Below are 60,948 nucleotides of genomic sequence, written 5' to 3'. Positions count from 1 at the left end.
CTTTAAACCGTGTTATTATGAGCAATGAGAGGTGGCGTTCAAAGACATCACGTAAGTTAAGGTAAATGTACTTGTTTTCAGTGTATTTTCCAGCATACTTAAATGTAGCAATCTGTTACATCTGAATTAAGAGTTACAAAGTAAGTGATAAAATAGCCACTTCATGTTTTTCTTTATCTTCCTGTTTATTCACACACACACACACACACACACACACACAAACACGCACACATACACGCCTTACAAAGTCGTTTTTGTGACATTCGGATTGTCCCTGAATGCATCTCGCGTTCTTGTAATGAGAATGAGGAAGTGTCGTTCCCAGGATGAATGGAATAGAAACGTGTGTGAGTTGGAGATACATACAGTACAAGTATATGGTGTTGGTATTGTACTGCTGTTGATGTGTTCAGGTCAGGATGAAGTTATAAAAGAGCGTCAGATGCGCATGCTAATTACACAAAAAAATGTAATGTCATTAATGAAATAAACGAGTTACCGCCGTTAACGCGTTATTTTTAACAGCCCTAGTAATAATAAATATTTAATATTTAGTGATATATTTAGTAATATAAATATTTTGTTTTTGACAGCTGTTGTCGTTTAGTTGTTTTTTTTCAGCACATATATAATTCTTCTATATTTTATTTATCTGATGTACGGCACTTTTTTCTGCTGTGGTTGTTAAAGTGCTGTATACTGTATACTGAACATAAATACAATGAATGTACACAAATGATAAAGTATATAGCCTAAACTAAGTAGAACCACAATAGTAATATTAATTTAAAAAAACGAAGAAACGTAGGACTAATTACAAATAAGTATAGAAATGATGTGCAGTAAGCACATTTTAAGTAACTGTCTTACATTAATTATGGGCAAAAATAACAAAGATGTACTTAAAATTGTCCGTATACGTGTAAGTACTATATAAAAGACACACACGGACTTTGAGATTTAAAAAGGGGAGTGGTTTGTGTGTGTGTGTGTGTGTGTGTGTGTGTGTGTGGATGCTGCAGGCAGCGAGGAGGGAGCAGAAGTAGAGGGTAGGGAAGAGGTTTACCACTAAACAGTGTACAAGTGGGACAGAGGACGTGGAGTAGAGCACTGGAGCTCCCAGACAGTGTTTTCTGGGCCGAAAGAAGAAGAAGAAGAAGAAAAGGAAGGGGGCGTAGGAGGAGTAGGAGTGGGGGGGACGTTTTGTGGGCTGTTGCAGCATCATCAGTCTTGTCTGCAAAACTTTTAAGCGACAGTCGGCTTGTATGAGTGGAGCTGGACAAGGCGGGAATGGAGAAGCACAAAGGTAGGAAGATACTTTATGAGTTGAGACTGCAGACTATGCACAAAAAATGCATAAAATGCTACAGAAAAAGCAAGAGAAAATCCTCATATGCTTTGCATGATGCCATAGCTCACGTCACGCACAAACGCAATCAGTCTCAATAAGAAACAACCACAGACAGGACATTAAATCATGATTTCAAAAAAGTCATACGCTAAAGAAATGAGCTAAACATTTGAGAATGTATCAAACTGTGGTGCCATCTAGTGGTACAAACACCTGATTTTTACATCTACACATGAAATAATCCTACAAATACGAATTATAACGATTGGCTGAAATATCCATTTTAACTCACTTCACTTCAAGCTAAAGCATGGTGGTACACAGACGTAGAAACTATGTATTGGCTCCATCTAGTAGTACACGGGAGATTTTTTAAAATAAAAATGGAATTTCATTCAAAATTTGTATGAAATTGTACAAATGCGTATGTATTAACCAAAGACTCACAAATCAACATATACAGTACATAAACTGATGATTTACCAAGGAATTGTGTACCTACTTTAAAATCAATAACACAACATTTTACTTACTTGACCCCAAAAAAGTTGCTCCGTGTCCCATTTGGGCCTGAGCCACAGTTTGAGAACCCAATGTGTTACTACATGTGACACTGATCATGTTCTTTTTATGTTCTCTGTAAACATACCGGTAGAAACTACTTACAAAGTCAAATGCTCCGTAAAATTGTTTGCACTGCAGTGCGCTAATAAATTCCAAATAACGCTAACATTGTTCTCAAAGCATTCCTGGGATTGCTGTGGTTATTTGTCCATTTGGGATGAGCACGGCCATTTTATTATATATATATGTATATATATATATATATATATATATATATATATATATATATATATTAGTGGTGGGAGAAACATAGCTTTCACTGACTGATTCCCCTGCTGGTTAAAAACAATGGCAACAAGTCAAACTGGATTGGAAGCAGTAGGATGTGAAAGAATCATCTCTATTTACTCCCACTCTCTCTCTCTGTGTGTGTGTGTGTGTGTGTGTGTGCGCGCGTGTGTGTGTGTGTGTGTGTGTGTGTGTGTCAATGGAGCAGTGTTGCAAGATGCCAAATTCTTCATGTTTTTTCATGTCTTTCATGTAATTCCATTGATGTGGAGGACTTCATTGCATTTGTTTATGTTCAAGTCCATTCATACAGACTTTGTGAGCTAAAATACAAATATTTTACTTATATGTTCATTCTTATGTCTATCTTTATTGTATTTTACATGTATTGTTGCACAAAAACACTGTATACTCTGTTTTTGACCGATACAGTGCACTACAAACATTGTCCACTAGGGTCACTAAGGGCGAATGAGGTCAAGTGGTCACTCCCCGTCAATCTCAACATAGCCACACCCCCCTAGAAGCACACTTACTTCCTCACAGACCAGGGGTCGGAAACCTTTAGCATCAAAAGAGCCATTTTGTCTCCGCTTCCAGTAAAGAAAAATGGACTGGAGCTGCAAAACATGACACATCTTCTAAAAGTTTAAAAGCTTTCATCTTTGTACCTGTTACAACAAGAACATTCAACTAACAGAAGTGAGTGCTTGTGTAGGCCTACTTTGAAATGATTTAAACACTGAACTATGAAGGTTTTTTTGAGTCATTCCAGTGTTTGCGTCAAATTAAAAGAAAACGAAGCCAACTGGTTTTGAAAATGTCTTTCAATGTTACATTTTCTGTTGTTTGCTAATTTCTTGCCACATATCAAGCACACGGGTGGGTAAGCCAGCATCATTGGCAGTGAAGGCTAAGGAATATATGCTTTCAGAATTAAACTCTCTATTTTCTTACGATATTTTTCTTTTAAGGAAACGTATTCATGGTTATGAATAGCTTACCGCAGGGGTAGCACACTGTCAAGACCCCTTCCCTTGCTCATCCAATCAGCAGTCAGAACGCAGTGTAGATGCATTCACGGAGTCGCGGTCAGTCGGATATTTCAAACGCTTTTCGAAAATACACATTTCCTCTTCTTCGGTGTTAAAAAACATTCTCCTCCTTGTCGCGGCTCCTAGGAGGCACAAGTTGTCGACCACTGTCATAGAATATGTATTTTTGCAAACAATTTTAAATGAATTAAGAAATATAGGGTTTCTTGTGTATTAAAAAAAAAAAATCTCTTCATGCCCATCTTTAACACTGTGATGCATTACATTCATTGCCCACTAGGGGAGCTGCACTGTTAGAAAGGTCACTGTGGTCACGGTCACTACGCGATCCATACCGGAAACACGATCAGTTCTACGCATGTGCAGCATGTGAAATTGATCGTCAATCTGTGTTGCGTCATAAGTGGACAGTTTGATTTCACAGAAGTGTGATTGACATTGTGATTGATTAAGTGTTCCCTTTATTTTATTAAGCAGTATATTACATACAGTGGTGTGAAAAAGTGTTTGCCCCCTTCCTGGTTTCTTGGTTTTGTTTTGTCACACTTACATGTTTCAGATCATCAAACAAATTTAAATATTAGCCAATGATATTTAGACAACACAACTCAACTCAAAATGCAGTTTTTAAATTAAACTCCAAACCTACATGGCCCTGTGTGATAAAGTGATTGCCCCCAGAAAGAAAGTAATTGAGACCTATCAGTCTGGAATAGGTTATAAAGTCATTAATAATAAATACCACTGCCCGTGATGTCGCAGAAGCGCTGTCGTACAAATCTGCAAATGGAGGAAGCGTCGTAGTCTCGCGCATGCGCAAAACCGATCACGTTTCTGATACGGCTCGCAACATAGCCATAGACATAGACTTGTTTCATTTAACCTTAACAGACATTTAAATCCAACCCTGCCTTATTTCCACGCACGAATGCTTTACCCCTATTGCTGCTATTGTGCCTTTTCTGGATATGACTTTCTTCAGGCTTCCGATTGGCCTTATAGCAGCACCACCTACTGCTTTGGCATGCACTTGTCAACCTTTGCAGTCACTGGTGATGCCACCTTGTGGCCATTTGAAAGAAAGCAGACACAAAAGCAGAGAAACAGAAGTGAATCAAATATCTATTGAGGTGATCTTCAGGGAGGGATCGGAAAACTGAAATAATGCCTGAAGGTGAAAGAGTTCATTTGGCAGGAAGAGGACAGTGAATGGGATCCTAGCAAGCGCCACAGGCAGTCAATGCAGGGGGGCTGCAACTGGAGGAAAACATTCAGAGGGGAGGGAGGCGGGACCTGGGATGACAAGGCAATGCATTGTTTAGGTTGGTGGATGATGATGATGATGATGATGATGTCAATGCTGGGTGTGCTTCCTCGAAACCTGCAGGTTTCAGTGCTCGGCTATTCTCACACCTCGTGCCAGAAATGATTTGAACGAAAAACACCTGCAGGAGTGTTTGCTTTGACCGACTGACAGGATCAGGATCAGGATCAGGATCAGGATCAGGATCAGGAGATGTTTCTCAGCTGCTTTTCATCAGTTTAAGGGCCACCTTTCCATACGAATCTTTGTGCATGGAGAAACATATTTAAGTCATTTTTTGCCAGTAGCCTATCATCAGGGCAGCAACCCAGCAGATTTTATGCTTATTATACATGTAGTGCTTAGGAGGGTGTTTATTTACTTGACTGCAGAGACTACAAGGTGCACCAAGTACAATTCTTATAATATAGAATAATAATTCATATTTTCCCCACAATAATCTTAAAAACATTGCAGTACGACACATGTGTAATATTATTTAAATTCTACATTGACTCGTAATTTATTAAAGTGTGTGTAGTGTCCAAGATTTCTTTACTCAACTGCAGAGAGCACCAGGCATCTATTAGTGGCAAGGTGATTACTAGGGGGCAGTCTTTATTTGTACATGTGCATTTTTATATTAAATAATAAATAAGACCTTTCATTGGAGACTCTAAATTGTCCATAGGTATGAATGTGAGTGTGAATGGTTGTTTGTCTATATGTGCCCTGCCATTGGCTGGCCACCAGTCCAGGGTGTACCCCCCCTGTCGCCCGAAGTCAGCTGGGATAGGCTCAACATACCCCCGCGACCCTAATTAGGATAAGCGGCATAGAAATGGATGGATGGATGGATGGATGGATGGACTATTCTATGATTTGCCTTCTTACTGAGTGCTAAAAGTACAACACTGAGTCAGTGACGCCGTGTCTAAAAAGTAGGCCATCATGCGTTTGACTTGAAAGCGGGTCGTGGGGTGAACACCTCAACGGGGTGCAAGTAGAGCACAGGTAATTTAGGAAGCCGGACTGGCCTATTAAATGATGAAAAGAAAGACAGTCTTCCTGCCCCATGTGGACCCCCTCCCACATTTTTTGTGTTTATTAGCTTCCAGAAGCTTCCAGATCAGATGTGTATAGAGTTATTTTCTCATCAAGGCATTTCGATGAGAGGAGCAGCATGCACGCTTGTACGGTGGCTAGTTCACAGCCTCCCTGCGGCCATGCCAGCCACTCATCAGCAGGATAATAACCGAGCACAGGAGCTTTTATGTGTGGGGTGGGAGGGGGCATCGCTAGTTAGTTTTTATTTGGCAGCAGCTGCTTCTGCTCTAAAAGGGCTTGTAAAGGTTCTATCCAGTTTTCACCCACAACATTATCACTGAATATTATCATTACAAACGTGGATAAAGGAGTTCCATGAGTACAATTCTGATGCTTACCAGTTGCCCAGAACTTGTGACTGACGTATGGCGCATTGGCTTGAAAAAAACTAACTTTGGTAGTAGCCCAATGAAATGGAAATGCCAACATTGCTAATAGCTAGTATAACTAACATCTAGCATGCTAGCAAACTACTACCTCATGCCTCAGTGAAAGCCTAATGAGATGAGGGTAGCATGCTAACAGTTGATATGTTAACATGTGGCAGGATATCAACTTGGGTACATAAAGTGCTAAGGCAGATACATACGGATGTTGCACTATTATATGTTCAAATGGTAGTAGATCAAATGCTAACATGCTAACAACTGATATCCGACCATACAACAAGATAGCAGCTTCAGTACAGAAAGGGCTAAGGCATTATGATAATATATCATGCACTATGTCAAATGAGAATGGATTAAATGCTAATGGTTGGCTTGCAAGCTAATATAGCAACTTGAGTACATAAAGCTCTAAGACATACAAGAGAATGGATAAAAAGCTAACATGTTAACAGTTTCTTTTAGCAACATTTGGCAAGATAGCAATTTCAATACATAAAGCACTAAGGCAGACCTATAAGGATTATACGTCATTATCTATAGTCAGGTACTATGTCAGAAGAAAATGGATAAAATGCTGACAGTTTCTTTGCAAACATACAGTATACTGTAGCAAGATAGCAACAACTACATAAAGCACTAAAGCAGGCCCATCGGTATTACAGTAAGGATCATTCTGTTAAGCCACGCTGATGGGCTCAGATCAAATGTTAACATGCTAACAGTTGGCATGCTAACATAATAGCAAGATAGCAATTTGAGTACATGAGGCGTACACCCATAAGGATTACAGTATAGTACACAGTATACAGGTACATCATTCTGAGTAGTCGGCCATTATGTTAATAGGCTAATGAGACTGCATAAACTGCTAACAGTTGGTATGCTAACAAAAAGTAAAGCAACAAGCGTATAAGAAAAGCGTAAATGTAGACAATTTTAGATCAATCCTTGTAACTCTGTACCATTTTCAAAGCCTAATTCAATAATATAAAACGCTAGCATGCTAACAGTTGGAATGCTGCAATATAGCAAGACAGCAACTTCAGTAAGGAAAGCCTGTGCCTTTGGAAAACAGGTTGTTGCATCAAGTGATTCCATTTATGGATCATGTTTTCATCTCTCAAGGGATAAAAAAAAAAAACTGTGGAAAAGAAGAAAGCTGGTGCACTGTGATTTGGAACAACCAGACTGGAATTACAATGTTACTATTATTTCCTCACGCCGCAAGATTTATACACAACTTCTGACTTGCGGCTATTATAATCACCACGTCTCCTGCTGCAGCTGCACACAAATGGGTGAAAATGTGGCAAAACATGCACCCCTGCTGTGTCGCCAGTGCTGTTATTTTTTCTAACAAACACACCACATGGCAGCACTGTCATTAAACCCCGTAAGTTGGACTGCCTTGAAATTTCTCACACACGCTTAACGAAACACCGACTGTAACTTTAGAGTGTTTAGTCAAATCAACATCAAATTTAATCCACACCTTTACAGGACTGGCAAGCACAAGCATGTAGAATTTGAGCAAGGTTGGTTGAGAAACATGGCCGTCATTATGCAAAACATCTTTGGGACTTAGCAAGTCCCAAAGATGTCAAGTTCCTAAAGTCCATAAGTTAGTGACCAATTTTGTCTAATATTTGGACATTAGGTGAATTTGCAAGTGTCTGTATCGGATTGATATCGCCGATACCAATCTGAATTTTACTCAGCATCGAATCGGAAACAAAATCAATGGTATCGCACATCACAAGTTATGACGGAGCCACTATAGCGGCTCTTTGAGAACTTTATTCTGACCTGAAAACATCAACAACAGTGCAATCCCAACACCATATATGTATCTCCAACTCTCAAGCACATCTCTGGTCCGCTTGTCCTGAGAATGACACTTCCTCATTGTCACTAGACTACAGCGAGATGCATTCACTGACCCTGCAAAAATCACAACATCGTCTTTATTATGCATGTATGTATGGTCTAAATAAACAGAAAGCAAAAAAAAACAACAGCCAGTGGATATTCTTATCTCTCACTAACATAACTCTTAGAGCGTAAGTACAATTTGCTGCATTTACTGTAAGTATGCTCGAAAATTCGTCTACACTCAAAACATGTGAATTCGTCTTAAGTTACGTGGTGTCTTTGAATGCAACGCTTCACTGGCTCATAATAACACTGTGATTGAAATATTCTGCTACTGTTAAAGAGACTAGCATCAAGCTAATCCATTTTCAGACATGTGTGCTATGTTTTAGCTTGATTTAAATGTTCAGTTCACTTGAAGCTGTTAACACATACAAATATATATAATTATGTCCTGTCATTTAGCTTTCAAATATAGCAAAAATGGGCATATTTCTAACAAATACACACGATTAAAAACAATGGTTAGGATAGAATGTGCTGCCCAATGTGTCAAAAAGACATTCTTTCGTATTTGTGTCCAAAATGTATAAGAAAGAGGACGTGCAATGTGCCAGCAGCCTTCAATACATTAACACTTAACAGAGGTGCTATGAAGAAGTCAGCAAAGAAGAAGTCAAAAGATGACACATTAGTTTACACATCATGAAAAGACACTTTGCTCTTACTTCATTTTCATCACTAAGGGGAAATAAACATGTGAGTAAATGCCTTATTTTCCAAAACAAAGTGTTCTGAATTCCTGTTTTCATGTCTTTTCCAAGCAGCAATCCATTTGATTCGATTTGTTAGCTGACATTGATTCTCAAACTGAGGTACCACCGGGGGTACAGAAGGTACCACATATTAATAGCTAAACTGTGATGGTAAGCGGCAGGAGCAGAAACGATGGGGCTTCCAAAGCAACATATTTTGGAGATGGTCCTTGGTGGTGAAAAGTTTGAGCGCCAGTGTTCTACGGGAGTGACATCAAAAGCATTGTCTTCAGCCAACAAACACAGCTTCATGTTCGTGTTTGACTTTCCACGGAAGCCAGTTTTTCAAGCCGGGCAGGAGCAAACATTGCCTGGTAAGACATGACGGCATCTTTGGGTCACCCACATGAGTCAAATATCAACTACAAACACCTTCTTCTTTTAGCTTGTCAACACAAGCAGACATGCATTTTCAATTAACAGCTCAAGCTTTCAATTCTCCTTCTTGTGCTCACTTCCCGTTCTTGGTGTTTAGTCTGCAAACACTTTACTTCTAATGCATGGTAGTACAATACAGTATAATAGGGGAAGCAGTGTATATTCATATTATAGAGCTATATCGTTTCAATGTACCAGCATTGTAAAGTGCAAAATGTCCCAGTACATCTCATGTACTTGAATGTGTGCTTGTATTTACTAACATTTTGTACAAAATGTACATGGAATTAGTCAAATATGGACATATTCGGGGGATTACAGAACACAACCTGTTAAAATGACAAAAAGTCAAATGATTTGGAATCTCAGGAGAAAAAAACATGGCCTAATTTCATTCAAATTTCATCTGATTTTACACAAAACTGAATGGATTATGACAATTTGTCAAGTATGGACCTATTTTGGGGGTTACTTGTATGAAAGATGTGATGTTTGGATTTTCTTTGGAGAGAAAAAAGCCAATTCTTATGACAATTTTGTAGAATTTGACACAAAGCCTAATGCATTGTAACTGGTAACATATGGACATTTTTTGGCTTACTTTAAAACGTTTTAGCTGCAGAATCCTGATTTTTGAAGATACAAAAAGCCTAGCCTGATGAGTTACTGTCTTTGGAGAAAAACATTTGCCAATTTTTATGAAAATGTTCCAAGATTTTGTATATTTTATAATTGTAAATGTTGTAATTTTTCGGAAATTTGCATTTTCAGCCATATTCAAAATATATAAAGATGATATAAAATAATGTAAAAAAAAAAACAAGAATAATTTTAAATAAAAGTAAAATGGTCATAAAAAATATTTTGTAGAAACATATAAAAAAGTCCATCCATCCATCCATTTTCTATGCCGCTTTTCCTCATTAGGGTCGCGGGGGAATGCTGGAGCCTATCCCAGCTGACTTCAGGCGACAGGCGGGGTACACCAAGGACTGGTAAAAGGTCTTTAGGAAAAAAAAAAAAGGTACCTTAATTATGACCACTTTAAAACTATTTTATATCCACAGTGTTTTTTTTAACTTTTTACTTTTTTGACTTTTTTTATGTTGCAGGGATTTTGCACAATCTCAGCACACTGACACTAATGTTGCAAAAATAAAATAAAAACCATGAAAAGGTTTTAGATTCAAGTGAGTAAAAACAAAGAGACTAGATCAGATGACAAAAAAAAAAGAATCTGGTGTGGTGTATGGCCAGATGTGAAAAGAGCCATGCGAGCACATCTGCTGCTATTTTCCACATCTGCGCCGCATCCCAAAATAAAAAACAGGACTATGATTCAGAGAGGACATTTTGCGAAAGTGTCCAAAAAAGCCGACCTCAGGCGGCAGCTCCCGGCTGAACGTCTTACATCTCGGTGGACTTTATTGCATCATTACACTGACTTGAACCCACAACCCATTTCAGTTCTGTTCATCAGAACTTGTTGACATCACTCAACATGTGTTCATTACTTCATAACTGTTAAATGATTGTGGCAGGGCAAACATTCAACAGCCTGTCCACATTAGGGGCAGGAAGGGTTGGAGCCCGGCTAGATCCAGTAGATGGCGCTGTTTACAAATAAGCATTTGATATATAATACAGAGTAATGAATGGTTAAATTGCAAATTGAATGTGCATCACCTGTCTCATCATCCTTACAGTGCCTAGTGGGCCCTACCAATTCTGCCTAGCAACAAGTGCCTGGGCAGAATAAATTTGAAAATGCCACAGCTCGGACAGGGTATTTAAAAACTTTACCAGAAAGTATGAGAAAGTCATCTGGACTTTGAAGTTCAACATATTTTATAAGCTAATTATTGCAAAAGATTTTTTTTGTCAAGTGGATGTCTCTAGTTTGAGGGTAAAGAAATAAAGTTGTTTATATAATGCTGCTTTAATGAACCAAAAGCAGGAAGTGCAACCTCAGGCTCCAGGGACAACCACCCCCTCGGTGAACGCTTTATATGTCTGGAAACTTTTAATTGATTATTCAAAGATTATTCCACTTCCTCTTGATCATGTTTTGAGCGCTCTACAGAAAGTGTTTATGTGCGCTTACATGGCGGGGGCATCCGGCCAAAAGGTGGCCTGCAGACCTCCATGTCCAATCAGTTGACTGTTTCCCATGGTCCCCTCCCCCCCCCCAAATTTGAAAGGTCATCTGAGTCAATCTATGCAAACAAACCAGAGGAAGCTGAATGATGTGAAAGTAAAAGTGAACTTGAGTCATTCAGAAGGTCCTTTTGGTCGCAGATGCTACTCGTCATGAGCAGCAGTCATTAAACACAACCCTTTAGCGTCTTCTCAGCATACGACACCTTCTTTGATGTCGGCGTGGTCAGCATGAGGCGGAAGAGCCATTAGAGCACAGTGACAGTTTTAAGAGGGACAAGCACTTCAACTTGTGTGTTGTTTTTTTTACTTGGAAGCAGAACCCCCGGCCAACCGCAGAGTTAGTTTATTTAAGGACGGAGCTTCACTCTGCCTCTAATGTTTGGAGTTTCGAATCGTAGCTGCAGAATGTTGAAACAAATGTAAGTCAACAATGTGGGTCCAGTTTTGGTGTAAGTCGGCTCTCATACCTAAATTAATTCTTAAGTCACTCACACTGTACACAGAATACATGAAAGACATATAACATAGAGTAATAAAAGGCTAAATATAAGAGATAAATAAAACAATAACAATTAAACTCCAAAACAGGCATTCCATCACAATAATAAGACCATTACGCTGCTCCTTATTACTGTTACTTGCAGAGGAGCAGCGACTGGCACTTGTGTGTACTGTATAGTTAGTGCTTTGTGATTTCCAACCTTCTGTGGCAAGAGTCCTGACTGCGTGTGTGGCTACATGCAGAGAGGGCAGCTGAGTTTGCTGATGTTGTTTTGGCGTGGTCGGCCGACAGCAGCCTGTTTAGTTTTTGCAATAAAGAGGCCGTTAATCCGCTGCCTCCTGGTCATCCTTGCAACTTCTGGGTAGACGTCACAATATGATGGTTATTCTTAATGGTGCAGATAGTGATAGAAGACTAGTTCCGAGTCTGGAACTAGTTCTTGAGCAAGTCTTGTGTTTACAAAGCAAAATTAGGCTTTGAATTAATTTATGGGCATGCACACCTAAATAGAAAATGCTATAACACGTAACGCCGTAAACCGATGAGGCCTGCATATTCCTTAGCTGTTTAGACACTGATCGCCATTTCACTCCAACTGAGTGATGGGAAGAAAAGCTCTGATGAAATCAGTTCATGTCACTGAAAATCTACACCCCCAAAAGTGTAGTTGAAATTGGTTGGCTAGTTTTTGCAAACTTCCCTGATGAGAAAGCTAAAAAAGTGCTGAAAAACTGAAGATACCTGACATCTTTTGAGAATTTTCAATTTTCACAAATACAATTTTATGAATTCAATTTTGGATAAAAATGTAAAATGTTAAATCGGTTAGCTAGCCAACATAAAAACAATTAAATATCCAAATAAAAAGTGTATCTACAGTATATATAAAAAAAGGTTAGGTTTTTTGAAATACATTTTTACCAAATTTCTGGATTCACCGAAAAAAATAACGTTTTTCTCCTTCGTTCCCACAATAAACACATACATTTTGCCTGCTAACGTAATAAAATGTATGCATCACTTTGTTTATGTAAAAAAAATGTAAAAATGTAACTAGTTTTTACCCTGGTAGCCCCACTCAGAAAGTTTTTGCATAAATAGGTTAGCTAGTTTTTGAACATATCCGGCAAAAAAATGTAGATAAATCAAATAAAATATCTCCAAATGTTGGTAATATAAAACAAAGAAACTATAAAATAAAAATTTATTTGAATAATAAAATTTCTACATGAATTGGATTTAAAAAAAAAAGTAAGCAGAATTTAGAGAAACATAGAGGTGCAAGCTTTTCATCATTGACTTGTGATAACCTTCTGTTTGAGGTCATTCAGGACTGTGACGTCATTCTAGTAAATGTTGATACTGGGGACGTTTCATAGAAAGAACAGTTCCACCTTCCCCTGTAAGAATGTCTTTCATCCTTGGTACCCACATGGAGGCCCACAGTCGCAAGAAGCCTATTCATGCAGCAGCAAAGGCAAACACAAAGAGCTCCCCACACTGCCAGCTCAGCACTGACTCCTGAAGGATGTGCGTGGGCGGCAACCCAACGCCCACGCCGACACCCCGGGCTCCACCCACTTCTGGGCTTGACCTTTGTGTAAACTCTTCCCCAAAACAGCCCTAAAACAGCCTTGTCAGCCATGTCTCCACTGAAGTGAAGGCTGAATACTCTCCCATGTAAAAAGTTGGCATATGGTGGCTTCATTTCCAAGTTCTGTTTATTCCAACTATTGTTAACATTCAGCATCTTTGTTCTTCTAGTGCTGGACCAGCTCCTCGTGGAGCTCCAACAATTCCTGCTCATCCTGGACAAAGAGAACCTGAGCGGGAATGCTACCATCCAGAAGGGTTTGCTCTCAGACCTCCTGCAGTCTTACAGCACATCTAACGGTACGAGTAAACAAAATTAAAAGTGAACGAACAGCTTTGCCACTTGTTGCTAGGCAGAATTTGCAGGGCAAGTCATGTTCACTATGCTGTTTCCGTGCCAATTTATGGGAGGAAGTGCACACCACTGCCCCACAGAGAAGAGAAAGAACAGGGAGAGTCGGCAGGCACAGATATTTTTTAAATACATGTAATGTTTACATTTGTACTTTCTATTTTGGTGTGCTTGAAGCATCTTTCTTTGCAATACACTGTTAATAGTAATAATACGGCTTTTAAATTATTTCAAGGAAATCGCTCCAAAAACAGCCCTATGAGAATGACTATAACCAAATCTATGTTACAGATAAAGCATTTTTCTCCATAGCACCATCTGCAGGATATGGTGGGGTACTTCCCCACCAAATGACTGTCTCCAGTACAATGCTGTTCAACTGATGTTCACGAGGGTACAGTACCACAGTGTTTTTATGCAGACAGAGGAGGTAGTAAGTACTCCAGAACTTGGAACACCTGTAGAACATTTCTGCAGAACAGCTTTAAATTGTTGACCCTTTAATTTGTGGTCCCTGAAACAGGCTTTTTTGTATAATTCTGAAATACACATGATTTTTGAGTTTTGGGTAATCTTACGTTTTTGGCACTGCACATCTGGCACTGCACCTTAACTTTGTTGCGTTACAAGCTATTCATTGGACTTGAACGACTTGCATTTCTGGAAATAACTGCAAAAATTGTTTGTTTGTTTGTTCGTTTGTTTTTTTTAAAGGTAACACTTCCCACATCCCAGTAAACTGAAGATACTTTACGTCTTTTGGGAATTTTCATTTTAAGAAACACAATTTTATGAATATGAAGAATAAATGATACAGTTCTAAATAAATGAATCTGTTAGCTCGGTGATATAATACCAAAATAATACTGAAATATAATCATAATAATAATAAAATGTAATAACAAAATACCAGGAAAATCTTCAATAAAAATTCATCTATTTAAATTTGTATTCATTTATTTTGGTTCCATACTTAAACGTAACGTTTCCTCCATCGTCAATGCCACAACACTAAGAAAGGTTTTGTGGAAATTGGTTAGCTAGAAAAACTTCTAGATTGAATGTAATATGTAATATGTAAAATAAATGTAATAATGTGTAATACAGTACATCGATAATACACTACTGTAATGCACCAGCCTTATTAACAGAGAATCATAGCCTTCTTTGTGTTCCCAGACGGGCTAAAAACCAAAAAATTAAAAAATAAAAACTCCTCAAGACAAGGCAGTGTGCATGTACATGTATGCACTCCCTAAGACCCCCAATTGATGACCAGTGAACATGGCCAGAAGAATTACATCTGTACATTTACACAACAGGTTGGCGTTGAATCATAATCGCTGTTGTTTCTGAACAAGGCAGCTCTGACTGACTTGGAGTTTTTGTGCATTTCACATAGCTTTCACCTCAAGTAACTGTCTCAAACACTCCGACTAATATTATGCTCCCATACTTGCATTTTCTCATGTTGTGGCAGTGCTTTAGCCGCAAGACTTTTAAACTTCGCCTAATGAATTCTTATGTAACGTGTGGTCGTAGGCTTCATTTCCCACAAATTCAATGAGCTTGGGAGTCAGCAGCTGGCTATCTGACAACCCACTGTTAGTTATTTCGCTATCTCAAACCCGTGCTAACCACCATGTAATTATTACACTTTCGCAGGACCACCACTATTAGACACAGTTGACTGACGCGCTTGTATAAATTTGTGAAGTGATCCCACATTTAATTTGTGAGCATTAGCTTTGACGCCTACTCCAGCGAAACTTAATATCTCTTGCTCCATCACTGGTTGATGCATGGCCTGTTTGTTTCGCTTACTCACTGGCTGGGATACTTAAAACATGAAGATGGCGCAACTGCTGGCGGGCTGATGTTATTTATGGTGGCTGGAAGTCATGTTATGGGGGGTGGGGGCGAAATGTGTCCTCACGAGAGTTTAGCAGGAAGTCAGACAAAAAGGGAGGGATGTTTGCTTGTAGAACAATGATGGGTGCGATACTTTTGATAAGTGAAAAAGTGCATGACTGATGATACAGTACAGCACTCCAGCCGAGTAGGTGCCGATAACCTGCGTTAAAAAGTGGGCGAAAACTACTGAAAAACTGAAGATGTCTGTCACTACGAGATAGGTTCTATGCATGTGCAGAACGCGTCTACATCCAGTCCGCCTATTTTTCGGCAGTCACATGTCAGGAAGCCGAGCTGCACTATGCATGTGTAATCCACGTCACCTGTCGATTTATTTTACGGCAGTTACTGATCGTATACGTCAGGCAAACCCAATTTTTACTATGCATGTGCAATGTACGCCACCCCCCCACTCCTCAAAAATGTTAAGATTAGAGAAATGACAACATAATCAATCTTTTTTTTTCAAGTGCAAGTGGAAGTGGATAAATTATAAGCCCTCTTTTCTTGGTTTCATGAATTATTTTAAGTTTTTTTTCGTCAATGAAAAAACATAGAGAAAAGCATTGTTTGGATGGCTGCTATTTTTTTTAGTTTAGAAAAAAAATAGCTGAATCCTCTAGATAATCTTGCTTATGGGTGTTTAGATTCAAATATCAAGGTATTTGTATGTGCTGTATTTGTATTCATGCATATTATACATGACCGGATATGACGTTTACGTCTGTCGTGCATCTGCGCATGAGCAACATGCAAAATCAGTCTCGAGTCTTCAGTATTGATAGAAACGTGAAGTCTTTTAAGAAGAGTCCCTAAGAAAATAACCCCCTTTATATTATATATTTAAAGTACGGTTATTCACCATTTATGTTCATACACTTAAAAAATTCTAATACCATAATTACCACAGCACGTTATGTCGCAGAAGCGCTGTTGTGAACATTTGCCAAAGGAGGAAGTGACGTAGGTCTCATGCATGTGCAGAACCGATCGCGTTTCTGGCACACCTCGCATATTGACAACGACCGTCTTCCTGGAGTTAAAATTTTTCATAAATACAATTTTATGAACATGATTTTTTTGAAGAATGCAATGCTTTCTTCCATCTAGAAAGGTTTGGCAAAAATCAGTTAGCTGGTTTTTGAGCTATGCCCGCCACCTAATACAAACAGTGAAAGCATCCAACAGAAAAGTATTTTTTTTTTTTAAATAGATTTGGGGCCGCACGGTGGTCTAGTGGTTAGCATGTTGGGCATCTTTGTGTGGAGTTTGCATGTTCTCCCCGTGCGTGTGTGGGTTTTCTCCGGGTACTCCGGTTTCCTCCCACATTCCAAAAACATGCATGTTAGGTTAATTGGAGACTCTAAATTGTCCATAGGTATGAATGTGAGTGTGAATGCTTGTTTGTCTATATGTGCCCTGCCATTGGCTGGCCACCAGTCCAGGGTGTACCCCGCCTATTGCCCAAAGTCAGCTGGGATAGGCTCCAGCATACCCCTGCAACCCTAATGAGGATAAGCGGCATAGAAAATGGATGGATGGATGGAAATGCGATTTGATGAATACATTTTTTTAGTTCCATTCCATTCCATTTTCCTCCGCTTATCCGGGTCCGGGTCGCGGGGGCAGCAGTCTCAGTAGGGAAGCCCAGACTTCCCGGTCCCCGACCACCTCCTCCAGCTCCACTGGGAGGACACCAAGGCGTTCCCAGGCCAGCTGTGAGACATAATCCCTCCAGCGTGTCCTAGGTCTTCCCCGGGGCCTTCTCCCGGCTGGGCATGCCCGAAACACCTCACCAGGGAGGCGTCCGGGAGGCATCCGGACTAGATGCCCGAGCCACCTCAGCTGGCTCCTCTCGATGTGAAGGAGCAGCGGCTCGACTCTGAGCTCCTTCCGGATAACCGAGCTCCTCACCCTGTCTCTTAGGGTGAGTCCCGCTACCCTACGAAGAAAACTCATTTTAGCCGCTTGTATCCGCGATCTCGTTCTTTCGGTCATGACCCAAAGCTCATGACCATAGGTGAGGGTGGGAACATAGATCGAACGGTAAATTGAGAGCTTTGCCTTCCGGCTCAGCTCTCTCTTCACCACGACGGTCCGGTACAGCGACCGCATTACTGCAGACGCTGCGCCGATCCGCCTATCGACCTCACGCGCCAACCTTCCCTCACTCGTGAACAAGACCCCGAGATACTTGAACTCCTCCACCTGGGGCAGCACCTCATTCCCATGAACAAACACACAAGGAGAGACCGCACCTCGCCCGGAAGTGGGATACCGGGGCCTCACCCTGGAGCCAGGCCTGGAGGAGGGGCTCGCAGCCGAGCGTCTGGTGGTCGGGCTTTCACCCGTGGGACCCGGCCACACGGGATCTCCCCCCCGTAGACCCACCACCTGCGGGGGCAAGCATAAGGGTCCGGTGCATTGCGTTTTGGGTGGCGGTCGAGGGCGGGCACCTAGGCGACCTGGTCTTCGGCGGCCAAATCTGGTTCTTGGTTCATTTTTTTAGTTCCTTCTGAATAAAAACTCCTGGATCCTCACTACAATGTAACGCTTTCCTAGTTTGTCCTCGCCAAATGCTTATCCCCCAAATTTCGGGGAAATCAGTTAGCCACTTAGTAAGTTAGCCACTTAGTTTTTCCTGCTAATGTGACACAACATTTTTAAATATATGTATTGGTTTAATTTTTCTATGAATAAAGCCAACGTTGTTGCTATGTTACAAAGATTTTCTGTTAATTTGTTATGTTTTTTAAATAAATTCTCGTTTTGGTCCTAATTTTATTCAACTGTTTTTATTTGATTTAGATTTTATGGAAGCCCAAAGATTTCTTCTTCCACCAGTGGCCGCATTTTTACATTTGAGCGACACAAATGGTTCCCAATGAGATCCACAAACAGCCACGGCAACTGTAGCCTGCTTAGCCAAATCACCACGGAATTTAGTAGACGGCTTTCGAGGTCTGACGAGCACGTCTGTCAAATTTGAGCATGGTTAGTTGAGAAACATGGCCGCCACCAAGTGAAATGTATTTGTCGCGGCACGGGCAGGACTAATTGCGTATAAGTCATGAAAGATTTGTCTAATGATTTTAAAACGGTGAGGATATCTGTATTACACGTATGCTAGCATGTCTACCAAATCATTTTGAGCAAGATCCATAGGGGGCGCCACACATGTCATGTACAGCAATGTGAAAAAATTGCAAGTTCCTGTAACAATATTGGGTTGAAAAAGTCACCATGAGTCCCTCTCTCTCTGTGACACACACACACACTGGAATAGTCTTCCGTTTCCATGTTCAGGTCTTGGACATGTTCCTCCACGCTTCCTCTCCTGGCTCTAAACTGTATCATTATTCCAAAGCCGCATTCATCCACTGGGGACGCTCACTTCCTTTGAGCGCCAGTTTATAAATAGCATTTCATCTGTTCCTATTTTCTGTTATTGTTGCTTTGACTTTCCGCTCTACATATCGATTTCAAAGTTCTTCCGCTTAACACTCAAAGTTGAAGAAGTTTGCTTTGATTTTTCGACGCAAGTCAGCAGAAATTGATTCAGCTCGAACTGCCACTCTGTTTTTGTTTTGTTTTTTTTGAGAGACAACTGTTTGTGCGACATTGTCAGACATCTTCCCAACCTGTCATTACTCTCCTATGATGAGGCTGGCTTGGAAATATCTCCTTCACCAATTTCTCTAACATAACACAAACCTGGGGTGTTGCTGTTTATGCCAGCTTTCAAACTGTGATGCTATTGCTGTCACACAGGTGCCGATGAGGAGTACATCTACATGAATAAAGTGGTCGTCGGAGGGAAGGAAAAGCAAGAAAAAGGTACAGCTTTTTAAGTTTCATCGCAAATATAAGCGGAGAAGCGGTTTAATGTTAATTTGTATTAGTTAATTTGTTAATTAGTTAATAGGTAATTAGTAAAACCTATGTAGAAATCAAATTTTTTAAAGTTTTGTTTTTGTTTTGGTTTTTATTAGGCCTGTTAACATTCCCGTGTTAACGCCCGTAATTCATCTGAAAATCTTAACGCATTAAAAAAATAATACTGCGATTTAATTATGTTACTCAGCTTGACCACAATGTCACCCCGTAGTACTTCTGCGCGGATGTTTACATTCCTCGAGTTCAACAAAAAGACAACAACTAGGTTAACTGATGCAGTTGCTGAATGGGTTGCCAGAGACTGCAAACTCGTCAACATACGGTAGTTGAAGACGAGGGGCTTAATGACCTCATACAGATAGCCACAGGTGTCCCATTATATAGAACACCTTCAAGGGGAAATGTCGACACAAGAATTCACGAACTGTGTGAAAAGGCAACGAGGTTGTACCAGCTTGCCAAAGCTACATTTGTTGCACTGACAGGAGACCACTGGACAGCCGCAGGAAGCAACCATAACTACCTCGAGGTAACAGCACTTCTGATCGATGATAGTTGGCGGCTGCCAACCGTCTCTTTGAAATGAACGACAGATGCCGGTTCGCATCGTTGGGAGAGAGTTGAGAGCCGATTAGTTTTTTCCTCGTCTTTTTTTCTGTTAAAGGCAAAATTCATTGGTCAAGATGTGTGGCGGCGTCTCTGTCCACACTGAGTCAGGGGAGGGGCGAGGTTAAACACGCTGTGGTGCTCTTAGAGAGATTCGTTCGGGAGAAATTTTACCTATTTTGACCTAATTTGTCTCTTGAGATGGGTGTTTGTTTTTGTGTTTTATATAACATTATATTATATTTTTGTACCTGTTCATTGAGGTTTAAATAAATCAATTTAAATTATAAATATTTCACATCATTAGTTATTAATTTTACACAATACACATCATTTGGTTGTAATTTAAGACAACAAAAAAATCTGAGGAGCCATTTGTGAGCCGGAAAAGCCGGTTCTTTTTAGTCAGCTGAGCCAAAAGAACTGGGTCTCTCAAAAGAGCCAAAATTTCCATCACTAGTGTAGTGAAATCGGACGAAAGATATTTCGCCAAAGCATGTGCTTGTTAGTTTCTTGATGTTGCTAGGGAGTGGGGGATAACAGCCAAGGTTACCACTATGGGGACAGACAGTGCTTGAAAGATGACGGCAGCAGCCAGGAGTCTACCATACGAGCACATTGCTCAGCAAATATTGTAGATTGTATTGTGTGTATGTGTATAGCTGATAAAGTTTTAAAATGATGGTTTGTTGAATATTTCTTTATTCAAACACCGTACCTGTATTACTTTTATCTCAAAACTAAATTTAAGCCAATTGTAGTACTTCAATAGATAAAGTCTACTTAATTAAGCCCAAGGTAAATGTGTGATTAATCATGATTAATCATAGTAGACATGTGATTAACTTGATGACTTTTTTTTAAAGCACTACTGTAGTTTTTATAGTTTTGTCTAAATCAGCATTTTTTCTTTTTTCGCTTATCATTGCTGTGAAAGATTAGAATCACAAAAAAGTACAATGAAAAAGCAAAAAGTCACACGCTGATGCAAGGGAACATTGCTACGAAGGTTTGTGTTTTTTCACGTTCGGAATTTCTGTTCCGACTTTTATACAAATTTGGGTAAAAATCCTAACCTTTTAAATTCCAGGCCAAACTTGAGTCACGTTTCACATCGTGGAATGTGTTACTTATCGTTAAGTAGCTTGTCGTGCTTAGCATGGTTGGCCAGAAAATTGCGACAACTAGTAGCCTAGCGCAATAAGAGGAACAAGCTAAAAGCTAACAGTTAGCCTTTCAGAAATACAGGCATGGTAGGTGTCGATTACTTTCCATCAAGTAACACTTATAAATTATTATAAGCTAAAATAATATTAAATTGATGTAGCTTGCAGCCTGTTAGCCTAGTGCAGTGATTCTCAAATAGTGGTGCGGGCCCCCTGGGGATTTCTGAGAGGCAGGGAGTACTTTCACTGTTACTGCAAACCTGCCAATATGTACAAATTTCCGTACTCAGCATGCAGTTTGACTCTCGAATACGCTTGCATGCTTCACAGCTCTCCATTTTGTAGCATTTTCCTAGTTTCAATTTTCAGTTTCAGTTCAATCTGTACAGTACAGATAAATAAATAGATGTTATCAATTTCTCAATAGTCTTTTAAATCGGGAGGGGGGAGTGAAAACATTTCTGTCCCCCGTGAGGGCATGACAGAAAATATTTGAGAACCACTGGCCTAGTGTGGTAGCAGGAAGTGCTAACATTTAGCATACCGAGTTAGCTTTTCCAAGGCTAACTGTTGTTTTGATGGACTATTACGGTATGTATATGTTAGTGCCCCAAACAAAACCAGTAAGATTTTCGCAATTAAAAACAGTACATTTCATACCATAAAATTCGCCAATAAGGGAATGTCAAAGAGGGGCTTTTGCAGCAAGCTAATCACCAAGCACACACAGAAAACTCATCTCCCATCTTCCCAGTTTTTTGTTTTTTTTTACATCGAGGTTGTCCAAGTGGGTCAAGCAGTTACAGTCGACATGAGTTATTGCACCTCTCGCTCATCGAGTGAAAAGCAGACACAAGCTGCAGTCACAGACAACCCGAATCCCCGTCCCCCCCACTCAAAACCCCCGCCTCTACCATTTCCTGTCTGTTTCTTCATAGCTCCTTGGCATCTGTAGTAGGGCCTGTTTTGTTTGGACCACAAAAGATTTTTTTTCTCTGTAGTTTTGACTCAGAGAGACAGTTAGAGCCGTGAGATTTGAGGCTGCTAAATAATTGATCAAACCTGTTCTTGAGTCAGGAAGAGTCAGGACGTTCTGTAGTTACATAATGCTGTTTCATGATGAATGTCATAGGCTGTGGTGGAAAATGGCCATCAACATCTGCCTGTTGGCCTGTCTGAAAGATTTGAGCAAGATCAGTTGAAAAACATGGCTGTCATCAAGAAAAACATTGGCAGGAGTTAGCAAATGACTGCCCATAAGTCGCTGACCATTTGTCTAATGGCTATAAAAATAGGATATCTGTATTACATGTATGTTAGCAGGTCTTCAAAGGCATTTTGAGCATAACCCATAGGGGGTACCACAAATGTCATTAATAGTCATGCGTAAAAACGACGAGTCGCCATGTACTTTACAACTAAGGTTACAATGGCGAGAGATGATGTGATGAATTACAGCGATCTTACAGGCAGGAATCCAGCTTTGTCAAATACATAAATAAAACTTAACACTGATCAGGAAGTAATTGTACGATTTGTATTTTTGTTAATAAAAAATCTTGAAGAACTAGGTCTGGTATTCCAGTATTTATTAGTCCAGAAGTCAAGACTTCCAAAACCACCCAATCTGCTCCCCTCTGACTCAAGTCATGTGATGTGGGACATCCGTAAATTGTTTATTCCTTTCTCCTGTGTGTTTATTTTACAACAGTTCAAGCAGTCCGAGCTTGACATTCGCTAACAACCTACTTTTTAACATTCTAGATGACAGAATAGATGACCTGGTCAATGGAAAAGCGAGCAAACATGCGCCTGTCCCACAGAAGAGCCTTCCAAACCTGCCACCCCCAAGAACGGTAAGTGATTACTCCTCCATGGATTTAAAACTAAAAAAGGTTTGAAGGACTGAAATAGATCCCAGAGACACTAAAGATGTCTAATTCCTGTACAAGTCAAAACACATTGTCCCTACCTTGAGAAACAGGTGCTTAATTACTCATGGGATGTAACGAGAGCTGTGGGGTAGAACACTGAAGCCTCTTGAGTTTTCCCAGAGAGCAGCTACTGCTAATCAAATCTTTGACAAAATGCAATCCGTACAATTCCTACAGCATATCATCTACAAATCCCTCCGTTCCGTCTTTCAAAGGCATTTCCTCTCCCTTCCCCTGTGCATCCACCTGAGGTACTACTGGTCCTGTCTTGGGAAGCCTGAGTAAACACGTCCACAGTGATCCACTCTTTGGAAAACCCTTCATCTGCCTGCGGGGCTTCCACCCATGTGCACTGATGGTGTATTCAAGCGTTAGCATGTGTTTCACGGTGAACGCAGAGTCCCCCCTTATCATTGCGGTGAACAGCGCCCCCTTGCTGTTGATATAGTGTCCCGGCATGGCCGTCCACTGTCCTGTGGTGATATTGTAGCAGTCCATGAGGCAGCGCAGAAAGTCGTCGCAAGGACCGTTGCGCATCACATACAAAATGTCCCTGTGGGCTACCATACAGTGGCCATAACTCTGAGGTCTGATCATAGTGGTGGCGAGGTGCCACTCATCTTTAAGCGGTGTGTACTCATAGATGTCTGTCGTGTCAGGTGGCTTCCAGAAGCAAACAAACATCCGGCGCCTCGCAACAGCATAAGCAGTGGATGCCACCGGTCTTGGTGCTTGTTGTATAAAAGACCACCCGCACTTCTGAGGCTTCTGAAGGTCATAACACTCTGCAGTGGCAATGCATCTTTTCTGGAATTCACCACCAATGGCATACAGTCGTCCCTCATGCCCCAGCAGAGTGAAGTCCTTTCTAGGTTGCTGCGGTCCCGGAAGAGTGGTCCAAATCCCTGATTCGGGGTCATAGCAGAAGCCACTGTCCACCGTGTCCTTTCCATAACCATAAACTCCCCCTACAATGTACAAGCGGTTGTCCAGCACCGCCACGCCCGCCATGGACGTGCTGCAAAGGGTGGGGAGGTTTGTGAGATGCTTCCATTCTCCTTCCTTCTCATCGAGGTAGCACACGATCCTGAAGGAGTCACCGAGCAGCTCCATTGAAGGAGAATGGGTACCGATTGCGATGTAAGACGCAGGGGATAACGACTGGGAATACAGCAGCAGGTCTTCAGGGAGAGTCGCCTCTGCTGTTTCCCTCAGGTCCTCGAAGGTATCGCAAAGAAAGAGAGCGGCGCTGTGAAAGAGTTTCTGCACCCCAAAGATGTAGGCTGCATGGTAAAGCAAGAGACAGTTGTCCGAGTCGATGATGTCACAAAGATGCTTAGTCAAACAAGGCACCTGCAGGAAAGCAGCACATTCCACAGCATCTACAAGCTCATCCGGGTCACAGATGGTTTGTCTCTCTCCCTTGCACACAGCAAGGGCAATGAGGAAACCCCTTGCATGCACACCTCCCTTAAGATGGACTTCTTCCTGTTCACTTTCTCGCATCCCAGACTGAAAGAGGGCACGGAAGTAGTTGCTGTGCTTCGCTAGGAAGGCCCTCTCTATGGTGACCCAGGTCTCCTCCACTTTCACGCTCACCCTGCCTGCCTCCCTTTCCCCCAGAGCAAGGGTCGCATTTTCCACTTGAAGGGGCTGTACTCCCTCAGGGACATCCATGATCTTTTCGAAACCAGGGTCTTCTTTCTTCCAATGGAAAATGTGTCACTCCAGTGTGGATTTATCCCCATATGTGACCGGTACACCAAGTGAAAGTTCCATTGCGTCCCGTCGGTATGAGCTGAAAATAGAGTTGCTCTATAGATAGCAGCTGCACCACTTTGGAAGCGTCAAGAGGAGGGCGGTAATGAAATCTGACATCCAGAGTGAGGTCTACTCAGGGTATTGGTGATTACAAGAAATGAACTCGGCTGGCATTGTTGTTTAACTCAAAGATTCAATGTAACAGTAGCAGACAGCACAATGACATTGACATACTATTACTGCTTACTACCATGCTAATAATCTGGGTGCAAAATTTTTGTTTAGACCATAACTTACTTGAAATTTTGGCTCAAGGGGCTTGTTCTAATGTTTTATATATATATATATATATATATATATATATATATATATATATACGTATATATATACACACACACAGGGTCAGGCAAAATGATCTGACACATTTGTAGGTTAAATAAAAGGCAAATAAAAAAACAAGAAAGTGTTTTTATTTTCGAAAAGTACATATAATGCCATTCTGTTTCATTATGTTTTAAAAATTAAATCAGTCAAATGGGATCCATTATTGTCCACACACTCAGTGCAGATCCAGTAGCTCTGAAGTTGGTAATCCATAACAAGATGGTGTTTGGAGCTGGTACAGGATCATGTCTACCAAGATTGAAGTGCAAACGGAACGCTCGTTGTGTTGCAGTTACAGATTTGTTTGTTTTGATAAACGTTTCCACAATGAAAGCGCGATGCTCACCAGTCCAATTCATGGCAACAACTGAAAAAGAAACAAAAACAATGGCATTATAAGAAACAAAGCAAAATGGCATTATATGAAAAAAATGGCATTATATGTACTTTTCGAAAATAAAAACACTTTTGTTTCTTTACTTTATTTGCCTTTTATTTAACCTACAAATGTGTCAGATCATTTTGCCTGACCCTGTATATATATATATATATATATATATATGTAGTCATGGAAAAAATGATTAGATCGCCCTTGTTTCTTCAGTTTCTTGTTCATTTTAATGCCTGATACAACTAAAGGTACCTTTGTTTGGACAATGACAACAAAAATAGCTCATAAGAGTTAAATATTTTGGCAGTACAATACTATAGCTTTTCATGTAAGAACTTCAGTAATTTTGGTTATCAAGAAAAGCATGGAAGTTGCTAGATATCAGCTCTTGTGTTCCACTACACTGAGCTCCCATCAGGCTCCCAGATTCACTGTGCATGTTTTTGCTGCAGCAGATTCTTGGCATGGGAACCAGGGATTTTCCATGTTCCTCTGGGTTTTTTTCTCCAGTATTTGCTCCAATCACCTCCACCACACCCGGATTACTCCTCCTCTGCCGCTCCTGCTGCTTGCTTGGTTGCTCGTGCTCCGACTGCTGTGTCGATTCAGTTTCTCTGAGGATGTGTCAAGTGATTAAAGGGAAAGTGAAGCGTCTTCATTTAGAAAACAGCAGACTCTTTAGATTCTATGCTTTGCATCAGTCCAAAGGGGCTTAGCCAACCTAGTGTTTTTGTTGCTAAAGAGGGAGTAAAAAAAGAGAATATCGTGATAAAGCGGGCGGTCCAGGAGGCTACGGCTGCTGCTGCTCTGGAATTCCTTTTAATTAAAAACAGATGCTTTAACGCCTGTGTGAGATGATTTACAGTAGAATAAAGCCCCAACATATTTCTTAATAAGTAGCTTTAAACTCAAAATACTCGTTTCAAAAGGGTCCAATATGAGGTTATATTAAAAGAAATACAAAGAGTGCAAGTTTTACTGCTTGGTTTTTGTGAGCAGGCTGTACATCCTGCTTCATGGAAGAAGAGACAGGACCATACCATTGTTGATTCAGGACCAAGGGCAACAATTCCAAAATGTGTTCTTGGAAAAGTTTTAACAAAATTATGGATTGACATAGTTTGTTAGTTTATTGTTCTTAACTTTTGCTAACAAAAGTGAAACAAGGCAGTTTGTTTTGGGGCTTTTTAACAGTCAAGTGTTAGCGGGTCACTTCCTGGTTCACGTAAGACGATGTAAGGACGATACGGGGTGGGTGGGGGCGTGTCAGTGTAGTGTTTCTACTGTGACTCAAACAAAAGTAAATAAATAAAATAAATTCTGCTAACATAAGTGAAAATCCATTTACATTCTGGTGCATAATTGTTTATCAGAACTAACAATATTTGCATTTTCACACGTAATGAAGGTAATGTCATCTCTTTAATATGCTGTCCCAAGATCCATATCTCGATAACTACTAGCATGGCATGTTAGCAACAACAACAACAACAACAAATTCCCAGCCTAATTAAAGCAACGCTGATCTTTTTTTGTATATATAAAATAGATCCAGCTCTTCAACTTTGTAAAACCTCCCCACTTTTCCACTCACCTCCCCAAAGGGCTTTGGTTTGTATGATATTAGTGCCTCCTCTGCTCATCTGTTCCAGCTAATATTTCTGTGATCTTGCAGGGAATGTATCTGCCTCGGGAGAGATACTGTAAAAAGTAGAAAGATTTAAGATGAGTCATTTATCGGCGGCAGAACGAAAAATGTTTCTTAATTCAACTGGCAGGGTTCTACAGAGTTCACTTCTTTTGAAAGCCGAGGTGACCTGATTTGGAAGTGCCTTTTTAATGCATATATCATCAAAGCAATACAACATGAGAGCAGTTTCCAATCCAAGGGGGAGACTTGAATTGTTAAAAATGGGATCCTTCAGTTTTGATGTCATGTATATACAGTGATGTTGTTAGTTATGTATGTTTTCGCCACGCATTCTACATATTGTTGTTATTATTGTACATTCTCCTACATTTCCTCTAATCCATCAGGGCGTCCTGACTCGGGAGCCTTTTCCCCTTCCTGTCGTTCCGGCACAGAACACCTTGGAAACATCAGAGAGTTACTACGAGGAGGCTCAGCCTTATGAGGAAACTATCAATGGTTGGTGACACCTCACATTGTGTGCCGCTGTGAAACACTACATACTGTAATCAATAAAATGCAAAATGCATGAATGACAACAAATAACACGAAATGTAAAAATTTGCTCAAAATATTTCAATGAATGGAAATGTCATATTTTACACCAAAAGTTGAACCAAAATGTCCCAATGAAGTGAAATTATCAAAATTGAGCAACATTTCACAATGAAGTGAAATGTCTAAATTTGCACCAAATGTCTCAATGAAGGGAAATGTTAAAATTTTCTGCCAGTATCCCAATGATGGGAAGTGTTGAAATTTGCTCCAAATGCCGCAATAAAGTGAAATGTGAAAATTTGTTACAAATGTCCCAATAGAGGAAAATTTGGTACAAATGCTGCAAAAAGGACCCAGTCAGGAGATCAGAAAGATCTGGGTTCAAATCTCCGTTGGGCATTTCTGTGTGGAGTTTGCATGTTCTCCGTGCGTGGGTTTTCTCCGGGTACTCGGGTTTCCTCCCACATTCCAAAAACATGCATGTTAGGTTAATTGGAGACTCTAAATTGTCCATAGGTATGAATGTGAGTGTGAATGGTTGTTTGTCTATATGTGCCCTGCCATTGGCTGGACACCAGTCCAGGGTGCACCCCGCCTCTCGCCCAAAGTCAGCTGGGATAGGTTCCAGCATACCCGTGACCCTAGTGAGGATAAGCGGCATAGAAGATGGCTTGATAATTCCCGCAAATGTCCCAATAAAAGGAGATGTAAGAAAATGTCAAAATGTCATATTTTTAAAAGGAAATGTCACAATTTGCACACATTTGTTACCAAAAATGAAATGTCAAAATTTGAGCCAATGTCTCCATGAAGGGAAATGTCAAATTTCCTCCAAAATGTCCTCATGAAGGGAAATGCCTCAATTTGAGTCAAATGAAGTGAAATATTGATCATTTCTGCAAAAAACTGGAAATGACAAAATTTGATCCAAATGTGCAGTGAAGGAAATGTCCAAATTTGCTCCAAATATTGTAAAAAGGAAATGTTAAAATTTTAGCCAAATGTGTCAATGAAGGGACATGCCAAATGTTGAGCCAAATGAAGTGAAATGTCTAAATATGCTGCAAATGTCCTGATAAGGGAAATCCCAACCAAACGTCTCAATGAAGAGAAATGTCCATATTTGCCCCAAATGTTCAAGGAAATTGCAACATAGAATTTTCCCTCTTCTTTTTCTCTTCCTGCTGCGCCTGGCTCTTGTGCAGACACGGCTGGCCTCCTCGTGAGGCAGCAGTTGCGAGTGGCAAGCTCTGACAGCATTGTCTGTGCTGTCATCACCCGGGGTAGCTACCGGTTTTGTCTTTCCTGATCACTGCACGAGCCAACTTCCTGTCCGTCTTTCACCCCACTAACCTCGAAGCACTTCTTGTCAACCATTTTACCACTTTGTTTCATCATGATCATTCTGGCTACTTCACAGAGGATGGCGAGGCGGTCAGCAGCTCGTACGAGTCCTACGACGAGGAGGAAGTGATGAGGGGGAAGTCGGCGCAGCACCAGTGGCCATCGACTGAGGCGTCCATCGAACTGATGAAGGATGCTCGCATCTGCGCCTTCCTGTGGAGGAAGAAGTGGCTGGGCCAGTGGGCCAAGCAGCTGTGTGTCATCAGAGAGCACCGTTTACTGGTAAAAAAAATCTCTAGGAATTCATATTTTTGTATACTGTGGTACTTAAGTGTCACATGGCTCACATGTGCTGCTTTCCAGTGCTACAAGAGCTCCAAGGAGCAGACGCCATTGCTGGATGTGAGCCTGCTGGGCTGCAGCGTCACCTACAAAGAGAAGCAGCTGAAGAGGAAGGAGCACAAGCTGAAGATCGTGCCCGTCGGAGGGGAGGCCATTGTGCTGGGACTGCAGAGCAAGGAGCAGACAGAGCAGTGGCTCCGGGTACATTCCAGGAAAATGCTAAGCAGAATTCACATAACACAGCAAAAAAGGACAGGGAGATGTGTGAGGTTGTCAAGTTGACTTTGTCTTCCCATTTTGTGGAATGTGACATGGAAAAAAGACAAAAGGGGCTAGTGGCAATACAGAAATTGTGTTCGCGCCGCCTCTTCCTGTCTTTTCTTTTCCCAATGGTGAGCGTTGCAAGTTTGTATCTTTTTTTCTTTTATGCCTGATGTTCAGGTACGGATCCCATGTAGTAATTTTGCAGAATTTATGCCGCTATTGTCCAATGAAAAGTTTGTACAATACCTACACATTTTGACATTACTTAAACGTCACACCCCTGTCTCTCTGCATTGCAGAATACACACAGGTGTTAAGGCTTTGATACTCCCAGCCGAAACATTGTCTTGTCAGTGTCCTGCCACCTCTCCCTGTCCTTTCTCTTCCCTGTAGCGAGCATTACAAGCTTGTACAATTTTGTGACTTTTCTTGGTTTTTATTTACAGAAAAAAATATTTTACTTGTTTTGGATATAAAGATAATTTCCTTGTTTTTTAACATAAATGTGATAACATCATACTCTTTCTCCATTAGGTGATCCAGGAGATCAGCCCCAAGCCGACAGAGAACGGTGACGTCCAGCATTCGGTTTCCGACTCCCCCAGGCTCATTTGCACCAAGGTAAAATATTAGTATGGTTGTTGGTAGTTTTATTGCGCGCTATAAGTGCCACCATTTGTAAGATGTGGCTATATGCTGACAGGGGGAGGTCGGTGAGCGATACTCAGTGGCTTCAGAAAGTGGCAGCAGCACCGACAGTCATGCAGAGACTCCCGAGACCAAAGATGGTGAGATTTTTTTAATGAAATAAAAGTCAGTTTAATGCCTGAGTTGACCTTTTGCTTTTTTTCAGTGAAGAAAAAATACAGCACAGGTTTGAAGTTCAGCAACCTCATGAACATTGGAAAGAAAAAGGCGTCATCGTTGGAGAATGCAGAGAAATGCGTCGATACTTCGGGTAGGTGAGAACACCGTAGTATCCTCTGTCTGCCCAGGTAGCTGGATGATACCGTTTAATTCCTTTATCAGGCTACCTCAACGTGCTGGTGAACAGTCAATGGCGAACCTGCTGGTGTCTCATCAAGAATGGGCAGTTGTGGTTCTATCAGGACAAGAACAAGACCAAAGTGAGCCAGCCCGCTGTAACGCTGGAAGGCTGCCAGGTTTCGCCCGACCCCAGCCCAGAACACCTGTACTCCTTCCGGATTGACATGGATGGCACACAGCTTGCAACCCTGGAGGTATTTAAGACCAATAAACGAGGGATCTGTATTGTTTTTGTTTAGGGAAATAACTATTATTGTTGAAAGACATGAATAGATAGCGACAACAATGTTACTACATTATATTATGTTAACATACTCCACATTTCGTTGTAATTTAAATGCAGTTAAGGGGGATAGGTTTTGGGACGACCATTTTAGTAGCATTAATTGTGGAAAAACACTTTTGCAAATCACAGAAATGTCAGATGTCGACTAATTTCACTGCATTACATTTTGAATTATTAAGTCAAGCGGCCTGAAATACGTGTTTTGTTCAGTGAAACTCAAGTTATCCCTAAAAATGTTTTAATTCAGTATGTAATTCTCCATTGGTGTCATTTTCATTCGCTCACAGGTCTTTTCCTGAGCAAAAAAACTAATAATAATGTAACCACCCTATGTCCATGAATGTACCTCGCGTTATTGCCTGTGCTATTCACTTGCTACGCCACCACAAGGTTCGTGCCGTGTTTGTGGGCGACTTTGCAAAGCTTGAATGGGAGAGTAAGCGCATGGAAAAATTCCAGTAAGAAATTTGAGTTGAAGATTTTCCGCAATTTGGATCGCTGTTTGTCATTAAGGGGTGATGGTGGGTCCTGCAGCCAAACTAGTTGAGAACTACCGTATTAAATCATACTGAATCCGTATAAAAAAGCATTATATAGTAAATTGGACACCCCATTACATTACTTTTGAAAAATTAGTTTAAAAAATAAATAAATAAAATAAATATATATATATTTTTTTTGCATACCCCCACAACTCTAGTGAGGACAAGCGGCATAGAAAATGGATGGATGTATTCATTTAAAAAAAAAACATAAATATTTTTTATCAATCTACAAAATGTAACCCCCCAAAATATGTTAATATTGTTAATATAAAATTGTTAATATATTGTTAATATTATTATTATATTTTAGATACATTATTTAATTATCTTATACATTATATTAAAGTCAGACATCAAACAGGCTTTGCAAAATATGTACTGGATATATTCTACTAATTTCACTGCATTACATTTTTGACATCCTACTAAATTCTCGTGAAAAAAAAAAGGGAAGGAGAGAAAAAGAGATCATCCCCCTTGTGCAAAGGCACCGACAGCTCTGTAAAAACTGGAGGAAGGCATCGCAGCCATAGAGAGAAGGTCTGAAATCCCTGTGGGAGGAGGTCCGGCAAAAACTAGCCAGGCTGCGCAGAGCTGAACGCATCCACAAACGTAGCAAGCTTAAGCAAAAACAGCGAACCAGCTTCTTCAAGGATCCCTTCAAGTTTGCTAGACAACTGCTGGAAGAGAAGAAGAACGGGAAGCTCGAAGCCACCAGGGAACAGATTGAAGGGCATGCCAGGAGGCAGTGCAATGACCTGCTAAGGAACATGCCATTAGGAACACCAGGATATGTGCCCCTGCCTGCACCTCCCACAGCGGATGTGGCCGCTGAAAATGAGTGACATCTCCTCATCCACCGCAAGTAAGATGGATAGAAAAGCCAGTTCATTCATCCGAAAGTGGTTGGGCCTGCCACGGTGCTTCTCCGAAACAGGCCTCTTCGGAAAGGATATTCATACAGAAGACCATGCTGGTCTAAGAGAGTCCACTGACCAATCGTTAAGGAACGCCAACGCCAAGGTTCCTTTGGGCTGAAAGTGGAACGCTCAAACCAAAGTCAACCTAGCTGTCAGTAGGCTGCAACGCCAGGAGATCATTGGAAGAGTCCAGACAGGAAGACCAGGACTGGGATGGTTCAAAGCCAAACGCAAGGGAGGAAGGAGATGGTGGTGGCGGCGGTAACGAGGATGGAGGAAGAGCGGTATAAGATCAAGGCTGTGTTGCAGGGCCAACAAGGAAGCTGGACAACTTGGGAGGGAATCGTCAACGGAAACATCAGTTGGTCAGAACAGTGGAAGATTCCACAGGCAAGACTTACTGTAGCTTCCTCATCTGTGCCACCTACGACACACTTCCTTGTCCTCGCAATCTCAACCAGTGATTCGAAAGCGAGGAAGGCTGTTACCTCCACAACGCAAGCCTCCAGCACATACTGTCAAGCTGTAAGACCGCGTTGTAACAGGGGTGCTTTAGATGGCGACATGACCAGGTCCTGAGAAAGCTAGCCGAGGTCCTGGAGAGGTGTCGACAGGGCAACAAAAAGTCATCACCAGTAGGGAACCACAGTAACGGTGTCACGGAAGGTGGGGAACAAAGATACACCAGGCCGAGAGTGATGCCAAAACCCTTTTCCCCTGACCAGGAGTGGGACATGAGGGTTGACCTTGACAGGCAACTTCGATTCCCCACAGAGATCACCAGCACATCCCTACGTCGTGACGTTGTTTGGTCCAACAACGCAAGGGCAGTGCACCTTATCGAACTGACAATTCCACATGAGGAAGAATTGAGGCTGCCTTTGAGCGCAAGAAGGCCAAGTACACAGAGCTGGCGGCCGAGTGCCAGTAGGCTAGCTGGAAGACGCTTTGGGGGTCTGTCAACCGTACGCCTCTTGAGGGACGCAGGGGTGACCGGGAGGGAAGCTGAAGAAAGCAGTAAAAGAACTGTCAGGGGAGGCAGAAAAGCAGCTTTTGGCTCTGGTTGAGGAGGAGGGACAGGTGCTCGGGGAAAGAACAAATAACCCCAACAACATCTGCAGGGGAAACACCTATTGGCTGCAGGTAGTAACAGTGAGACGTCCCTGTCACTGATCCGCCACCAGGAGACGTTCCCAGATTAAAGGGGTGAAACGTTGAGGAATGGTGGCTCCTGGCTGATGACCCTGCAGCTGACTCATCACCGGAGGAGGTGCGACAGGCAGAAAATGCTCAGCAGGAAATTACACCCACCTGTACGTTTACATTAATTTTGTATGAAATCTTGCTCAATGCTTATGACAAAAGGGTGTAGTATGATCATGGCTTACTTTAGGACACATAACACCTGAGTGCTCTTGGCAGTCTTTATTAGTGTCTCCAACACAAACCACAAGTGATGGGTGGGCGTGGGTGATATACAAGCTGACGTAGGTCCAAAATGTATATTTGACCCAGATGAGAGCTTACTTACGTTGTATGAGGTGGGGTCACTTGTTCCAAGGAAGAACAACACATCTAGAAGAGAGAGAGAGAGGGAGAGAAAAAAAGAAAAGAAACATGTCAGCATTTTTTGAAAGACAGCGGTGCATGGTTACATGAAGTAAACACTGTCCTCACTGGAGCGCACAAGGGTGGTCCATGTGTTTGGTGGGTGTATCTGGGTGGAGGGTGGGGACGTCCTGGGATTTGCTCATGGAAAAAGCCCTCCAGTTTCACCCTGCTGCATATTTGAGCATCAGCAACAGTATTTAATGTCTCATCTCGAGGGTTCTTCAGACACATTGCTAGCTTTCCCATAAATCTTATTAGAACTCAACAAACCTAGTATGGTACTGCAAAAAACTCATAGCACACCTAAAACCACATCTTGAGAAGCTACAAGTCTAAAGTACATTTTTGTAACTGTATAGTAAATGTTCCATTTTACTGTTGCTAGGCAAAGACGTCAGCGGTCATGGGCCACTGGCTTGGTCTCCTGCTATCACAGACGGGCAGCAAGACCGACCCAGAAGAGCTGACCTACGACTACGTCAATGCCGAGAGGATCTCCAGCATCGTCAACGCAGCCAAGACGTCCTTGTAGTAAGGCATCTGTTGCAAAAAACTTAGGTGTCAGGCACAAAAATTTTATTTTGTGGGTGTTTTTTGCTCCAGCTTAATGCAGAGGCGGTACTCCGAGCCCAACGCCTACATCGACGCTCTGCCGTCCGTCCCTCAGAACCAGGAGGAACTGTATGATGATGTGGCATCTCTAGCTGATCCGGAGGTGTCAAAATGTCCTAAAGTCCTAAACTTGCTGCTTAACCCTGGTGGCAGGGCACATATAGACAAACGACCATTCACACTCACATTCATACCTATGGACAATTTAGAGTCTCCAATTAACCTGATGTGTGTGTGTGTGTGTGTGTGTGTGTGTGTGTATATATATATATGTACATACACTCCTGATCAAAATCTTAAGACCAGTTGGAAAAATTGCTAGAATTTGTATTTTGCACATTTGGATCTTAATGAGGTTTTAAGTAGAGCTACAATATGCAAAAGCAAGAAGGGGGAGTGAGACAAAAAGCACTTTGAAAAAGTAATTTATTGAAAACAACAATTAAACGGCTATTAGGGCTGTTTACCAGCTGATCAAAAGTTTAAGACCACAGGTTATAAAAGCCAAAATCTGCTCCAAATGTTCATTTTCTGTCAGGCATTCACACTGTCATGCCCTCCTGATGGTTAAAGCTAAGAAGCTTTCTCTTTTTCAACGTGGTGGGATTGTCGAGCTGCATAAGCAAGGCCTCTCGCAGCGTGCCATTGCTGCTGAGGTTGGGGGCAGTAAATCAGTCATTCTACATTTTTTGAAAGATCCTAAGCATTATGGAACAAAAAAGTCAAGTGGTAGACCCAAAAAAGTCACACCTGTGCTGAGCCGGAGGATCCGATTGGCTGTCCATCAAGACACAGGGCGGTCTTTGACCCAAATTAAGGCCCTTACTGGTGCCGCCTGCAGCGCAATAACCATCAGACGGCATCTGCAGGAAAAGGGTTTAAAAAACAAAAAAAAAAATTCAAAGACCTCGTCTTCTTCAAAGCCACAAAAATTCCCGTTTAGACTTTGCCAGGGAGCATCAAACATGGGACATTGAAAGGTGGAAAAAAGTTTTATTCTCTGATGAGAAAAAATGTAACCTTGACGGTCCAGATGGCTTGCAACATAACTGGCATGACAAGGAGATCCCACCTGAGATGTTTTCTACCCGGCACAGTGGAGGCGGGTCCATCATGATCTGGGGTGCTTTTTCCTTCAGTGCAACACCGTAGCTTCAGGTGGTGCGGGGTCGTCAAACGGCAGCTGCTTACGTGCAGATGTTGCAGCGGGCATCCCTCATGACTGAGGGCCCTCGTCTGTGTGGTAACAGCTGGGTTTTTCAACAGGACAACGCTGCAGTTCACAATGCTCGCTTGACCAAGGACTTCTTCAGGGAGAATAACATCACTCTTTTGGACCATCCTGCATGTTCCCCTCATTTAAATCCCATAGAGAACATTTGGGGATGGATGGCAAGGGAAGTTTATAAAAATGGCCATCAGTTCCAGACAGTTGATGCCCTTGGTGAAGCCATCTTCACCACTTGGAGCAATGTTTCCACTAGCCTCCTGGAAACACTCGCATCAAGCATACCCAAACCCATTTTTGAAGTGATGAACAAGAACGGTGGAGCTACTCATTACTGAGTCCTACTGAGAACATTTTTTGTTCTGGTTTGGAGAGTTTTTTGTTATTTTTTGAGCGATGGTCTTAAACTTTTGATCAGTTGATTAACAGCCTATTTCACTTTAATTGTTGTTTTCAATAAATTACTTTTTCAAAGTGCTTTTTGTCTCACTCCCCCTTCTTGCTTTTGCATATTGTAGCTCTACTTAAAACCTCATTAAGATCCAAATGTGCAAAATGCAAATTCTAGAAATTTTTAAGATTTTTCTTAAGATTTTGATCAGGAGTGTATATGCGAATCTCCTATTTTCACAATAGAGGGAATCATGCAATTTTTAAAAATTATAATAAAAACAAATCCTGGCCAAATTTCAGACAGTCATCTTAAAACTGACCTATTCATTGACAACGAAAAGCGTCAAACAAGCCCAAAAGTGCCTCCTGGGTTAAAGCAACAAAACAGGCAATGGATTCAGATCAGACTTTCACTTCCACTTTCAATGTGTACTACTTTACTTCCTGTTTCACACATTATCCAGGATGCTGTGGATGGCAGTCCACCACAGGGTGAGGAAACGGATGGAAACTTTGAGGAAACGTCTGCTCAGGATCAAAAAGACCCAGTGGCTACAGATTCAGACCCTGAAAACAGAGTCTACCTAGACCTGGTCCCTGTGCGCTCTTTCTTGCATACAGTAGGTGGGGGGAAGGAGTCGCAAGCACAAGGATCCAGAGATGCCTCAGAGGAACGCAAGGACCCTTCTAGTCACATTAAAGAGGTAACATAGAAGTGGTTTTGTTAGATTTGGTTAAGGTGTTCAACGCTCCATATATTCCAGGTCAGTTCAACAAACCCACCTGAGCCAGCACCGGCCTTGAACTCCCCCAGTTCCATTTCCTCAACCACCAAAGCAGAGGAAGAGACCATCCAGACTCCCACCCAGTCTCGGCCCCAAACACCACCAAATGCCAAAACTCTGCCTCAAAGCCAGGATCCTGCCAAGAGGACCTTCCTCTCCTCTGGGGTCCACAAAGGCCTAGCTCCACAGGCCAGCACTGGGTTCTCTCTTAGTGCTCAAACGCCACGACCTAAAGCGTACAGCACAGGTAAGGACGAAAACCAATGTGGTAAATTTGTTGTGCTGATAAATTGTTGTTCACATTGTCAAAAGTTGTGTGATAGCCTTTCCACTGCTAGTGCATCACACACACTTTTCCACCTACAGCACCAGTTGTAGAATGTGTTGATTTTACTAGACGTTTGGTTCCCTCTAGTGGTGTGTTACAAGCGCCATCCAAAAATAACTTACATTTTGTACAAACAATATTAAAATGAATACATTATATAATATATAGTACTATAATTATATTTTAAATTATAATACATAATATAATTAATACTGTACATTCTTCAAGAAAAAGTATTTAATAGTAAATACAAATAAAAAGCCTGTGACAAATGTAATGCAAAACCAAAATACATTTAAAAAAATGTGCTTTTGCAGCGATGTAGAACTGCACCACATAAATACTGAGAGCTGCTTTTAATATTTAAAAAAAACATTTGTTCTGAAGTTTCAAGAAAAATACTTCATACTATAACCGCAATATTCATTTAGTAAATTTGTGGAATTTCAGTATAAAAAATTACATTTTGAAATATGACAAATATAAACAGAGGAAAAAAAATGAAATATACTCACGTTACAAAAGTAATGCTGAAATTAGAATTAAATGTCATTTACACCAAAAGTAATGAGAAAATTATAATTAAATGTCATGTCAATAAAAATTGAATATTATAAAAACTAAGAATTTCATATTTGTATTTCCTTCTTCCAGTTTGATAGTTTTGAGGTTTTAGACGAATATGAAAAAAAATTGGATTTTTATTTTTTCATTTGACATGATGCAGTTCATCAACTAAAATAAACATATTTTCTGTCATATTCATTATTCGTCTTTGTAAAGGCTGAATTTTTAATACAGCTTTTTTATATTGTGCTGTTGTATTTGATGTGGCGGCCTCACTTTTGGATGGTTGTCGATGGACTTGCAGGCTGCCCCGGTGCTGTCGAGGGGAAGCTGGGCAAAAACCGCACAGAGGCTGACCTGCGGCGCTACATCGACGAACGTGACCGTCTGGAGAAGGACCGTGAGGAGGTGAGAAGCAGCCTCGCCGGCCTGAAAAAGGAAAGGCGGGAAACCAAAGAGGAACTCAGCGCCTGCCAAGGTTATCATCAGCACTTACTGGTTGCTAAGGACCAATTAAACCAAGTGAAGAAGCTGAAGAAGTAACTTTTTTGCTTTAGATCCCAAACAGCAGGCCTCACTGGAAGCTCGGCTGAAGCAGATGGAAGAGGCGAGTCGGGAAGCGGAGCACCGGCGCGTGGAGGTGGAGCTGCTGCTTGTGGAGGTGAAGGAGAGCCTGAAGAAGGTGGAAGCCGGGCCGTTCACACTGGGGACCACACTGGACTGCAGCCTCCAGGACACGGTCAGCCACCATGAACCTAATCCAGCAAGTCTCAATTACAGTATGAACACGAGTTAATAGAACGTTACATTTTCTCCCCGAAGGCTAGAACAGTGAGCATGCCTCCTGCACAAACTTCATCACTGCCACCATCCTCATCAACATCAACATCCCAAGCGCCCAGCAGCCCCACCACCACCACCACCAGTGTAGACCCTGGATCGCCTGTCAATTCAGCATCTGCACTGAAGAACAGACCAGCCTCCATCATGGCCACTAAAGGCAAAGTGCTGCAGAAAGCCAAAGTGAGACTTGCTTTTCACAACATTAACATTTCTCAACTTTTCTTCCTGTCATTTTAAAAGTTTGATCCCTTTTGGTCATTACAGGAGTGGGAAAGGAAGTCCACCACGTAAAACAAAGCAAGCTCAAAGGGTCCAGTTTGGTAGTCCTCAACTGTTTCCACCAAGTGGTACAGATTGTTCCAGTACTGTTCTGGCTTGTGTTTCCACTGTAAACCAAAAGGACAACAATGGAGGAAACAGCATTTTGTGTGACTGCAGTGTAGCTCCACCTACCAGTACTAAAAAGTGGTTCTGTACCCCTTGCTTCCTGTGATAGTTGAACCAAACTGTACTCCTTAGTGGAAACAGCACTTACTATCATAAAAATCCTCCTCCTCCTGCTTTGCATCCTCTTCGAACCACTGGAAAAGAGCTCAAAAAAGGAGGGCATTTAAATGCAGTAGCATTCCGGCCAGTCGACTCGTTTATCCTTCTTCGAACACTGAAAAAGCATCTAAAGTTTGAAACCACTGATGGGCTAGGAGTCATCCTGGGGATTGTAGTTGTAGCTTGGTTCAACATATGCTGGTAGCCAAGATGTACATATATTTACGCCACTTATTCAGCCTTTTTAGGTAAGTTTGCTAGCTAAAAATGCACTTTTTATTCAAATAAATATGTACTGACAACGAAGGTTGGCTGAGCATCACGGTTTTTCTTTTTAATCGATCTCAACATAATCATTTCAACTCAATTGCTTCACCCTTAAGAGATCATGTGCCATTTTGTACCCCCCACACCCTGGTCATTTTGTCTATGTTGACTAGGTGAAATTTGCCAGAGGGTATTCATACTTTAATTTCACCTAAAATGGCAACAATACACAAAAAGTGACACATTTCTTCCACATGACATAAAATGTCCTCTTGAAAAACATTGAAAATACTATTTAAAAAAAAAACATAAAACTATACAATACTTTAACATAGGACTAATGTCCTTCAATTCTGCATTTTTATATTTGTCCGCCAGATGTTACTTTTTCCCCCATTCAAAGCATGCAGCAAAATTTCTTACCTTTAACCGTTTTCTGCAAAGGGTGCCTTGCTACTGATGTTTGGAATGGTATACAGTGGTGCTTTGGTTAATGTCAATCTGTTCCAGAAGGTCCGACTCAAACCAAAACGGACTCTAACCAAAGCACATTTTTCCATACAAAATAATGTAAATACAATGAATCCGTTTCAGAGACCCAAAAATGTTAACACAAAACACATTTTATACAATAATTGCAGTTTTACATGCACAAAATAATGCAAACATAATTACAAATGACAAATGAATGTACAACTTAACATTTAATCTCACTTTCACCTAGTTTTGTTGGGAAAAAAAACCCACAAAACCATCAATTAATAACATAACACAAAATAAACATTTTGCTGCAACCACAATTTGCAAAAATGTAAAAAAAATATCAAACTAATAACATTCTAATACCAATAAACACGTACCTTGCTGTTACAGAAAATGAACAATGCCTCACAAAGTGGTTTGAAAAAGTGTTTACCCCTTCCTGATTTATTTTTTTGCATGTTTGTCACCACTTAAAAATTTGTTTCATATTTCAGTTTGTTTGATGAAACAAACTGAAATATTAGTCAATGTCAACACAACTGGACACAAAGTGCAGTTTTTTTTATGAAACCTTTTATTATTAAGGGAGAAAAAAAATCCAAACCTACATGGTCCTGTATGAAAAAGTGACTGCCCCCTAAACCTAATAACTGGTTGGGCCACCCTTAGCAGCAACAACTGCAATCAAGTGTTTGTGATAACTTGCAATGAGTCTCTGACAGCGCTGTGGAGAAATTTTGGCCCACTCATCTTTGCAGAATTGTTGTAATTCAGCCACAATGGAAGGTTTTCCAGCATGAAGTGCCTTTTTAAGGTCATGCCACAGCATCTCAATAGGATTCAGGTCAGGACTTTGACTAGGCCACTCCAAAGTCTTCATTTTGTTTTTCTTCAGCCATTCAGAGGTGGACTTGCTGGTGTGTTTTGGATCATTGTCCTGCTGCAAAACCCAAGTTGGTTTCAGCTTGAGGTCACGAACAGATGGCCGGACGTTCTCCTTCAGGATTTTTGGTAGACTACAGAATTTATGGTTCCATTTATCACAGCAAGTCTTCCAGGTCCTGAAGCAGCAAAACAGCCCCAGACCATCACAATACCACCACCAAATTTTACTGCTGGTATGTTGTTCTTTTTCTGAAATGTGGCGTTACTTTTACACCAGATATAATGAGACACGTCTTCCAAAAAGTTCAACTTTTGTTTGAGTATTTTCAGAGGTTTTGGTGATCATCAAAATGTTTGGCAAAGTTGAGACAAGCCTTAATGTTCTTTTTTTTGTTCAGCAGTGGTTTTCGTCTTTGAACTCTGCCATGCAGGCCGTTTTTGCCCAGTGTCTTTCTTATGATGGAGTCTTGAACACTGACCTTAACTGTGTGGTAATTTTGGCTGGTCGGCCAGTCCTGGGAAGGTTCACCGCTGTTCCTTGTTTTCACCGTTTGTGAATAATGGCTCTCATTGTGGTTCGCTGGAGTCCCAAAGCTTTAGAAATGGCTTTATAGCCTTTTCCAGACTGACAGATCTCAATTAATGCAAGTTATGTTTTATTGAGGGGCCGGGTCATGTAGGTTTTTTTTTTTTTTTTCTTCCTTAAAAATAAGAAGTTTAATTTAGGGATGCTCTGATAGATCGGCCAACAATTAGTATGGCTACTTGTCCATAAAAAAAAACAAGTGATCGGCATATACCGATAAATGCCTTTCAAAGCCGATCACATAAACCGATTGCCGTGCAGCGTTGAAATGACAAGTCATGTCATGAAAACACAGACATGACATGAATGTGCATGTGTGCTGTATCACGTAGGGTTGACAACAACCGTACTGAGTCGACAAGGAATGCACTTTGTCCCATATTGCCGCAAGAATCAACACTAGTCTGTAAACCCTCCAAAGGTTTCAGTTTGACAGCTTGACACAGGCTACGCCAAATTGATGTCAGTGTGTTTGATCACTCCCTTGTCAAACCTACTGGTGTTCGACTTCTCTTGCTTTCTTTGCATGCTATAAAATAATATCAATATATGTTTTTGGGAGGCTGAATTTTTTCATTGTTAGGGTCAAATGTGTGACTTTTGGAATATGCAGGGAGCTGGTCAAACTTTAGCTCACTTTACTCATAAAAAAAGATCAACAATCACGGAAGTGACTGAAACACAATATGGGTACAAAATGAGATTCTAAACAAGAGCTGGAACAAAAATTTGGTTTTACAAAGATAACATTTTTGTATTGGATCTCAGTGTGCCTTATATAAAATAGTGATGAGTATAACACAAATGCATCTGCTCACTATGAACGCTGGCAGGTGAACAAGTCAGTAATGTCTCCTTTAAACTAGGCTAATGTTAAAACTGCAACCTACTACTACTTACTACTTTTGCATCATTGTCTTTTTAGACATTTTTCAGTTCAAACCATGTTTTTAGTAGTTATATTATGTATTATACGTCTATTATATTATATTACTAAATTATTTAATTTAATTTAATTATTAACCTCCTCCCATTATAACAAAGTAATAGGTATAACACAGGAAACAATATAATATAATACATAATATAACTTCTATAAACATGGTTTGAACTGAAAAATGACTAAAAAGACAAAATGATGCAACAGTAGTAAGTTGGAGTTTCAACATTAGCCCAGTTTAAAGGAGACATTACTGACTTGTTCACCTGCCAGCGCTCATAGTGAGCAGATGCATTTGTGTTATACTGCAAAAGTGTGTACTTTTAGGCTGTATGTCTCCTGCGATGCAATTTGTAGCGGTGAAGGAGTTCCTGGTGACTCTTCTTCTGCCTTCTGCTCTTCTTCTTCTTCAGACCAGCAGGTCTCAGAACATCTCCCCGAGATGAAGACCTGGTGTTTCCTGCAAGCAAAAAAGGAGAACCAATAAAAAAGTAAAAAGACAGGGGTGTTCTCGTGATGAAAAGCCGCACCCAAATGTCCTCAAGTATACCCATTCTTCAAATTAGAATGCAGGTTTTCTTCAACGGAGTGAAATAGGTTGGTGGTGTTGGTTACAAAAAAATGACAAAACTATCACGTACCTGTCTCCACAGCCTTCGTTTTCCATCAAATTAAAATTCAATTAACATGCTTATTGACCCCTTAAAGTCAACATAATGCTAAACAAGTCAAAAGCTGCACGAGCTGACGTCAGACCCTCTTCTCGCTTTGGCATTGTTGCTGTTGCTAAACAACACCTTCAGTTGACTCGAAGACTCCAAGATATTTTAAGACTCCGGCTTCATGAACAGCTGGCGTTCAAAGCCGCGGCTAACCAGTTAGCTTGCCTTGTAACGGCTGTTGGCACTTATTGTTTGTTTGTTTTGGGAAATTCGATCCTCTCGCTAGTCCGAATTGAAGGCAAGGATGTCAGCACACTCTTCTAGAGTTGTGATCGCAAAGCGTGGTCAGGAATAGTCCAAAAAGTTTAAAACTCAAAAAAAAAAAAAAAAAAAGAGCAAAACGGGGCGCTCTAACAGTCAACTTCCTTTCCAATTACCGGCAAGTATATATTTTTCTTCAGAAATCTTCCACCACAATCAAGATTAAATGTGTTATTTTTAGTATGAAAGAATACCAGGATAAACCACCAATGAATTAAACAAAGAGAAAAGGAGCCAACTGACGTGTTTCACAGTGATGTCCTTCAAAGCCTAGACACTGACAGTAGAAACTTCCTCCTGATAGGAGGCACACTCCATCATTCATGCAAGGGTTGGGCTTGCAAAGGTTGACAGGCTTTTTCACCTCTGGCAAAAAGTAGATAGACATAGTTAGAATGACATTTTTATACATTGACATTGCTTATTTTATCACCTGAGCATAACAACTGCACCACCACATCCTCAAAGTACTTGAGGTCCTCGTAAGACGGCACTGAGATCATGTGCTCCTCGTAGCCGGCGATCTGCAGCAGCCTGTCCCTCTGCACGTCCCCGATGCCGATGACAAACAGCGACACTTCGTTGTCTCGCAACTTCTGTGCCGGAACCAGAGCGTCATCGCTGCCTGAACCATCAGTCACCACCACCACAGCCTTGTTGACCCCAGGCCGTGCACCCCTGGCCACCGTTAGGACGTCGGAGTACACGTGCAGCAGGGCAGTGCCCGTCGATGCCACACCGCCGACATAGCTTGCCTGGCCCACCGCCTTGAGGATGGCGGAGCCTGTCTCGTGGGTATCCAGGTTGAAGACTGTGGTGGCTTTCCGGCTGTAGGTGACCAACGCCATTTGGGCCACGTCGCGGTTGACGTCAAACTGGACGGTGAGGCTGCGCACAAAGTCGCGTAGGGTGGCAAAGTTGTTGCGGCTGACGCCACCTGAGGCGTCCAGGGCGAAGACCAGGTCAACCGCTTGGTTGAGGCAACCTTGGGAAAAAAGGATATAAGTTATGAAAACTTATGGGTTTTTTGGGGGGGTTTTTACAAGTAAAAGGTACTTTGTGGTCAATGCTCTTCTGTGCCCAAACTTTCTGCAAATGTTCATAGAAATGTTTTAACAAGAATCTGACCAGAAAAGATCAGCACCTTGTGTGTCTACACTGCAGATCTTCGCCTTGAGTTCTGGGATTTTCACATCCAGCCTGTCAGGAGATGCATAGGTGAGAGTCCTTTGAGGGTTTCCTGTGATGTTATTGAGATGCCCTTTCAAGCTTTCCGGTCCCACAGTTATGAGGAAGATCTCTCGGTCCCGTGCGTACTTGGAATGCTCCACCACCTCGTCCACAGAGTGTGTGCCCGTGAGCAACACCACAACGCGCGGGAGGTCGTCGCTGACGTCGGCGAACACAGGCGCGCTCACAAAGCCGTTGTGCGTGACATACCGAAGCGCCTGGCCCGTCTTGGTCTCGCCGCCCATGAGCTCCAAAGCGTCCACGGCCTTAAACAGACCTTTCAGATCTCCTCTGAACTTGCCCACCCGTGCAGCAACGCGAGCATCTCCGCCGAACACGGCCAGGCCGACTTTGCTGGGCGTGTCGGAGCCGATGACTGTCTGCAGGAAGCGCCTCAAAAAGGACTTGAGGCGCAGGAAGCCTTCCAAGGTAAGCGTGGCGGAGCTCTCCAACAGGAAAAGCAGGTCCACTGAACAATCCAGTGACAAAGCAGGAGCTAAGGAGGGACAGGAATTTCGGTCATCATCGACAATAAGTTGTGAGACATGAACACACGTCTCTGTCTTTTCTGTGCGTTGTAAAGATATGCGGTTTTATGGTTTTATATACATGCTGTAACCATGTAGTAACAGGCACATTCTTGATAACATGTAATACAGTATTTTGCCGTATTTTGGTTATTTTAAGCATTACTGGAACTTCTTTCCCGAGCACATTGATTTCACATAGCAGCATAGAAACGAATGTCTACGCCTAGCGTTAACTTTTCCAAACTCAAAAACAAAAACACAGCAGCAGTGGCGGCAGCTCCAATATGTAGCGTTACCTTTCGGTAGTGGCCTGAGGTGTTGCGAGCGCGGCGCTAACGCGTTGCAAGCAAGCGTGTGATGAAGCTAGTCGCTACCCAGCTTGTAGCTATCTGGTGTGGTGTGACGAGGCGTTACTACGCTGGCAATGTACGTAGTTCTTCGAAGTAACAATGTTAATCATGTCGCTGTAGCTTGGTTAATATTCAGCTCACATTAAATGGCACATTGTTGGCAGTTTTTGGAGGTTTTTTTCAGAAGGCTTTGTAGGCGGAATGGGTGTGGCCCATTATATACATTAGTACCTGCCTTTTTTATATCTTTACAATGCACAGGAAAGAGAAAGACGTGTTCATGTCTCACATGATGATGATGGGCAAAGTTCCAAAAAAAGTGCAGTTTTCCTTTAATACCTTTATCCATATTGTGTGTATGTGTGTGTGTGTGTATATCAGTGCACAAACCACAATGAGGTTCTCCTCCATAGCCAGGTGGACACACGCAACTGTAGCTGTCAGCACCTTCTGACACACATGTTCCTCCGTTCAGACATGGCTGTGAGTCACAGGGATCTGGATGGAGATTATTCAAGAATAAAGCAAAAAAAAAAAAAAAAAACAAGAAAAGATGAGCAGTCTAAGAAAGAACTCTACCAGGACAGATGGTACGATGGCAGACGGTCGCATGCCTCTTGTAGGCTTTTTTGTACCTGCCAAACACAATTTGCTGTTGATTTAAAATTTCAAACACACAATGCTTTGAGCACGTTTACTTGCCTGTAGTACGGACACAGAGAGGTGTGTGGGAAATATCCCTTGGAGCCTTTCCAACACATGAAATTCCCCTGCAGCTCCTTCACAGTCTCCAGTGTTTTTCTCACGCAGGGAAACGCCTCCACCTGGCAGCCTTTGGGAATAGGACCATAGGGAGAGAATCATGCAATATTGGGGTAGTATAAAAAAATATAAAGAGTAAAACAAATAATATAATCATCAAAAATATACACATTATTACCTGGGGAAAAGCGGAGGGTATGGTAATGTGTGTATGGTTAAAATGAAATAAAATGAATCCCTCACCACTTTGCACTTTGAATTTCAAGGCTTCACTCTATCGTGGTTTTAAAAAAAATATATCATGCCATCTTTGGTTGAATCAACATTATTAAAAAATGGATATTTAAGCAAATGTTACGTTTTTATTTTACCTAAATTAAGCATTTTCAAGTGTAAAAATGGCAAAATGAGCTAAAATACAAATATAAGTAGTAGATAAAAGGCATTCAAAGACGTTGCGATATGTAATATTCTGCACTGGTCACTAGATATCAGTAATGTTCGGTGAGACATCAGAGTTGATTGCCAAAACAGCAGGTTTTTATTGCAGGTTTGAATGATCTCACAACAGGCACAATAATCCCTAATAAAAACACAGGTTACTGTTGCAATTGTAACCCATGGGAAGCTGAAACTCTGAAATCCCAACGTTACTTCCTGTCCGCCATTGGCTCTGCTCCCCTAGGGACCAAACTATTTCAAGTCTTATTCATGTCTACTATATTATGGGTGTTATTTCATGTCTACAGGGCTCCTATAATGTTAAACAGGTTTTCTATGTTCTAACTACAAAAATATTCAATTTATAAATAAGGAATCCTACTTCATTATTAATGAGATAATAGATATTACACTAATTTGCTTTGCCACCTATTACACAAATCTAAGATGTTAATATTTGTTCATATAGCTTAGCATATACTACATTGGATTGGTTTTAGCATCTTTAAAGCACAAAATCTATCACAGTGGCCCCTGCATCCTTCTGTTTTTCTGCATGCGGCCCTCGGTAAAAAAAGGTTTGGACCCCTCTGTAGGCTAATGGGGAAAAAAATGCAGGGAAGTCTGAGGGAAGAGAACGATAAATGCACCAAAAGGTCACCTGCTATGCAAAATGGACATGATGGACTAAATGAAGTTCTAACAGGAATATGTGTCCCTAAATAAAAGAAAAACAGCGCTCTCTGTCTCCTAAGCGCAGAATGGTAAGCCATTGGACGCAACAACAAAGTACTGAACTGTATTTGGAGGAAAACTGTTTTTTTTTTTGCTTGTGCTCTACCTGCAGGAGTGGCATTGCATAGCGAGATGGTGGTAAGTGTTGTGTACAAGCCATTGACAGCATCGTGGAAATGCTCAGCAAAGAATACGTGGCTCTCCATTGGCTCGCTGGCCAGGGCATGAAGCTCTTCCCACCTGGACAGCAGAATATGAGGGTTTAATGAATGACGCATGAATGACGCACTTTCACTCAGCAGACATACTATACCTTGGGTAGCGCAGGCCAACAGCAAATAATACAACGCCTTCCATTTTGAGCTGCTCTGCCACTACCTGTACGGCGTTGCCCTGTGACAACCCGTCTGATAGGAGGACGACGACACGGGCCACGGCGGAGGAGTTGCGGCCGCCTGGGAAGCCTTTCCTGAGCACATACTTCAGAGCCAGGCCGGTCTGGGTGGCACCGCCCCTGTAGACAAAATACAAACAAGTGTAACACAGACAGTGGCGGTGATTGACAGGCAAAATACAACACTAAATCATGTTGGCTGATTTCCTATTTAAGCTCGACATGTGGTCTTGTCAGTGTGTTGAGAGATTTTCCTCACCCCGAGACTCATAATATGCATTTAAACCCAAATATAAGGACACGTGTCAGCAGACGTTAAAACCATTTTACAATACATTACAATCTCACAGGAAACACATTTACACTTGCATCACTTCAACAGCATCCAACAAGTATCTTCTATGGAGACAATTACAAAGCTGAACACTCCAAAAGGTAAGGTACCAGTGATGGGAAAAGAAGAGAAATGCCACCAGAGTAGGGTACCAGTGATGGGAAAAGAAGAGAAATGCCACCAGAGTAGGGTACCAGTGATGGGAAAAGAAGAGAAATGCCACCAGAGTAGGGTACCAGTGATGGGAAAAGAAGAGAAATGCCACCAGAGTAGGGTACCAGTGATGGGAAAAGAAGAGAAATGCCACCAGAGTAGGGTACCAGTGATGGGAAAAGAAGAGAAATGCCACCAGAGTAGGGTACCAGTGATGGGAAAAGAAGAGAAATGCCACCAGAGTAGGGTACCAGTGATGGGAAAAGAAGAGAAATGCCACCAGAGTAGGGTACCAGTGATGGGAAAAGAAGAGAAATGCCACCAGAGTAGGGTACCAGTGATAGGAAAAGAAGAGAAATGCCACCAGTGTAGGGTACCAGTGATGGGAAAAGAAGAAAAATGCTACTAGAATACCAGTAACAAAGCACAAAGACTTGATCATCAATCGATCAATCATGTCTGAAAGAAATAAACCATACCATACCATGATTTATTATTTAATCATAGCATGTCAAGATTTTGAATCTAATAATCTGACTTAAACACCTCATATGTGAGTGAGAGTGAAGACGTACCTGTAAGAAATCTTCTTTACCCGTACCATCAGCTTGTGTTTGCTGGTGTATGAATCCAATGCAAACTCCAACTGAGGAACTGAGCCAAACTGGATGAGTCCAACACGCACCTGGATGAGGGAACGGGGTACAATAACGTGAATGAATGAGAGGTCTAGGTTGGGATTCTTTGAGAAGGGGACTCAAACCTTGTCCGGCCCAATGTCAAGGGCTTCACAGAGTTTGATGGCATAATGCTTGGACCTCTCAAAGCTTCCCTTTCCCACACTGTAAGAACTGTCCATGAGGAAGAGAATGTCCATGGCCCCCGAACACTGCATCACTTCCAGTGGACAAAGATCATAAAGTGAGACAATGATTGGTGGATGATAAATACTTTGTCTTTCTTAAAACCTTTAAGTGATCCTAGGACAATTTGGTACATTTTGTGTTCCTAAGGTGAAGAACTGTATAAAACTTACTCTCTGCTGCTGAGCTTATCTTCTTGATGTTCTCATGGCTGGTGTGGATCTCCTGCACTGAAGCGCCCTGCTGAACTAGGAGAGAACGAGGAGGTCAGCACAAAGATGGCAGATCGCAATAAATACAGTGGTACGTCAGTTTTCATGATTTATTTGTTCCAAAAGGTTTCACGAAAGCCAAAACGTATGAAAACTGAGGCAATTTTTCCCATAGAAAATCATGTAAATCAAATGAATACCTACCAGACACCCAAAAATATTAACAAAAAATACATTTTATAGCAAATAATTATAGTTTTACATACAGAAAACAATGCAAAATAATTAGGGTTGTCAAAAATAGTACGTTAACGGCAGTAACTATTTAATTAATTCCGTTAAATTTTTTTAGCGTAATTAACACATCTGCGTCATGGCAAGCCACGGCTCTTTGTTATGACGACAGAGGGCGGCATGGTGTAGCCCCCCCTCCCCCCAGTCACACAGAGTTTGACACTCATTTATAACTTTATTCTGACATGAACACATCAACAGCAGTGCAACTCCAACACCACACAAACACGTCTCTAGTCCATTCATCATTGCAACGACACTTCCTCATTGTCACTAGAACGACTGCGAGATGCATTCACAGTAGGGGTGGGTGATATGACAAAAACTCATATCCCGATATAATTATGTTGAATATCGATATACGATATGTGCACGGCTCAGATCAAGGGTACCCTTTGCTGTCTTCAACTTCACTTGAGTAGTATTTGAAATTGTTGTTCTAACAATGTGTACTATCCCTATCACTCTGACGTTTATAGAGTGAGGAAGCTTACCAAACCATAAATTAAGCCTGTTCATGTTTTTATTTTGCGCTAGCACGGCTATGTTGTAAAAAAGTGTCTATATTTGGACATTGAAATGTTACATGTAAAGCATGTCTACTTTTGTTGTGAAATTAACAATATTTTCTATGATCATTTTGTCATGATTTCTACTTAGAATTAAAGAATGATGTCTGAAATTGGTTTCTAATGTGTTTTAGTCAAATATTCTCAATGTAAAAAATAAATTGTTGTGTAATCAGTGGTGAAAAGTACATTACCTTCGTGTCCGCCTGCCGATGAAAATTTTGAAGAACATAATTCCATGGAAAAACAAACCCCATGATGATTACAATGGTATATATTCATGGAATAATTACTCAACTCTGCAACTAAAGTGATTGTTTGTGTATAAAAGAGTAAAATAAGATTATTTGAACAAAAGTCTAACACACCCAAATTTCGTGTCCGACCGTTATGTACGTACACTTCGAGCTCACAGCGTAAATTGCGTATTGCTAGTAAATATTAAATTAGGAAATAAAAAGTGCCTTCTTGGGCCAAACAAAACTTGTATCCTTCCGCCGGTTATTCGCCAAATACGCGTTCAGCAGGGGAATGTTTCACCATGTCTGCCATTTTGTGTTAGCGTAATGTACGTTCAGTCACGACCTCGGCACCATCAAGCAACATCATTCAATTCGACGAGCAATTGGCGGTTTAACAACCATTGTCAAGTCTAAGGTAAGATTTTTTCATTTTTATATATATTGGAGAAGATCTTTATGCACTTTGAAATGATTTTTTTTGTTGGGTGAGTTCCAAATTTTGTGTTTATCGAGCAGTGTAACTCGTTTTGTCAGCCGTTGTTTTGACCTCTTGTAGTTAGCCGTTCGTGTCCTAGTTATGTACGTGCACGAATTGGCGAAAAAAAGGCGCAAAGTGGGCAAAATTATTCATCATTACTAGTCGGATTTTACTTACTTTTATCCGTCATATTACAGTATATGTCGTTGACATTTATCCAAACCAAATAAATTTTAGCATGTTCGTTGATAAATTGCTCTGTATTTAACCCGGAAGCGATCGGCGTGTCCCTCATGACTTTCGTTTTTATAATTTATGATGACTGGCATTTTAAAACAGTAGTGGGGTAATGTGTTCACAGATTACAGAATGGCAAGAAAGTTTGTGCACCACTATGGAAGATGCAACGTACATAACTCGGTGTCCTCATTTGATTTTTGCCATATTTTCAGAGCTTTAACTCAAGATCTAGATTTGTCACTTGTTTTTACTTACTTTGATAATGTCAAATATAAGTTACTTTTCTCACAGAAGTCAAATCTATGCAGAGATAACAGCATACAGTCGACACAGAGTTATGTACATTACATTTAAGAAAGAGTGAACTACGGAGGGTTGCTACGGGAAATGGAAGATGTCTCAAGCTCTGGTATGTTGGGTGTGTGTTTTGCAATGTTTCAAGGTTGTGTTGATAACATTACCAAGGTCTATCCACGAGTTTGAAATTTTACCCAAAATGTAACACTTGGTACCCTTGATCTGAGCCATGCACACATATATCCCAATATTTTTCCCACAAAAGTGAGTTAAGACAAAGCCAAAGGCAAATATGTGTGCAAAGTTGGTTTATTAAAATGAAAAACATCTAATACAAAAACAGCCGCTAAAATAAAATAGTCCATTCTCTTTTTGAAAAAATATAGAAAGTGTGTCAGCAACGCGCAGTACACTTGGTTTGGATACTCGATTTTACGTAACGACACAGTACAGGGAAAACTAACTAGTTTGTTATGTGCAATACTGTGGGAAAACAAGAAAAAAAAAACAAAAAAAACAAATTATACAAACGCTGGGGTATACGGAAATTGAGGTTTGATTTGAGTGCCAGCATTGCATGTTTACGTCAAAATTCCTCACTAAAAATAATTGTACTTTGGGTATGCTCATTTTGCACAAGATTAAAAATAAAAAGACAATCCTTGCTTGTGATTTCCACTCTTATTCTCGTTCATTGTACCAATTTTAAAAAACCTAGCATGACATTCCTTCTCACTTCAGGTTAGAAGCGTCAAAACAGCACAGTTAACCATCTACACAAAAATACCACCAAGTTGAGGAATTCCCAAAAAGATATTCACTTTCTATTTGGAGACGCTGTTCCAAAAGACGGTTTTGCTTACAGACTCCCTCTTTGACCCTCTACCAGAAAATAACAGACAATTCAAAGCTAATGTGAGTGAACACGTGAATAAAACCATTCTTCCAGCTTGTTCACTTGGAAAGACAACCCAAAGAGGAGCGAGAGAGAGACAGTGAGACATGTGACTTCCTGTTCAGAAGCCATGTGAACGTGCCCTGTTGTCCCTGGTAACCCTGGCAGCGTTGCTGGGGAATTTGACCTGAGTTCTGGCTTTGTTTTTCCATTTGAATACAAACAAAGTGTCTACTCGTATGTATACAGTATATATATTTTTTTACCTCACTATATTAAATGGGAACAGTCTTTATAATTAACTCATTCACTACCAAAGACGTTCTTATGTTTTTATAAACCCGAACGCCCAATCCGAACAACGTATTTATACATTTTTTTCGGCGACGCAAAAGAGGTGATGACGCAACTGTTCTCCACTAATGGATTTCACTTCAGAGCAATTTTAAGCCAGAAGTATTCAACAATTAGTCGATTATGGACAACATCTAACAAATCAGATTTAACTAATGTAAATCTTTAGTCAAATACAGCCCTGATGTTTATACAGGATGTACCACACGAGGGAAATTATCCACTTGAACTTTCTTCTTCAGGCCCTTCAGTAACACTATTTTGGATATTTCTACAGAGATTTATAGTTATGCAAGCGGTCCAAATGTACTCTTCCATCATAAATCTTAAGAGGAAAGCAGGTAAAAAGGTAAAATTCAAGTGCATAGAGCAGTAAAAATAGCAGCTGGAAGCAAATCTCCAATCTTGACCCTTTTTCATCATTGCAAGTCCTCCTGAGAGTGAAAGTTCAGGCTGCTTTCTTCTGACAAAGTAACCACGCTATTCCATAACAAGTATATGACAGCGCCTCAAGGCAAAATGTCCACTTTTATCATTAAAGCCTGGACAATGACACCAATTAGTCTAAATCCCTGGAAATATGAGAACTATTCCACTGATTATCCTCTACTTAAGTGTGATAAGGAGGGATTAAGTGGATGTCTCCTTTCTTTTGTCCTCACCACTAAAAGAATGAGGAGAGTCTTGACAGTCTGCTTTGCTCAAGTTCAAAGTCTTAAAAATGGCATGCAATAAATACTGCAGATGGTGCTAAAGCAGTCATTTTTGAAAACAACTCAAAAGATGATATTGCCCTCGCGGCTCCCGCCTCTTCCCTCGGGCAAATACCAACACTCTCGAGACGAAGACAGGCCGTAAAAACAAGCATTTTTAATACAGGGGATAGGAAATCCTTTTGAAGGAGGTGACACGTTTAAGCAGTGCTACATTCAATAAACAGCAGTTGCCCGTGAGATGAATTGTTCATTTTGTCACACTTTTGGCACATATTTGCAAGAAAATGTTGCCTCAGTTTTCATTATTCATTCATTCCGAACGGTCAGACGAAAAGTTAAACGTACAAAAACCGATGTAATTTTTCCCATAGAAAATCATGTAAATCCAATTAGTTTGTTCCAGACACCCAACAATATTAACAAAAAATACATTTTATAGGGAATAATTATAATTTTACATGCAAAAAACAATACAAAATTATTATGACAAATGGCTGGACCAAGGCAAAATTTCAGCACAAAACCCGGACGTACAACCGACTATATGCCACTTTTTACACGTCATCTTCCTGGAAATCACTGCAGCACACCTAGCTTAACCACTCCTAACATTTTAATTCTTATACCACTGCAGGTCAAAATATTCTTCATAAACTAAGTAAAAGTATTTTTATAACAATATATGCAATAGAAAACCAACCTTGTAAAAGCAGCAGAAGCACTGTGGGAAGGCAGCAATGATGGTGGATATCTGAGAGCATGTTGGGACACCTGCAAAGAAAAACATAAGGATTGGCTGACAGAAAAATACAAAAATATTCATGTTAAAGATGTGCTCTGGCCGACTCTCCCTATCCTTTCCCTGCTGTGTGGGGTACAGTTACCCTGAAAATAGAAATAAAAGAGAAAACAAATCCATAAACATGCCGCCTGTTTTTAAATGGTTTGGCAGATTAGAAAATGCCTCTAGTGTGTATAATTACAGAGCAGCACAAGCTTTGGACGAGCTTCATACAAAATCCAAAAATTACCCACCAGTGCAAGCAACAGCAGTAACTTAACTCTATAATCTGAAATACCTGAACATAGAAACAGTATACAAAAGAATCCAGAGGGTGTTTCAAAAGCAGGAAAAAAAGCTCCTTGTCAGATGTTTCTGCTCCTCTTTACATTCAGCATGGCTGCCTTGTCTTTCTGTGTCAAGTCAGATTTAGGGAGGGCCAGAGGTCATGACCCAGACAGGTAACAGTAGCTGCGCTTTAACTGGAGAAGCCAAACAAATTTGAGCATGTCGGCGTGCTTTAGTACAAATTTAAGGACATGCGATGCATGATTCCCACCTCCAGGCGCTGGTCGTATGGTCTATAAAAATGGCCTGAACCAACCAAAATTACATGCAAGATATTGTTTGCTTTGCACACCTTAAAGCTCAACTTAAAAACACACAAGCACATGCATGTTTTACTGCATGCTTTGAGTGGGAATACTGTATTCAGCAGCGTGGATTGAAATATACAAATTTAAAATTGAAAGCTAGTATTCCACATAAATATTAACATGAAAGGATTGCATTAATGTTAAATATAGGCTTTTTTAAAATGCCATTTACAATGGGACATTTTTGGTCACGACAAATGTGGCTGTCGTGTAGCTTTGCCATTCCAGAAGATATGACATTAAGAAGATATGACAATTCTAAAATGTTTTAAAAATGAATATCGTCTGGCAACCTTCACCTATACAACACAACCAAAACAACTTGAAAAGAAAACACTGAAATGCCAGATCTCTACAGGGTTAAATATTTCTTCATTGACATGGTCAAGTGTACTATCGTAATTTAACAATGTACTTTAAGTGAAAGAATAAAATTCGAAACTGTACGTATAAAGTTGTGAAAAACATTGTCAAGTTCATAGGAGTGTCAAGAGGCATTATTACCCTAACACTGTTCTTCCTATTCAATTACAATTGTACATAAAATGAGTTAGTATAAGAAAACGTACAAATGTACTTACAGTAGATGATTTGCAAATGGTCCTAAAGCTAAACGATTCCATGGAAATAAACAAAGTGTGTCTACTTACAAAAGGCTTGTCAAAATCCACTCTTTGTGAACTTCTGGTGTCTTTTTTTGGCACCACGCACGTCTGTTTCAGCAGAGCTCCCAACCACACACAGAAAAGCAGTGACCCCACCTCCACTCAGCTCCACCTACACCGGTGGGCTCGACTCATCCTCTCCTCCCAGCCCACACACTGGGGGAGCACTACTTGTGTTGACGTAAAAAAAGAAACAACAAACTTTGACTTCTTGCGATCGAACTTTTATGTAAAAGACAAACGCAAATACACCACCTGTGTGCCAGATAAGAACTTAAAGGAGGCCTTGGCAGCAAAGCACACTTCTGCACACTATCAAAATATTAAAACGTATAAACAAAACAACCAGAATGGACTGTAACTTGTTTTTACATGTAAACCAGAATAAAAACATGATGAGATTGAGTGGACTGCAACCCGAGTGGAGTAGTTAGGACTGCAACCGTTCAACACACTGCTTAAGTAAGGACAGCTGCAGCTCCATCTTCTGCTCCAGACGCTCCATCTTCAGCTCCAGATGCTCCAACTGTTAACACAGGTAAAGATATTATGTCAAGTGTTATTTCAAAATAAAACAAGTGATTAATATAGGTCATGGAGTGTCCTAATTTTTTCACAACTATATTTGTGATCAGCTGCACACAAAAGGGTGAAGATGTGTCACAACATGCACCCCTTCCGTGTTGCCTGTGCTATTTTTTTGGACAAATACACCACATGGTGGCACCTCATAAATCGGACTGACTTGAAATTTCTCAAACACCTGTAAAAAAAACACCCACTATAACTTTAGGGTGTTTCGCCAAATTGCCACAAAATTTGGTACACACCTTATGGGGACAGAAAAGCATGTGTGTAAAATTTGAGCAGGATTGGTTGAAAAACATGGCCGCCATCAAGTAAAACATCTTTGCAATGTAGCAACTAATTGGTCATTTGTCTAATGATGATATCATTTTGAGGATATCTGTATTCCATGTGCGCCAACATGTCTTTTGCACTGAGAAAGCACAGAACAATGCAATAAAGAGCATCCAAAATACAATTATACACTTAAAAGGTCAGCATAAAGAACCCAGACCTTGGTCTTCAGGCTCTGACAGCAGCATCCAGAGGTCTGGGCTTCTGGGGGGAAAAAAAAGAAAATCAACTTAATTATATGAATTAGATATTGATTGATTTTATATATTTTCCCTCAGTAATGCAGGCACAACTAGTTTGATGCCTAAATGGGTGGCAAAAAAATGAAAAAAGAATTTAAATAAAACATTTTCTTTGCCCATGTCAAAAAAGGCAGTAAAATTGTAACATGACCAACCTTTATGGGGCTCTGCTGCAATGCTCTGCATTTGCTGTGGGCTTTGGGGGGTCGGCTGCAATCCTACTAGGGGCTCAGAGGCCACCGCTGTATTTTCCACGCTCTTGTCCACGGTGCATGTCAAGTGAGGCTTAGGGTGGTGAAGGAGCGTTGCAGAACTGGTGCTATCCTTCTGGTCCATGGCAGGAGATGGGCTATAAGGATTTTTGATGTGGGCCTGCAGCGCGTCCAAGACAAGGGCAGTGAGATGGGCACCGCCCCTCTCAGCAGGCAGGGTAACTGAGAGAACGTTGAAAGATCCGTCGAACGAATGCGCGGTGGCGAGGACGCTGCTCAGCAACAAACCGTGAAACATTTGCAACACTTGTGGTGGCCACTGGGCAGGGAAGTGCTCCTTACCTGCAGAGAGACAACAAACATGTCAATACCACTGGCAAGTTTCAAGGACAAGGAGATCGGCGGTTTTACCAGTCAGAGTGCAGCGGGCTATCGGGAAGGGGAGCTGCAGCAGGTGTTCGGGGATGGGAAAAATTCGCGATACCGGCAGTTTTTCGGTGTTGCCAAAATCGGCGTAGATGACTGATACCTCATTGTCAGCCACCTCCAGAACCACAGCACGGTACCAGTTGTCATCAGCTGGTAAAATAAAGACCTTCTGGTGAATATTTAAGTGTAACTTTGTAGGCTTTGAAGATAATTCCAACGCAATCCACTGATATTATTATCATCATCATCATCATAATCATGGTCCCCAGGCCAGACCTTTCACATTCCTGGATAAAATGTTACCTCCTTTAAAAAGCTGTTAAAATGCTAGAAACCCATTTACTCAGTTTTCTTAAAAAATATATAAGTTTAAGCCATGGAAGAGGTCTACACTTGCGCTCTTGTTGTTCCCAAAACATCAAATTAGGATATCCGTACCTTACATGCTTAAACACAGTCAGAAATGTCTTGTTTGCACATGTTGAAACATTTTCAGCCAACGCAAACTTCAACAATTTGCTTTGATGCAAGAGTCAGCCTTTTAATAATAAAGATTATGGCTACAAAGTTTTACTTTTAGTGGTGTGAAAAGGTGTTTGCAAGTGAGGCCTGCAGTTCTTTGGATGTTGTTGTGGGGGTTTTTTTTGTTTTTTTTTACCCCCTGGGTGAGTCGTCGCTGCGCTCTTGGGGTAATTTTGGTTGGCCGGTCACTCCTGGGAAGATTCACCGCTGTTCCATGTTTTTGCCATTTGTGGATAATGGCTCTCACTGTGGTTCGCTGGAGTCCCAAAGCTTTAGAAATGACTTTACAAACTTTTCCACTTGAACTCAGGTGTGATAAACCACAGTTAAGATATTTTTTAACAGGGGGGCAATCACTATTTCACACAGGGCCATGTAGGTTTGGATTTTTTTTCTTCCTTAATAAAAAGTTTCATTTTGTGTTTGTTTTGTTTAATGATCTGAAACATTTAAGTGCGACAAACGTGCAAAAAAATAAGAAATCAGGAAGGGCACAAACACTTTTTCACACCACTGTACTTGCCAAAGAGTTTTTGAGTGTCCTGAGAACGCCATTAAACTGGACCCTGTCGTTACCTGTGGAATGCATGCTAGGCTATAGTCTTTTGGTTGCATACCCGTGTTTAAAAGAGGGCACGCGCTGTATAATTATATCTGCTAGCAGACAACAAATTACCAGCTTTGGTCTGCAGGAGCACCGATGGCAGGTGGGGTTTCAATCCAATCCAATCCAATCCACTTTATTTATATACTGTAGCACATTTTATAAACACTGTTTCCAAAGTGCTGCACAGACTAGCAAAACCATAAATAATAAGTAAATAAAGGAATGTAAATGTAAATAATAAGTAAAAATTACGACAATAAAAACTAAAAGATCAAATAGAAACAAAGAAACGTACTACAATAAAATATTTAAAACAAGAAGTCGAAACAATAAAAGCCAAAAGTCCAAGAAGTAGGTAAAAAATAAATAAGTAAATTTAATTTAAAAACTAAAATAAATAGAACCAATAAAAACTAAAAAAATAATAAAAGACACAGAGGACCACACGACTCACGCCGAGTTAAGCCAGAGAATAAAAGTGGGTTTTAAGACGAGACTTAAAGCTTTCAATTGTGGGGGCCGTTTTTACATGAGGGGGGAGAGTGTTCCACAGCTTTGGGCCGACTACAGAAAAGGCCCGGTCTCCCCTGGTCTTAAGTCTGGTCTTAGGCACCACCAGTTGGAGCTGGCCTTCGGACCTCAAAGTGCACGCTGGAGTGTAAATTTGGATGAGGTCCGAGATGTACTGAGGGGCCAGCCCATTCAAGGCCTTAAAAACAAACAATAAAATCTTAAAATCAATTCTAAAACGCACAGGCAACCAGTGCAGGGAGGCTAAAATTGGGGTAATATGCTCCCTCTTTTTGGGTGCTGTTAAAAGCCGTGCTGCAGAGTTCTGGACTAACTGTAAGCGAGAAAGTAATTTATGGCTTATTCCAGAGTAAAGAGCATTACAGTAGTCCAGACGTGACGAGATAAAAGCGTGCATGGCTTGTTCGAAATGTTGCAATGATAAAAATGATTTGACTTTGGATAAAAGCCGAAGATGATAAAAACAAGATTTTACAACGGCATTGATTTGTGTATTAGGTTTAAAATCACTATCAATGATGACGCCAAGGCTGGTGGTTTTCTTGTAATTGGTAAGTAGATCTGGCAGTCATCTGCATAAAAGTGATAGGAGATGCCATGCTTTCTAAAAATTGTGCTAAGTGGGATTAGGTACAGAACAAATAGGATGGGCCCCAGGATTGATCCCTGGGGGACTCCACATTCAAGGGGGGCAGTAGATGAGGTGGAGTCACCAAGATCCACAGTAAGGCATCTCCCTGACAAGTAAGACCTAAACCAATCAAGGGCAGTCCCCCTGACACCCACACAGTTTTCCAAGCGAGATAAAAGAATAGTGTGGTCCACTGTGTCGAAGACAGCAGTCAGGTCTAAAAGCACAAAAATGGCTGAACCACCAGTATCAGTCATTAAAAACAGGTCATTAAAAACCTTTAAAAGTGCAGACTCAGTGCTATGAAAGGCCCTGTAATCTGACTGGAAAGTGTCTAAATATCCATTTACATCTAAAAAAGGCTGCATATGTGCAAGAACACTTCTTTCTAAAATCTTTGAGATAAAAGGTAGTTTAGAAATGGGCCGATAATTTGATAAAATTGAAGGATCAACACCTGTTTTTTTAAGCAAAGGTTCAACAGCAGCCTTTTTACAAAAGGAAGGAACAATACCAGAGGACAGGCTGCTGTTGATGATATTGCACACATAGGGGCCAATAGTTGCCCACACCTCCCTAAAAAAGCGAGGGGGGACTGGGTCAATGGGAGAGGAAGAAGGCTTAAGACCATCAACTACCTTGGTAATGAAGGCCAGCGACACAGGTTCAAACTGATCAAAAACTTTAGAGCACTGTGTCACTGTAGACAAATTAAAAGAGGGGGGTGATATATTGGCTCGTATAGATGCAACCTTATTATTAAAAAAATTGCAGGAAATGTTCACGAGTGTCAGATAAGACTTCCAGTGTCGTGGATGGAGTGGGATTTAAAACAGAGTCAATAGTTTTAAAAAGAACACGTGGGTTGTTCATATTTTTTTCAAGTC

The 60,948-nt window shown here is 41.0% G+C and overlaps 4 protein-coding genes across 6 annotated transcripts in view; 1 reads left to right on the top strand and 3 right to left on the bottom strand.

Annotated features, from left to right (window-relative positions):
• Positions 1-1,062: 1,062 nt before the first annotated feature.
• Positions 1,063-39,965, top strand: afap1l2 (actin filament associated protein 1-like 2). Its single transcript, XM_054768137.1, has 19 exons — positions 1,063-1,306; positions 13,549-13,677; positions 19,415-19,480; positions 23,077-23,168; positions 27,820-27,931; positions 29,391-29,596; positions 29,678-29,857; positions 30,455-30,541; positions 30,624-30,708; positions 30,774-30,878; positions 30,950-31,161; positions 34,715-34,860; positions 34,933-35,044; positions 37,027-37,266; positions 37,327-37,594; positions 38,547-38,720; positions 38,800-38,981; positions 39,065-39,265; positions 39,350-39,965. Exons 1-19 carry the CDS (start codon positions 1,291-1,293, stop codon positions 39,374-39,376), a joined length of 2,640 nt encoding a protein of 879 aa, XP_054624112.1. The 5' UTR covers positions 1,063-1,290; the 3' UTR covers positions 39,377-39,965.
• On the bottom strand, positions 23,418-24,962 carry LOC129177240 (kelch repeat and BTB domain-containing protein 13). Its single transcript, XM_054768139.1, has one exon. It carries the CDS (start codon positions 24,921-24,923, stop codon positions 23,418-23,420), a length of 1,506 nt encoding a protein of 501 aa, XP_054624114.1. The 5' UTR covers positions 24,924-24,962.
• A 3,130-nt stretch (positions 39,966-43,095) lies between the features above and the next one.
• vwa2 (von Willebrand factor A domain containing 2) lies at positions 43,096-56,036 on the bottom strand. 2 transcript variants are annotated; one of them, XM_054767869.1, is made up of 14 exons: positions 55,952-56,036; positions 54,565-54,635; positions 49,741-49,815; positions 49,468-49,601; positions 49,280-49,389; positions 48,137-48,337; positions 47,930-48,063; positions 46,588-46,717; positions 46,465-46,520; positions 46,276-46,383; positions 44,920-45,501; positions 44,209-44,760; positions 44,019-44,141; positions 43,096-43,252 (listed from the first exon to the last, which is right to left on the bottom strand). In XM_054767869.1, the coding sequence occupies exons 2-14, from the start codon at positions 54,623-54,625 to the stop codon at positions 43,116-43,118; spliced, it is 2,403 nt and encodes an 800-aa protein (XP_054623844.1). In that variant the 5' UTR covers positions 54,626-54,635; positions 55,952-56,036; the 3' UTR covers positions 43,096-43,115. The 2 variants fall into 2 exon arrangements, with proteins under 2 accessions (XP_054623844.1, XP_054623845.1); XM_054767870.1 differs by having other exon boundaries at positions 55,883-55,955.
• Positions 56,037-56,174: 138 nt separating this feature from the next.
• The window catches only part of tdrd1 (tudor domain containing 1), a 12,120-nt gene continuing 7,346 nt past the window's right edge, over positions 56,175-60,948 (bottom strand). For both annotated transcript variants that reach the window (XM_054767262.1, XM_054767263.1), the window contains exons 22-25: positions 57,753-57,920; positions 57,285-57,683; positions 57,048-57,091; positions 56,175-56,492 (exon numbers count right to left, since the gene is read on the bottom strand). In XM_054767262.1, the coding sequence (XP_054623237.1) occupies positions 56,397-56,492; positions 57,048-57,091; positions 57,285-57,683; positions 57,753-57,920 (707 nt within the window). In that variant the 3' untranslated portion in view covers positions 56,175-56,396. The remainder of the gene's footprint in view (positions 56,493-57,047; positions 57,092-57,284; positions 57,684-57,752; positions 57,921-60,948) is intronic.

Source organism: Dunckerocampus dactyliophorus, chromosome 2 (assembly GCF_027744805.1).
Source record: "Dunckerocampus dactyliophorus isolate RoL2022-P2 chromosome 2, RoL_Ddac_1.1, whole genome shotgun sequence".
NCBI classification, from domain to species: Eukaryota; Metazoa; Chordata; class Actinopteri; order Syngnathiformes; family Syngnathidae; genus Dunckerocampus; species Dunckerocampus dactyliophorus.
This window is presented reverse-complemented; position numbering and strand designations above follow the sequence as displayed.

What these genes read in the sequence shown, in the direction of transcription:
- afap1l2 (XM_054768137.1), top strand. An exon ending in AGACAGAGCAGTGGCTCCGG is followed by an intron (nt 29,858 to 30,454) that starts GTACATTCCAGG and finishes TTTCTCCATTAG; the next exon opens with GTGATCCAGGAGATCAGCCC. An exon ending in GACTCCCGAGACCAAAGATG is followed by an intron (nt 30,709 to 30,773) that starts GTGAGATTTTTT and finishes GCTTTTTTTCAG; the next exon opens with TGAAGAAAAAATACAGCACA.
- LOC129177240 (XM_054768139.1), bottom strand. Translation starts at nt 24,923, where the DNA reads ATGGATGTCCCTGAGGGAGTACAGCCCCTTCAAGTGGAAAATGCGACC.
- vwa2 (XM_054767869.1), bottom strand. Translation starts at nt 54,625, where the DNA reads ATGCTCTCAGATATCCACCATCATTGCTGCCTTCCCACAGTGCTTCTG. An exon ending in TGGAGGAGAACCTCATTGTG is followed by an intron (nt 45,502 to 46,275) that starts GTTTGTGCACTG and finishes GTCCCTCCTTAG; the next exon opens with CTCCTGCTTTGTCACTGGAT. An exon ending in GGTGCAGTTGTTATGCTCAG is followed by an intron (nt 44,142 to 44,208) that starts GTGATAAAATAA and finishes ACTTTTTGCCAG; the next exon opens with AGGTGAAAAAGCCTGTCAAC.